This window comes from Solea senegalensis, linkage group LG13 (assembly GCF_019176455.1).
Source record: "Solea senegalensis isolate Sse05_10M linkage group LG13, IFAPA_SoseM_1, whole genome shotgun sequence".
Lineage (NCBI taxonomy): Eukaryota > Metazoa > Chordata > Actinopteri > Pleuronectiformes > Soleidae > Solea > Solea senegalensis.
In genome coordinates, this window is record NC_058033.1 from 14,664,133 (window position 1) to 14,736,221 (window position 72,089).

General features: G+C 39.1%; 3 protein-coding genes across 4 annotated transcripts; 1 reads left to right on the top strand and 2 right to left on the bottom strand.

Annotated features, from left to right (window-relative positions):
• Nucleotides 1–1,364: 1,364 nt before the first annotated feature.
• On the bottom strand, nucleotides 1,365–17,048 carry kif4 (kinesin family member 4). 2 transcript variants are annotated; one of them, XM_044042827.1, is made up of 31 exons: nucleotides 16,859–17,048; nucleotides 14,960–15,093; nucleotides 14,700–14,814; nucleotides 14,144–14,334; nucleotides 13,781–13,870; nucleotides 13,286–13,452; nucleotides 12,888–12,982; nucleotides 12,586–12,705; nucleotides 12,108–12,283; nucleotides 11,918–11,979; nucleotides 11,673–11,805; nucleotides 11,432–11,490; nucleotides 11,057–11,162; nucleotides 10,671–10,772; nucleotides 9,731–9,913; nucleotides 9,343–9,446; nucleotides 9,046–9,190; nucleotides 8,402–8,512; nucleotides 8,215–8,298; nucleotides 7,842–7,955; nucleotides 7,515–7,670; nucleotides 7,299–7,396; nucleotides 7,006–7,135; nucleotides 6,576–6,746; nucleotides 6,349–6,468; nucleotides 6,180–6,257; nucleotides 4,995–5,096; nucleotides 4,598–4,765; nucleotides 3,294–3,419; nucleotides 3,070–3,177; nucleotides 1,365–2,118 (listed from the first exon to the last, which is right to left on the bottom strand). In XM_044042827.1, exons 2-31 carry the CDS (start codon nucleotides 15,080–15,082, stop codon nucleotides 1,912–1,914), a joined length of 3,744 nt encoding a protein of 1,247 aa, XP_043898762.1. In that variant the 5' UTR covers nucleotides 15,083–15,093; nucleotides 16,859–17,048; the 3' UTR covers nucleotides 1,365–1,911. The 2 variants fall into 2 exon arrangements, with proteins under 2 accessions (XP_043898762.1, XP_043898763.1); XM_044042828.1 differs by having other exon boundaries at nucleotides 16,846–17,048.
• Nucleotides 17,049–23,696: 6,648 nt separating this feature from the next.
• ammecr1 (AMMECR nuclear protein 1) lies at nucleotides 23,697–38,422 on the top strand. The gene is made up of 6 exons (XM_044042010.1): nucleotides 23,697–25,236; nucleotides 28,311–28,421; nucleotides 30,513–30,627; nucleotides 31,100–31,190; nucleotides 31,320–31,416; nucleotides 32,755–38,422. Exons 1-6 carry the CDS (start codon nucleotides 24,755–24,757, stop codon nucleotides 32,867–32,869), a joined length of 1,011 nt encoding a protein of 336 aa, XP_043897945.1. The 5' UTR covers nucleotides 23,697–24,754; the 3' UTR covers nucleotides 32,870–38,422.
• A 12,401-nt stretch (nucleotides 38,423–50,823) lies between these two features.
• Nucleotides 50,824–68,534, bottom strand: LOC122779950 (transmembrane protein 164). Its single transcript, XM_044042659.1, has 6 exons — nucleotides 67,722–68,534; nucleotides 61,914–61,963; nucleotides 59,751–59,817; nucleotides 57,617–57,695; nucleotides 52,883–52,983; nucleotides 50,824–52,333 (listed from the first exon to the last, which is right to left on the bottom strand). The coding sequence occupies exons 1-6, from the start codon at nucleotides 68,157–68,159 to the stop codon at nucleotides 52,127–52,129; spliced, it is 942 nt and encodes a 313-aa protein (XP_043898594.1). The 5' UTR covers nucleotides 68,160–68,534; the 3' UTR covers nucleotides 50,824–52,126.
• Between the last annotated feature and the right edge of the window lie 3,555 nt (nucleotides 68,535–72,089).

Below are 72,089 nucleotides of genomic sequence, written 5' to 3' on the forward strand. Positions count from 1 at the left end.
ATCATTCAAGTTTCCAGTGTTTTGTTTTTTTTCAATTCAGGCCACCATCTTTTTACTAAGTGACATTTTTGTGTTTGTGATTTAAAATGTAGTCAAGTACAGTACTTCCAAAACAAAATACAAAGTAAAAGTAAAATTACACATTTTAAAGATTACTTTAAAAAGTACAAGTACACAAAAAACCTGATCAATTACAGTAAAATGAGTAAATGTAATTCATTACTTTTCACCTCTGACAGTAACCGACTGTTTTTGAAGTGAATTGCCCCCTGGGGACAAATAAAGTTTTTTGAATTGAATTAAGTAACAAGTGAATGAAAAATGGTCAAAGTGAAAAAAAAAGAGTAGAGAAAATCCATTTGTAAGAATTTATGCTGAGCTTCGGTACGTACGTATATACTATATATCAACCCTGCAACAAAGAGTAACTTGGTTGACATTGTATTCACTCAATATCAAACAGCAGTGATGTCTATCTTGTTATTTGTTATTAACTCGTCTGTTTCTTCTCTAGACTCTGTTTACAGCCTCACGACTAAATCTGCATTGTCACATCACCACGCGTCTGTCCATGTTTATCGAATGACAGGAGCTCAGGACAAAGACTGAAAGATGTGCACGGGGCCAAACACATGTGTTGTAAGGCCACTGTGACCTTGACCTTTGGTCACCCACAAACCTGAAAACCTAATCCAGGAGTTGTAAACATTTGTTCCAAATTTAAAAAGGATTGCCTTGAGGTAAGAAAGATAAGGTCACAATAATGGAATTGGAATTGTCCACGCCCGCACAAACTGAAAATACAAATAAATTATAGATTTTTTTTTATGTCAGAATAATATGATCATTTATTTGGTCTACTGTTTATTTACTGTTATATACATTTCAAACACAACTAAGTGAAAATCTACGACAGAGTATTAGGGCCAGACTGAGAAGAAAAAATATGTAAATTTTTCAAGAATTAAGTCGTATATTCCAAGAATAAAGTCATAATATTATGACAATAAAGTCATATTATGAGAATTAAGTCCTAATATTCCAAGAATAAAGTCGTAATATTATGACAATAAAGTCGTACTATTATGAGATCAAAGTCATAACATTCTGAGAATAAAGTTGTAAGACTCTGAGAATAAAATCGTAATATTATGGGAATGAAGTTGTAATATTACGAGAATTAAGTCATTATTAATCAAGGCGTTCAGCTGCCACCTGCGACAACATGAGAAAAGCAGTGTAAATCTTAAAATTAAATGATACAAAACCGAACATTACGAGAATAAAGTCGTACTATTACGACTTTATAAATAAATAAATAGAGAATAAATAGAGAAAGACATATTAAACACAAAGACATAAAATGACTTAGCCAGTTTGCTTTGTTTTATTTTATTCTTCTGAATGTTTGGCGAGATTTACAAGAGACACATTAAAGAAAAAGAAATACATTACATTACTTTCCATCATTTAATGATACCACTAGTGCACTTGACAAAACATTGTTTTCTTTTTAAAAAGACTTTATTCAGCTCTAACACTATAAGCACAGTTTGAAAAAACACCTTCAAGTATGTGTTGAATGGAGCTTGTATAAAAATGTGACAGTCGATTAGTGGAAAAATGATTAGCAAAGTATTTTTTAGTTCTAATTTTTTATGTAATAGATGAAAAGTAAAACTTTCATAGGAGGCCTGGTCATCTCATTCTGAACTCCAGAAAACAATCCAATGCTATTCACAGTCTTTTTGTTACCATCTACAGGGGGAAAAAAACAACAAGGTGATTTACAGTCTACTTTCAAGTCACACGACAAAACAGTTAAATCACATGTAAAGAGAAGCTGAAAACATTTAGACAGAACGCACAGAGACACAAACTAAAGTTAAAAGCTCCACCACAGTGTCCGCACTACGATTCCTCTCTGATGGGAGTGCATCCAGAGAAAAAACTGTTCTGGAAACTCGTCAAGATTCGTTTCTTCTTCTTGAGGAAGCTGACTGTTGTTCTGTCCTCGTCGTCGTCCTCCTCCTCCTCCTCCTCCTCAACCAAGAGGGGCTTCCTGACCATCTTCAGGTCTGCAGAGACATGTCCCATGTCTCCGATTTCTTTGAGCACCTAGAATAATGCACATTATATATAGAGGTTAATTTAAGTTCTTAAGCCTCTGGATGTCTGAGTGGCACTGTAGACCAAATACTGTAGGTTACTGCGTTTGTCTTAATAAGAAGAATACAGTAGACACATACGTAATATGTGATGAGACTAAGACAATTAATCAGTCAGTTTAAACCAGGGGTCTGCAACCTGCAGCTCTTGAGCCACATGTGGCTCTACAACCCCTCTGCAGAGATTAAAAAGCCTCAACTTGTGTTTATGGAAGTCATTCCCGACACTTAAATGCAATAATGTTTACATGAAGAAGTACACATTTGGACACACTTGTCCAGCTTAGGATCCACGTACCTATTTATGCCAGGCAGGTTTCCTCAAGCATGAACTACATGCCAAATCCAAATATTGCTTAATTTATTTCAAAGTGGTTTCATTTTAATTTCAACAACAATGGAAGGACATACATAATTCTGTGTTTTATACATTTTGTTTTTCATAAATGCAACAAACTATTGGTCTTTTATATATATAGTACATCTGTATAAAAACCTTTACACATGTTATTATCTACAATTTATGGGTGTAATAGTTTTTGTGGCTCCACATTATTTTTACTAAGGTGCCCTGGTTTAAAGTGACTTACATGCAGTTTACATAACTGGTAAAACAGAAACAGTCCTGCAATGTAGGAAAGTGCCCTCTAGTGTCCAGTGCATGGAACAGCATTTCTATGCAGCTGGAATGAGACGCCACTGCAACATGGACGTATCTGTAGCCATGAATTTTGTCTTTGGTTGCCTGGTTTTGTGGAATATCGAAGGTGTCTGAAATTTGCTACAAGACTGATTATTAAATCATCGACAATAAAACAGGAAACTGAGGAGTCTCAAATACACGCCAGTCATTCTCAAGGCTGCCTTCAGTATTGCTGAATCGTAGTAGAGTAGAGTTTACCTTCTTTGTGGGAGTACAAGATGGCGGCTTGAAGAAGGTGGTGTTGTCGGGGCTTTCGGGTGTCATGTTTTCAAGTGCCACAGAGTCTCTGGAGACATTTTCCATGTCCTGAGGGCGACATTGAATAATGCTATCGATTTATACCAAATGTATGGAACTGTGTCACACAAACAAAGTATGTTTTTTTTGTCTGTAGGAAACAAAAAATGAATTTAAAGATTAACCTCAGTGGGCGCCTGGTTTTCCATATTTCGACATTTCTCGTGATCGCACTGGCAGTTCTCTCCACACGTCATCTTTCCTTTGCGACACCTGCACTGCTTGTTACCGCAGCGACCTTTACACGCACACTAAACAAAGACAAACACAATCATGGTCTTAGCATCTTCAATTATTATTCCAATTATTATTCCATTATTAAAAAAAAACAAAACACAGCAAACCAGCTGAATGAGATGTTTAATAATCTGCATGTCCTGTATGTACATTCAGCACACATGTACATTACTTCCTTCCTTTAAAAGAGAGGTTTAAAAGAGTAGAGTTCAGGGTTTTTAAAATGTAAACGATAAAATACTGATTGCTGATTACTGATCAACCACTCCTACGTGACAGACACTTAAAATGACTTTGGTGAAAGGTGTGAGCAGTTTACAAATCCACAAAATCAAGCTAGAAAGAGTGAGATAATGTGGCAAACACATTCTTTAAATATTTTAGACTTAAACAGGTATAGATTTTCACTAAATCAGCCGTTTGTTGAGTGTTTTTTCCCTGTGTCAGTGAGAGAAGGCCTCCATGTCTAAGGTTGATTCTCTGTGCAAGTGGCACACACAACACAGTCAGGGCTGACTGTGCTGTGTGTGCTCAGAGTCACAGGCAAGAACGAGCTGTGGATGTTCAGTGCAGCAGATTGTGTGTGGAACAATCACTGATCTGTATTGTTTATTAAAGTAATAAAAAAAGGGTTGTTTTCTCCTCTCTTTATTTTACAATTGAACACTTTTTTTCACTGTGTGTGAAATTCCAAAAGGCAGGACATTCTCTAGTGATATCTAGCATCTTTTCAGGCTGATAGTAGTTACTTTTCATTGACAGTAGTTGGTAGACTGTCAAACAATCTCCAAACACAAGACAATGAATGACAGCGCAAGAGAGAGCTGGGAATAGGACGTCATTGTTTTCCTAAAGTATCGTATTCTCCGTCTACACGGAAACACGAGGGCTGGCGTTCAGTCAGCACAGAGACAGCGTTCCAGGCCCCCTGAAACGCTGTCTCCGTGTTGACTGAACGCCGCTCCGACAAAAAAGGTATGTGTATTTGCACCCTTTATGTCATGGTCTCTAGCAAACACACCTGTACTGCCATTTTAAGGTGAGTGACAACATTTATTAAAAGAAGAAAATACATTTTCTGGTTTGCATCTCTGTGTGTCATTAATTATGTGTCACTGTCTAATGAAGTGACATGGTGGTCAAGCAGGCTGATTAATAACAAAAAAACACCCAGCCCTGCCATGAGTCTTACCCCAGTAGCTTTGGATTTCTTTGAGGCTCTACGTCCCTTCTCAGGTTTCTCAGGACGCCACTCCTCCTCCTCCAGCTCGTTCTCATCCTCACTGGGAGACACCAGGTCTTCGATTTTAATGGCCATGTTCAGCGGCGCTTTAGCTGTGGTGAAGCGCTTCCCTTTAGGCTGTCGATTGCAGAAAGAAGCTAAGAAACTTCAAAATACAACTTTTTCTTTGTATCTACACATTATGTTAAATCAGAAATGATAATGTTCACAGGAGGATCATTCATATTTGGTGTGTGTTGCTATCTTTCAGTTGTCATCTCAGTGGCTACACGTAAATAACCTGACATTAAACGTTAAACACCTGATGTAACCTCATACAAAAGGTAAAACATTTGCAATAACCGACCTTTGGGGGAACATATTCAAAGGAGTCATCTGGGCTCTTTTCACTGTTGGATGAAGGTACCAAGAGTTTCTTCCCACTCACCATCTGGAGCAATGAGAGTTTCTGCAGAGGAAAAAAGAAGTATGGTCTTATTAAGTTTTCTCAGCACTGACTGGACTGTGCTTCAGCTCGAGAGCTTGAGACATGGGCACTCATTCTCAGTGAAAACACATTTTAGCAACATAAAAATGCTACCCTAATAAAGTCAGTCCCTGCTTACTTTTTCTTGCCATTCAACAGCCTTTTACTGAAGTTTGTGTCACAGCATTTTCTCCCTGTAAAATTTCACATCGCCGCACACAAGAACTGTCGATCCACTGCTGCCTTCGTCGGCAAGTTCAAATATGTCATTTGTGAGTTCAGTTTTTCCAATCACATTGAACAGAAGTTACACAAACTTAGCAAAGGAGGCAGCAGTGGAGTAGCAGCTCCTGTGTACCAACAAGTTAAACATTCTTCATGGACTTTTTTGTGAATTGCTGTCTAAGCAGCACTTAAGGAAACATAGACTTAATCAGGAATATCATTTATTAGTGAAGCCTTTTGTTCAGTGGTTGTGTCGTTCTCCTAATCCCATTACCTGGCTGTGTTAGACCAACTTTCAGTACCTCAAACAACTACACTTCCAAAAAATGTCAAAGAAAATAAGCATAAAACCAACCAACCAATCATATTTATGCATTTATACTTATATTTCGATTATGACAAACTACCAGATGATACATTTTGTATTTGCATGTGTTATACAGATATGCTGCTGGTGAACAATAGACCTCATTAAAATGATAAAAAACAGTTAGGCTGAAATGATTACTCAATAAATTGTAAATTGATTACTAAATTAATCATTAACTAATTGATGCATTGGTTTGAGAGTTTAAGTTTTCTGATTTTCGGCTTCTTAAATGTGAATATTATCTGGTTTCTCTGCTCCACGTAACAAAGAAATCATTAAAACAGAATCATTTTGGCTTGTGGATAAAAGAAGACTATGGAGAACATCCATCATTTCCAGGTTTGAAAAACAATGTTCCAAAATTTTATTGACATTTTATGGACCAAACGATTCCTTGAGTAATTGTGAAAATAATCAACAGACTATTTCTTGATGATTATGAAAATATTGTTGTGAAATTTCCCAGTTACCTGTTTGTACTGCTCATTCTGCTCCAACAGTTCCTGGTTCTGCTCACTCAATTCTCTCCGTTTTTCAAGCTCTTCTTCCTGAAATTATGTTCCAAATAATGGCATCATTAATTCATGCATGACTTTGTCCACAACGATGAGAGTTAACTAGATACACTGATTCACAAACCTGAACTTTGAGGCGATGGAGAAGCTCCTTCTCTTTTGAACTATCCTCCTCTTGCTGCTTTGTGTTGTCCGGCTCATTACATATGGGCTTGTTCTGTAACTGGTTAAGGAGGTAAAGCACCTGTGCAAAGAATAGAAAAGCCAATGTATCACACAGTATATCAACAACATGAATAGGCATTTTCCTTTTAGACAGGAATATATGAAAAGAAAAAAAGACGTGGACACCTTCTCTTGATGCCTCTGCTCTAGCTCCACCATCTGCTGCTGATGCTCCACGTCCATGGTTGACATCACATTTCTCTCATCAGCGAGCATCTTCCTTAAATCTTGTGAGTTTCCCTTTTCCTGCATGAGTTCACTCTCCAGCTTGGCACCGGCTGTTTTAGCAGAGACCAGCTATATGAAGAGGGGGTTTGGAAAAGCACAAAAAGAGAGCAGCAGATTAGTACATGATTTACTCACGTAAACACTCGGTGTGTCATTTCTGCTGCAAGTAGTCTCTCAATCAAAACAAAATTCATAGTTTAATGACATCGGGAAGCATTGTTGTTTGGCTCTGGAGTCTGAACTCCACAAAGTTGAATGGTAATGATGACACCACTAACAGCAGCTTGAACACACAGGTGATATAACTTCCTAAAAGAAAAATAATCACCTCAGATATCAAGACTTTAAGGGCACACTTGGCGTCCACTATGCTGTTGATGCTGTCTAAACGCTGTTTCAAACGCCCCTCGCTGTCTGCAACAAGAAGTTTCTGCTGCAGGTCGGCAATCTGGGCGTTCCTGTTAAAATACAAAGATTAAACGATCACACTGCTGAAAAGCAAAATGCAATTTATGAAATAACCTTGTTTGAAAAGAGTCCCTGAATTAATGGATTTTTACTTTACTTTGATGTACAAAAATCTAATCAATTGTTGAGAATGAGCTGGTTTTTCAGACTCACCTGAGACTCATTTCTGTCTCCAGGTTCTCCACCTGTTTGGTCAGAGGCGTTTCCAGCGCCCCATGGCTCTCCAGCTCGGAAATGATCAGTGTACGACGCTGCATTCAAAGACATACACACACACAAAGTAAAACTTTTTTTGTTTTTACTCTGATAGTGCAATTAAAGTCTTTAATTATCGGTTTGGTCAACATTCTGTGTTAATGAGTAACTCACCCTGATTTTGGAGGCAGGCCTCTCTCCAGCCTCGAGCTGCTGTTTGAGGTGGTTGATCTCCTGAGCCAAGACCTTTCTGTCGTCCAGGAGATCACCGAGGTGCCGCCGAGCCTCCTCCGTACTCACCATCACCTCCACTTCATTGAGGAGCCATGTCTAATCACATAGATACAGAGTAAACACCAACATATATGAAAAATATGACTATACTCTTGAAAATGGAACATTTCATGCACCTTCTCAAGTTGGGTAATGGTATTTTCTTCAACGGTGCAACTAAATAAACGTGATTGTAACGACAGAGACATGTTAGAACACGTTTCCTACCTTAACTCTTGAAGCAGCCGATTCTATCCCTCTGTTGTGAATATCTTTACGTTTCTCTGCCACCTCACTTCTCTTCTGCAGGGCATCTTTCAACCGTTTGTTTGCAGCTGCAGCCTACAGAAAAAAAAGGACTTGCAATTAACTACTTTAAATTATTTAAAATTACACTCAATTCAAGCTGTTTCACATATTCCAAGTGAGGTGATAAGAAGAAAGTGTGTTTGCAACTAGGAGGGTGCACCAGAGAAAATTCCATTCTGGATATCAAATACAATCTATATTTGGTATATTACCTATGTTGAACATATTAAAGGGCAATATATTAGAATATATTAGAATATATTAGAAATAACAGACAAGAGACAAAACTTACCTCTTCAGTTTTGCGACGCAAAATATTGGCCTGTTTCTGGAAATCCCTCTCAAGTTTCAGTAAGTCGTACTGGCGCTTACGATCCTGGTAAAAATAAAAGGAGAACAAAGAACCTAACTCATAAAAAGGCAAAAACACTGAGGGAATCAGACAAAATGACATGTGTGTGAGGCGGGTGTTCACAAACCTTCTCCTTCAGCTGCAGCACCTCCCTGTCCTTCTTGCTCTTCCAGTGTCTGAATTTCTCAGAGTCATCCCTCATCTGCCTCATCAGCTGTGTTCGCTGGGTCTTCATTGACTGTGAGAAACAATGTTATTGTACTTGGGATTCTTAAATATCTCTTCTGACTTTGTCACCTCCTTGCCCAATTTGAATGATTAAAAAAAGTGTTCAAATCATGTAAAATTCAGCAACATTCTCTGCCCTGAATCAATGGTGACTGTGCGTCACCATTTGTACAGAAAGTTTACGGAAATGCTACGGTATCAAATCACCTGTTCAACAAATGTGTAGAGAATTATTGGCAGCAGTTTAACGACAAACACTGAGCTGGTTTAGCTCCCTCTATCAGTGGTGCTGAAGCCCCACAGCAGGAGTCTGATCTTTCTGTTCTCCTCTACTTAATGTCCTCCTCTTTAGGAATTACGCAGAGCTTTTACACGTGTTTTGCATCAAGGTAAGACTATGACATCTCAGCTACATATGTCTAAACAATAGAAATATCAGGAAAATGTTCTTTCATCAAAATTTATACTAATCCATGTTTAACGGTTGGTTCAATGCACCCATTAACATCATCATTAGTATATGTAAATAGAATCACGTCTTACATGTATCTCCTGCGTGAGCTTGCTGACTTTCTGGACAGATGATTCTTTGAGTTTGAGCAGTTTTGACTGATCGAACAGCCTCTTCTTCATGTCTGTGAGCTGAGCCTCAAGCTCCTGCAGCCTCTTTCTCCGCTGCTCACTGAGCCTACAAGAAAGTAGTGAATGTCAGACGATGGAGGTCAGGAGTGAGCGCTCATTAAATTACCTTTGAAATATTACATAAAGATGCATCAATTCCATAAATAAGCAAAAATATTTTAGATACAGTCAAACGTTAATAAAAATCTGTGTTCATACTTAGCCTGGTTAGTGTCTTTCTTTGCAGACTGAAGTGCTAAAACAAGTTCCTGTTTCTCCTTCTGCAGAGATTCCACTGAAGACTGTAAAATATGCACGTTTTTCTGTAGGACACACAAAAATGTTCCACTTGAGAAAAATAATCCATATCATGAAACAAAAAGACTTTAAGAGCTTTAAACTTAATGTTTCCAATGCTCAAATGATCCATACATAAAATTTTAACATGTGCATAGTACAGTATTTTGTCTGCGATAACAAACATTTACCCTTACCAAATGTTCTTAATATTAATAAACTTTATAGAAACCTAAATAATACTGATAAGGATCAAAGATCTCCAGTAAAATTACTGTCAGAGTCAAAAATGAATCAAAGGTTCTCATACCTGATGTTCGGTTTGCATTGGCTCCAACTGGCTGTCGTTCTGGCACATTTTCCTAACAAAAGCCTCCTTCAAACTCAAAACTTTATTCAGCTCAATCAGTTCCTTGGAGAGCTGAGCCTGTCGCAGTGCATGATGGGTTGCAAAAGCCTCTGGGGAGTCCTTACTCACATTGGCAGGAGCATCCTGTTTAATTTGTGAGAGGAAGGAAATATCTTAAATTACATTTAGTTCAGAAGTTAAAAGGGGAAGGAGAAAATACATAACCACCATCCAGTGTGCAAAAGATGCTTTTTTTTTCTTTTGAAGTTTTACATCAGCTCCTAAACCAAACAAGCTCTACTCTCTTCAGTTTACTCTACTAAGGTTGTTATATATACAAATATATATGGTCATTAGTAGTGGTTAGCATTCTTGCCTTTGCAGCAAGATGACCCGGGTTCACAACCCTGTCAGAACACGCCTTTCTGCATGGAGTTTACATGTTCTCTCCGCGTGTGCATGGGTTTTCTGCAGGTTCTACGGTTTCCTCCCACAGTCTAAAACATGCAATATGGGGATTGGGTAAATTGGACACTCTAAATTGACCGCGAGTGTGAGAATGGATGGTTGTTTGCCTCTATATGTGGTCATGTGATGGACTGGGTGTATCCTGCCTTTCGCACTACATCAGCTGAGATTGGGACTATTGCGATATTACAATGTCTCGATTATTGTGTCACTCTAAACATAAATACTGAGGTAAATTTACCTCACAGTTATTTGTCATTTATTTGTTTTGCTGCTGATGTGAAAAGGTCTCAAGGCTAATTGGAAAACAAAACATGCCAACTATCATTAATTCATAACAAATTGAAATAAAACAAAAGCACAGTAACACTGAAAAGGATTCTGACAAATGCAATTTCATGTCAACAATGAGAGAACTTAAACGTCAACATACTGCTGAAGACTCGTCTGCTGCATTTTTACTGCCATTCCCAGAAACCTCTTCCTCTCCTGCAGCCATAGCGTCGATGGAGGCAGCGATGCCTGCACTTTCAGTCTTAGACGAGCCAACAAACAGTGAAACAGTGAGTCAACGTTATCAAAAATTGTACTGAGAACATAAACATCATCCAGTGGCAAATTTACATTGTGTAAAACCTCAGGATTCATTTTAAAAGCTTTTACTCAAATTGCAAAATGCAGCTGTTTGAAGTACTTAGATACCTGCCAATTAAACATCAGCTTGTGCAAAAAAAAGACTTAATTCACTCAAAATTGAAATCCATTGCAGATTTCTATATTACTACGCTCTATGCTTTGGTGCATAGTTGACTTTTCTACCTTGAGCTCTATGATGACTTCTTGTAGGTTCCTCATCACTTCAACATTCTCCTTCAGTTCCTGATCTTCCAGAGTCTCCAGCAATTTCTCAAGATCGACAGTGCATCTGAAATAAACACCAATTCAGAGTGAGGCTGAATATAATGTCAATACACCTTCTACATAAGATCTAGTCAGATTAGAACTCTTAACTAAAGATGGTGTTTTGTGACTAAAACATGTAAAATGTTAGATTTCCAGAGTGTCTGTATGCAACAAATAGAAATCACATATATACACTTAAAGAATGTCTTGACATTTTGTCATAGTGTACTTTTGTGTCTTAGACCTTGGTCTGACCAAAGCTCTCCATGCTTCATGACTTGCATGACTTACGCTGCATGATGCTGCAGTTGTTCCATTTTGCTTTGTAGTTTCTCATTTGCTTGTTCCGTCTATAAAAACATGGACAATACAAAACAGTGAAATGACAGATAAAAAACTTCTGAACAGCATTATTAAAAGGTATTCGTTTTAAGCTATTGCCTTTGAACAAATCTATGCATTTTTACCAGTGCGTTCAGCATTGATTTTTTTTTTTTTTAAAAAAGGAGATAAAAGTAAAGATTCTCATTACAATAATGATCTTCTCAAACATGAAAGCGGTCTGTCCAGCGGCCTCACTCAGCTCTCTGCTCAGCTTATTGTTCTCATCCTGCAGAGCGCGGTTTCTTTCCAGCAGCTTGGTAACCTTCTCCGTTGACTCTGGCCTGGAACAAAAGGGACTACGTAACTGCTGCAGCCTTTTGTTATGGGTAGCACTGCATATAACACTGTGCGCATTTATCTTGTATTACGTAACCGGGACATTTTGTACCTTACCCGGAAAGCACTGGGGCAACTCCTCCACGAGCATGCAGCAGCATCACTTGCAGTTCCTGAACCTGAGGTTTGAATCAAGACACTGAATGTCAAAGGCTGTGTATCATACACTCTCAGTATGTCAAACAGGATTCAATTCAAAATATTTTCAACCTGGAAAGCAACAGTGGCTTTTTAGTTGTGTCTTTACCTGCTGTTTCAAACGGTTCATTTCTGCAGCTCTGGGGTCAACATTGACAACAGGTTTGTTTTTAATCTTGCGAGCTCTGTCAGCATATCGGAGGGTGTTGATCGTCTCCTCCATATTTGAGTCTGCAGGACTGATGCATGCAATCATCAGAGTGTGGCTGTTGCCTCCAAGGGAGTCTGAGCGAACAAACACAAGGAAAAGAATCTGCAGTCATTACCTGGGTTGTATTAGTGCAGCTTTGTACACCTGTTATGTGTATGAAAAAGTAATGCAGCCATATTTATAATAGAGAAGGTAGTAAGGGTAAGCAAAGTAAAGGTAGTTACAATGACAAATGGAGTAAAGAAGCTTTAAAGCAGAGAAAGGCACGATGAACCCTGGATGTTTTCTGAAAAGCATCATGTTTGAAGATCCTAAATGTAAGATGAGATCTGAGACGGACCTAATGCAACTTTTGAACATATAAATCAAAGCCTACCTTGCAGCAGGCGGGTGAGCTTGGAGTCTCTGTAAGGAACAAAGACGTTTTTCTTGCTTTCATCCCCCAGTGCACTGATCACATTACCCAAAGACAAAAGGCCACGGTTGATGCTGATGCCTAAAGATGAAAATAAAATAATACAATAAATATTATGTTATGCTATTACAGTTAGAGTTAAATTACAAATAAAGGGCATGTGCAGTTTTGCACTGTAGCATTTACACAATTTGGAAAAACCATCAAGTGAGGGTTGAGGAGATTAAATTAGTAAACTAAATTAGTGGAATTAATATTGTTACCTTCTTTCAAACGATCTCCCTCTGCTTTGGTTTTCTTTTGTCTCTCTGACCCAGCTAAATCCACAAGGTGCAACTTTGAAACAACTGAGTCAGCTCTGCAACAAAACAATATAAAAAATATAGCAAAATAATAAGTTAATAATAATGTATATTAATGCAATATTTATGCTGCATCACACAACCACACTGAAACACACAATGTGAAATGTTAGCCTGTTTTGTAAAGGTCTTTAAATTAAATCTACATTTACCTGACCTCTACAACCTTCACTCAGACACAAACATCTAACTATCTTGACATTTCTCACAATTACTGATCAGGCTAATTTGTTATCTGATGCCCAAAGTCTATCAGGCCAAAATATGATAGTGATTACGTGAGAAACCAGGAAACTGACTTGTCTGTCCCTCTGCGTTGCTCCAGTGTGATGGTGAAGATAGCATGTGAGCGCGAAGAAGCGGCGTTCATTGCCGTTGAGCCCACAGTGCGAGCAGAGTTTCCCAGCTCAAGACATCCCACCATCTCATGGGCAGAGAACACCTGCCTCTCAGTCAATCCAACAATCTGTAAAATACGGCCGCAACCACAAAAGTAATAGTTCAGTTTCTTTGAAATTAACTAAAAACAATAATAATCAGATGCACAGTATGTGAAAATAAGTTAGTAAAAAGTGATTGACCAAGAGTTTCTGTTTAGAACCGTGGTTTACTATTTACTACAGGACATTGAACGCAACACACAGGCTATTGAAACCATCCACAGTGAATTCTATCTTTCTCATATATAGTAAGAGTATGCTTCAGCTTACTCTAACTGTGTCAAGTTGGCTCTGGCTTGGTGTAGTGTAGCATAATTATTTATTTATTTGTTTTTTTTAATGTCAACCACTTACCTTGATGCCATCTTTGGGGTCTTCCCGTATGCTGAGGGTAGGTTTATCTTTAGACGAACACAGCAAGTCCAATATGTCTTCATTATAGATCTAACACAATAGGAAACAAGGCAATCAGAGATGGCAGACTTCACCCCATTCAAAATTCTTGGGCCTCTGTTGCTCATATTGCAAGCAAGTGTGGAAACACAGACACACACAGTCATCAAAAACAATACTTCACTCCCACTCCCACTCCGTGGGTTGAAGTAATAATGTATTGCTCTATAGTACATTGAAGACTACATGGTATGGTATAACAAATATAATTTACAAAAAAGAATACAAATTAATACACTAAATGGGAAGTATAAATCCACCAACCTCCAGATAGGATACTGCCAGATGAAATTCACAGTCCGTCCTTTTCTCCCTTTCCTCAAAGATTTTCCTGATGACTCGTGGAATAACCCCAACTAACTGATCATTCTCCTGTGCTGATGTGTATGTTCCTCCCATGGAAAAGGTCTTTCCTGATCCAGTTTGTCCATATGCAAGAACTGTAGCATGGTAGCCTACAAAGCAGACAATTCAGTAAGTAAATGAAATGAGAAAAAAATAAACGCTAATCCACTGATTTGATTGGCTAAGAGGCATTAGATGATGATTTACAACAAAGGTAATCGTATGCATTTTATGGATGGCTGGTGCCACAAATACTACAAAAGCTGTGCCAGTTAAAATACAAAGGCTCCATCAAAATGTGGCAAATATCAATGATTCATCAGTAGAGGATCAGGTCCAGTTAGGGTGGCGTCTGGGGCCTGATCTGGATCACTGTCCACCTTTTACTAAACTTCTGCCCTACATGGTTTCATACCAGTATCAGGGTAGAACAACAAAAACAGAAGAATTCTTATTTTTTTTAAAATGCAGCTACCTTTGAAAAGGCCATACAGTAAGGGGGACACTGCGGTGCTGTAGACCTCCTCTTGTTCAGCAGCGGGATCAAACACATAATCATAGGTGAAAGCCTTCTCTGTGCCGACAATCACCTGAAAAGCAAACACTTTCAATTTGTGCGCACAGTGTTTAGTGCAGTGAAACACATATGGATATAATTGACATGGTACAAAAATATTAGTCTTAAAGACAGACAAGGTACAAACCAAATATTTTCTTAAATTGTTAAGCACATACCTGTGGCTGCCCGGGCACGAACGTGAGACAGCACTGACATCCTTCATTGATTTCTTTGGGTACCAAAGGACGACATCTCAAAGCAACCCGCACTGGGATCACCTTAGCGTCCTCATGTGACATGGTTTAAAAATCTATGAGACAGGAAACACAACAAGGATGTTCTAACAAACCAATAATTCTAGAGAGTCCAAGTTATGTTGCAATCATTTCAACAGGCAGAGGACTTTTTTTTTGCCAATTTTTAGCATTTATAGTTTTCAGATGTTAAAAATTAATAGAGCAGCTAACAACTATTTTAATTTAAAGAGTAGTGGTGTCCTGAGCAAGGAATGAGGTCACACACCCTGTGTGTGTGTGTTGAGATCCAAGCGTCCCTGTTCTTTGTTTTAGTCACCAGTCAGGGCAAACTTTTAGTACACGATCATGTGGGTCCCTCCCTAAGTTAAAACTGAGATGACAGTCCAGTATAGCGCCCTTACAGATCCAATTAAAAAATCTTATTCCTCAGCAAAAAAGGTCCAATATCTGTTTAATGTCCATCTGTCTTTTGTCTAGTGTGAAAAGATACAAGATTTATTCCTGGGTGAAGATGACCCTGCATTGGTTTGAATTTGGTCCAGCTATAAACCTGTCACCTGGTCACTACAGTGTTGCAAGACTAAGTACAACCACAAAATCAATTTTAAAAATACACATTTACTGACTGAAGTGTCTCACACAGAGGCTTGGACACTGACAGGAGTACCACTCTGTTGGCAGATTCCTTTTTTACCAGTCTTCATTAAATTGTGCCTGCTTAGCACGCCACGCAGCACTAATACCTCATGTACACCAAAAATGTTTTTGTATACACAGGGTGTGTATACAATAAAATATTAACATACTTTGCACACTTATTTAGAGGCAGATGTACACTTTCTTCACTGTACAATAAACATAAAAAAAAAATAGTTGGAGAGGGTACTAGCATGGAAGTCAAGCTTATTCAGCCTTAGTCATAGAGAATACAGAATCTTGCTGATATCCAATAATATATTTTAAAGCCAATATCAGACAGTGTCGTGCTGGTAATATTGTGCATTCCTAATTCTAATATTCTATTCCTTAGTCACTATATATCTGTGGTGTATGTCCTTATATTTTATAATAATACTCATTATTTGATGTATAGCTGTGGAGTGCATTGCTATATTTATGTTTTGTTTTTGTTTTTTTTGTACATTTGTGTTTACTCAGTATTAAGTGTGGTGACTTAAATAATTAATAAAATGATAAGAGGCCATATTTTGTACAGCTGGATTTTGCTACAGAATTTGTATTGACATTTTAACATGTGTCTGTCTCTTTGGGTTTACTAGTTGTACAGTATGTTAAAGATGCTACACGAGAATAACGTTTTCATTATAAGACCGTGGTTTATTAAACTTATAATGTTTCCACATCGCAGCAGTATCACCGTGAGTTAATAGTCAGACTATCACTGCAGTCAGTCCATTATTCACTATAAATGAAGCTCAGGATGACGCCATAACTTCATAACGATAGACCACGTCCGGAGAAACTGACACCGAGCAGTGCAACCCTGGAAGTTTACAATTCTGGGGCAGAAAATCTCTGCGTACTCGGTCGGTCTCTGTATGATACACAAGGAAACTAGCTAACAACACCTAAAGTTTAACTCGCTGAAGACGTACTGAAATTTAAACCAGAGACTGTGTTTTTTGCGGTAATTAAAGTGCATTTTTATTGACTTGACATCAGCAGCGGTCGGGTAACAAACTGTCGTTCGCCACGTTCACAGATTATACTTATAAATAAGTTACAATGACTTTAGCAGAGGGGTAGCGGTAACTAGCTTTGTTGCAGTTATTAGCAGTACGTACATTTTAACGTTACCTCTCCACGTTTCCTCCAGTGCCACGAAAGCTGCGGCTCTCGATAACGGTGAGTGTCTTACCAGCCTTAATAAAACGTTTACTTTCGACTGTTTGTTCTTGTTAACATTTGTCCTTTTCCAAATGAATATGGCCCAGGCCGACCTCTGTAAAATGAGTGTTGTCACTGCCCGCCACTTTCAAACATCCAGCTCCTCCTCCGTGGATAAGCACCGGATAGAGCACCGCCCCTCTGTCTGCCTTGCAGTATTTTTTTCAGTGGCCACTCGTGGTACTGCAACAAAAAATACTCAAGCGGCCCACAAGGCAAATGTCCCATTAACCACAATCATATTGAGACACCTGTGAAAGTGTTCACGGGACACCTCGAGACATGGACATATACATTGATTGATCTATATATCCTATGTTTTACATGTATGGAGTTTCATATTTGTAAAACTTTCCTTAAGGCCGTAAAAAGACCAAAAAGCTTATTTCTCTGAGTGAGTTCACAGCTGTGTATGAGCACACCAACTTGCGGTCATTTGGGAACGGTGCTACTTGCCAACAAAATGTACGATAAGACAGAGAGATAACAGTATGGGGAAATGTGAATAAATTACTTTTACTCTTATATTATGACAAAGCAGGTATTATTTATTTATTCGTCACTCATTAGCATTTATTTTCAAACTTATTATCGATGTAGCCACTGTGTCATTGATGCATTGAGGATTGAGAGAAACACATTAACTATAGTTGAATATAAAGATGTTGTGTGGAAGAATCTGGAGTTTAACAATACTTTTAACACATTGCTAATTTTCTCACGTTATAGTCTGCAGATTTTCTGGCCCGACTTTATTTTAAAAAAACAGTATGATCACTATAGTAATATAACATCAATATTATAACGATGTTAGTAGTAATAATAAAAATCACTTATTTGTAAAGTATCTTTCCGAAAACAGTTACAATTTACTGTACATTTTTTTAAACCAAAATACAAAGCAGAGGAAAACAACAAAAACAAAACTATTTTATTCATTGATTTACATGCAATGGATTTGTACTTTTTGTAACAATAATGGCCAATTGGACAATTAAACAATAATGTTTAAAATCCCTGAGCTCTGTGACAGCAACATTTGTGGACAATACCTTTTTTATACACAAAAATAGAATACAATTTTGTCTTGAGAAATTAATTCAAATTATACATGCAGTCTTTCAAACTTATTGAAGGACATAAAGTCCTACGATTGTATGACATAATGAAAACTCACCCCGATGTTTCAGAAATCTGAGTTGATACATTTCCCTTTTATGCTATTTATTGTATTTACTGTATTTTATTTACTTGTGCACTTTTCCCTCAAATGCCATTTGTACTTTATCAGTCAAAATGCCATATGTGTTATTGTTGTCAATGTAAATGGATGTTGTACAATTTTAAAATAAAAACAAAAACGTTCATGGACGTAAAACTGTTAAAACATAAAGTGGCATTACATATATGTTTGATGCTATCAAATAAACATCCAATTAACGGACACATGTTCCACAGTTACCAAGGTACCCACAGTGTGTTTTTTCACAGTTTTCCCAGAGACAATTTTGTATTTTGTGGCCATTGTGATTATTAGCATAAAGTATATATCCATGAAATGAAGAGCTGAGGTGGATTGACATTTTTAAAAGGCATTACAAATAAGCAAAGACAAAATATAACACTGTAAAAATGCCACAAATCAAAATATTTTATATTAATGGTCTTATATTCATAGTAAACACTGACAGTTCTTCTGTCACGACAGTTCTTCTGTCACGACAGCTGTTAGTGCGTTTTTGTTTTTTTTTAGGTATTCAAGATTATTTCATTCATCGCCTGGCACGTGATGAGCAACAAAATGCCAACTACAGTACAGGTCACTCATAGAAGGTCAAAATTACCTGAGCTCCGGATGGGTTGGTCAAACATTTCACTCTCTACTAGATGATGAACACATCATTCTAAAAGGACCTGTCCGATACTCACAGTCCATCAACAACCATCATAATATTGAATTAACTCTGCAGAGGAAGGATTGTAAAGTTGTAGGCGGGAACTGTGACTGTATGGCCAACAGAGGGAAGTGTTGCAGTCATGCAACAGGACTACTTTACAAGGTGAAAGATGCAGGGACTCAAGTCTTCACAGGGACAGCCTGCACTGACCAACTGTGTGCCTGGAACCAATCCACCAGGAAAAATGAGGTGCCAGACACAGTTGAGAACATTCGAGGGCCAGACCATGGATCTAGAAAAAGTATGAAAGTCACAGCTACAGCATTTGAGACAGATGCAGATATCATTCAACACTTCATCCCCTGAGATGGCTGGATTAGCCATGATACCTGGAACCATTTTACATCATGTGTTGACTGCACAGCCACAGGAGAGTACAAATATTAATGAACTATCCAAAGATCATTCACAGTGTGCTGAATACAAATGTGAACTCTACAATGTGGTTTTTGAAAGACATGTTAAAAATAGGGAGGTGAAATAGAAACAAAAACAAAGGGCCAGAATTGTCAGTTTTGGCTAGAACAGAGAAAAATGAGAATACCAGTAGTGAGGCATCTGAAGTGCCAAAAAAAAGCAGATGCAAGAAACTGGGTGGAAATAGAACTGAACGGCAAGTTTGTTGGAAACACAACTACTAGATACGGTCAAACATGTGAGCCTTTGGCTGGAAAATGTTTTGAGGAGTCCACAGGTCCACAGATCACATGTTTCTGGTATGTGGACAATGGGGAAAATCTGCAAACCTGAAGAAGGTATACTTTGAGCATCTGCTACCATGCAATAGCTATCAGAATAGCACATGGAGTAATGAAAGTTCATGGACTCGAGTAGTTCTATGACAGTCCAACATCTAAATTCATTTATGGAAGTGAAATGTTGAGTTCTGAGATTAGTTTCTGAAATGACAAATTAACTGTTATTACAATCGCTTGTCATTGTCATTGTCATTTTTTTATCTTTACTTTCTACCAAGTGAAAAATAATTTCACCTCACACTGGACCTTAAAATGAAATGTAAATGATTCATCGTGGTGCGTTTGGAACACAGAGAGTAGGCAAGTAAACATTCATTATGACTTTGAGTTTCAAAAATTCAAAAGTGTTTTGTCAAAGCTGACTATTCCAATGAGTCATTCAGTGAGTCTTGCATAATTCTGTGTTTATGGTATTTTTTCTGACAATGTAAAACGCATATTAAATTCAATGTACCCCAGTTTGCATGCATTCATTATCTCACTCATTTCCTGATGCTAATTTGAGAGCAGCACTAAAATGTTTTCTTTTTCACAATTTATTAACAACTATGACAGTGAGAGAGAGAGATGGTCATTAAGAGAAAGTGCATCATTTCCCCAAATTACCAGAGAAAACAGAAAACAACCAAAAGTATGATGTGAGGGGAGTGAAAATCAGAGCCTTGCTGCCCAGTAACAAATTGCCCTGGAGAGGTTTATTTTCCACTTCAATATAGAGTGACGATACAGCACACAAGAAGCAGCCATTTGTCCAGATGAGATTAGTTTTTGAGACAAAACAGGGAGTGATTCCTCTGCTCTGGCAGGGAGAGAAAATGTCATTATAATGGGAGTCAGGGAAGGACACACAGCCAGAGAGATGACAAGGTTCCTATAGCCTAATGGAATAATTCATATCATGAACTGGTGTTGCATTTGCACAGTTAAGCAACATTACTCTCCTGCACTAAAATCTTCTCCCATTAAATATACAGGACAAATGAGCACACAGATCTGTTGTTATTGGAATGAGGCCATGGCCTTTAACCAACAACCCTGGTAACTGCAACAACAGTGATGGAGCTTATCCACCCTGACACAGATGTGTGGCTCGGTCTCCACCCGTCTGTGACAGATGATGTCATGTACAGATATACAAACTATCTTTTTCACAGTGTGAAAATCTGATCTTTCCACTGACAATAATAAATGGACATCACTCATATTGTGTTAACCATTATCATATTAATCATTTACAACCCTGATAACAGTCATTTGTAAAAAAAAAAAAGGTTGCCGTATGGGGTAACATGTCTCTGTGCCTGGAAGCAGCCAGTAGGGTCACAACGAAAAAGCCACTTAACAGAAGTCTTGCTGCTCTGTCTTGTCATTTGAGACTGGAAACTAAATGTCATAAACCACTCACTGTCCCTACACAAAACCATGGAGAAATTAAACAATTTTTAGCATGCACGGACAAGGGATTGAAGTGCTGGTCTACTGCTACGTTTGCCAAGATAGTGTCAATTAGATACATCTCAACAAAATGTTTCAAACAATGAAGTCACAACAAAGCACATCAATAGTTGCTGATTGAGGCAACAGGGCATATTCTGTGCTGTGATGTAAAATCACATATCTTCTCTATGGACTTTGGTGTGAGGGGAGAGAGTGTTTTACAAAGCGAAACAAACTACTGTTTTTAATGGTAAAGCTATTTCTTTTTAAAGATATAATAGACTTAAGTTGATAAACCTCTTTTTGGATAACCTGTTGGTTAAGTGTCCATAATCCACATTTTTTATAGCAAGCATCTGTGACTCAAGCTGGTTCCCTATGAGCACTGATTATATGTCAGTACTAAGTACATCCAACTCATGCAGCTACATTTAACATGAAATATCTGTGTACTTTTTGTGCCTTTGTAGGTTTTGTGCACCACATCAGATTAGCCAATTTGGATATTACTTATATCAACAGGAGATAAGAATTCCCTGATTTATTGATATTAAGTAAAACCTCCATGTCATATGAGTACAAGCATCAATATTTTCCTTTTAGTCTGTTTTAAATAGGTTATATTCAGTAAGGGGTTGACCTCAGACGTGGCCCAAACAAACACCATTTTTGGTGTTCTTTCTGATTTATGTGCAGAATTCTTCTGAACTTCCTGTTCCTTTGAATCATCATTAAGATGGCTGACTCTCTGTCTTTTGCACAGTTATATACTTGTTATCTCAGGGGCGAGTGAGTCCTGTGGCTGTGGGAAATTCCACCACAAGGCCAAACAACAACATACCAGATTGTTCCTGCTCTCAAGAGTAGACGTGACTGAATAAATAGAACAAACAAGTCTATTTTCTCCATACATATTCAATGAGTGAGGATTTGGGTGTGTGTTAGAACTTGCCTTAAATCATATGAGACCATTCACTTTGCAAAAACACTCAGCTCAGCCTGTTCACTTCACTTAAAGCCACACTGACCTTGAAGAACAGTGATCTTTTTTATGATCTATTGGAACAGTCAGTAATTGAGCCTGCATGTGTCCCCTTTCCTCTTGTATAGTTTCGAAACATAATCTGGATGGATGGCTTTGTGGTGACATCATCGGCAAGCAAAATCCATTGGTCACATGAAAGCATTTTTTTTCCCTCCACAGAGAATACACTCGACTCAGCTGCACTGAGCCACGTGTGCACACTACCAAGCTAAACACCCAATGATGGAGTTTCGCATTAAATGTTTATGTTCAGATATAAAGTGAAGTAAGAAATGCAATAATTAAGCATGCTGAGTGAATCTATTTCTGTATTTTCACTGTAGTAGACTAAATAACCAATGTCCACATCACAGCTGATTTGCATTTCATGCTTTTACTCACAAAGAAGCCATTCTGTATCACATCACGTCAAACCCATCTGTGACTGAGGACATTTTACACATTATTCTGCTGACTGACATAAGTAAGAATATGTTTCCTATTCAAATGAATGGAAAATGCTGCATGTACAAATGTTCTATATTACTAATAGTAGAAAAAGGGGCTAATTTAGGTAACTTTCTATCACTGAAACTATGATTTTCAATTTTCAATTTTCACCAGGTGCTAACACACCTGAGCAAAGTAGTAGTAAAGTACTCAAAACATTTAAAATCGGATTGGATTTGTGAAATTTGGAAATACGTCACAGTTCAAAGTTCACTTGGCTCGTTTTTATGAACAAAAGAAAGGAAAACTGTCTATTTTGTAACCTCTGCTGCATTACTATTGCAACTATTTGCTGACCCCAGGATATCCATATATGGAGTGGCAATTTACCATGGGTGCACCTGCGGCACATATACTAGGGTGAATCAAATCTATACTAGTTAATATGTCCACTGCTTTATCTCACCATTAGACAGCCTTCTACAACTGAAAACTACAATTTGACAATAAGGCACAAACGTTTGCAGCTTCCCCTTATAGATATCTAGAATTTGATGAATTACAATGGTTTTTATCTCCAGGACCAGACTGTTGGTATGTGTAAATATCTTAACTGAATTGTAGCTAACTATAATGACATACAAATAATTAAGAGTCAGACTGGCATACTTTACACCTCACCCCCTCCCCTAATCAAAGCAATGTCGAGATGGGCTTGGGTGGAGTATAATGCGGGCATGGGATATATTAAGTTTTGCGCATGGATTATATTTACAGATTGAGGATCACATGAGTTCACTGTGCTGCTCTAAAAACACAAACCTATCTCGTTTGTACTTTTATTGTCAGGCATACAAGTAAAATTGTGTTCAAAACGGGTGGTGGTAAATAGAAAATACAGAAATCTATTCAAGGAATACAGTGATCAAAGGCAGATGGAAGCGATTAAAGAGTAGAGCTAAAAGGTATATTGCGTACAGATACAGACCACTCTGGTCATATTCCTTTTATAACTTAGGGTTATTTTTTCCATTGCACGCACGCGTCGAGAGCGCGCGTGCTTTTCCACAGCAAACGTGATACCCTCAGATGCTACGCAGAATGTGGAGCAAGTGTGCGCAACACTCTTTCTGAATCCGGTTCCGGCGTGCCGACGACACCGACGCCTGTTCCCACAGACAGATCACAGGGCTTTACCCGAACAGCACTGACTGGTAGCAGCTGAGAGAAGGTGCGGAGCGAGGGTTACTAAACCCGGAGGATTTCTCACGGCTCGCGGACAATAATGCTCTTCTATATGTCTCATAAACGGATGACAGCCTCCAAACAAACCTACAGTGAAAACTTTCAGCTCTATATTTGACGCGGGGTGTTGTTTCTTGAGATTTTAACCTGGTCCAAGAACAGAAATGATGCAGGTGCAAACTCTGGCCTATACGTTACTGAAATGACTTGCTCGGCGCTGCTGACGCGGTTCATTGTGCCATGCCAACCCCGCATTGCATTGTCAGATGCCATTTTCCTCTGCGTTATTATCCCACTGTCTGGAATTCCAACATACTGGGCCTGTTGTTGTGTAATAAGAAGTTCGTAAAGGCTGAAGCAAACAAAGCTGGTGCAATGAGAAGCTACGCTCTCCAAGACACTGTGCGCAATTTGTGCTGAAGCTTATGGGTCCTGCGTATGCAAGCTCCCGGCTTCCACTTGGAGAGGTGTGCTGCGGGGCTACAGCGCACCGGCTGTCGGCTTCACATCTGGACCGCCTGCCTGCTGTCATCTGCGGCCTGTTCGGACTGTGTACTCCCTAAACTTGTGTGTTGAAGGGGAACGGATTGAGGTAGCCTCAAATGGTACCGTGTTAAGGGAGAAGGAGAAACTATTTGCCTGGGACTTAACGTTATCGGTGATCCACTGGAACACCGAAATCCAAAGCTAGACTGGCTGACTACTCAACGGGAAAAAAAGCGGCTGTCCGGCTATGGATTTTGCGTAACAAAGTCACGCATTTTAAAGGCAACGCTAGGGTGACATTGCAGTCTTCTCACCATATCGGTTATTTCGTCGTCCGACATAAAAAAATAAAAGAGTGAAAGTGGAGTATTGTCCGTCATACGTATCAGCGCAGTGGGATTTCTACGTCTGGTCGGCGTTCCCCCCCACCCTTCCCGCGGTGACGGTTATGGGTCGGAAGCGGTGTGTCGGTGCAGATTGTTCCAAGATGGCGGCCGGGTGCTGCGGGGTGAAGAAGCAGAAACTGTCGGGATCACCCGGGTCGGGGGGTCCCGGCGGGGTGGGGGCGGGAAGCGGGGTGGCAGGAACCGGACATTGTGGCTCGGAGTTGGGGATTGGCTCCTCCGCGACAGTTGCAGCAGCGGCGAACGTGAGCAGAGCCAACGGCCTGGGGGGACCCGGGGGTAACGTTAGTGGCAGCAGTAGTGGTGGTGGTGGTGGTGGCAGTGGCACAAACGCTCTGTCCCCAGCCCCGGCCGGTTACACTTCATCCGGCCTCGCCCCGAATCTTAGCCCGGGACCTGGTTCGGGAAGTGGAGGCAGAAAAATGGTGGTCTCAGCGGAGATGTGCTGCTTCTGTTTTGACGTGCTTTATTGCCATCTGTACGGATACCAACCTCCGAGAACACCCAGGTTTACAAATGATCCCTAGTGAGTATTTTTTGTCTTTTGTTGTTTTGTTGCATGTCAAAGCCCATTGATGTATTCTCCCAACAAACGTGTGCCGCGGCACAAGTGACAGCTTTTTACACACACAATCTACTTCTGTTTTAAGGGTACATATTGTCACATCGAAACAACGAGTTACTTACAGTCAAATTTAAAAGCGAAAACTCGCGATCACAGCTTAATTTGTCCAAGTTGGAACTGGGGCCTTGTCGGAAAGTCTTGTCTGCACCGGCCTGCAGTCTCAATAGCTTCGCTAGCATTTCATTAATGGTTAAAGTTAATGGTTTCATATTATGCTATAAAGCTGGGTCACATATCACCGGTTGGTGTTACTTTATCTCTTCTGGATTTCTCGTCGTTATTTGACAAAATAAGTATTTTAGAGATGCTGTCTGCCCAACTCAAAAACCGCTAGCTATCGTTGGCTAAGCCGGATAGCGTGTAGCTAATGCCAGTTGCACTTTTGAAAAAGAGGAAAAAGAGCATTGTGTCAATTTATTTTTCCCGGTTCGTTTTTTGTTTGTGTTGCTAGAGAAGTTAATTTCAAAGTGTCAAACTGACAAGAGAAAAAGTTGATATTTTTTATTCCAAATCTGCCGTGTTAGCCTCAATGAACTCTGGGTTCCCACATAATAGGCTTAGCTTTGTTAGCTATGAGCTACATTAGCATGGCTAGACAGCATTAATGAACTTGTGTGTTATAGGGTATATGTTACAATGTTAGAATACATTTGTTGGAAACGTGCTATGACGGTTAGCTAGAATTTTAAATTACAGTGGGTTGTATGTTGTTAATGTAAGCGCACTGTCGAGTTAAAGGTAAACCGAGTTTACCATAAACCAACAAAGAAAAGATGGTCCTCGCTAAGCACTTGCTAGTCCTACATCTCTACCAAATCTAATGCCAAAAAAGACATTGCTAAATTTCAAGTCAACCAGCAAATGTGGTGGCAAATAACTGAAATTGTGACAAAATAAATCTGCATTTATTGATATATGTGCACTGCAATGTGCATACCTTCTGACCTAATTCACGATACATTTATGTGCTTAATAAATGTAAATGTTCCCCCAGTAACTGCACTCTTGCGCCCCCATTGAAATTTTTCCACCAATCGTTGTAATTTGATATACATGCTATACGGGCCTTTTGCATACATGGGGCTGTATAGTGATTGTATACAGTTACAGCCACTGCTAACGACAACACTGTCTTGACATGTTTGTGGAAAGTTTGCATAGACCTGTTGACCGTGTTAAACTTCCTCACAAATAATTACCACCATCTGTGTTGTGTTTTTAAAAGGGTCATTCCACTATCATGTGACTGCTTTAAGTGTGCGAGGCAGTCTTGCACATCACTATGTAGACTATAGAACACAACCTTGCACATTTCAGATGTATACTTGGGTTGTATTTGTATGTAAGCAACAACGTCTACACTTTCAAACTTAAGTGGTGACCCTTTTCTGTTTTAATAATAAATAAACAGAAAAGGGTCACCACTTGTTTGAAAGTGCAGATGTACATATTAATATACTGTACATGTACAATAAGTCTTTTTTTCCCTGCAAAGTAAAGGTTCACTTGTTCATGGGTCTGTATTAAATTTGTGTTAAACTGACATCTTTAAAAAGGCAATGCAGCAATTGTAAGCAATTCCTTCGCATGTTAACATCAGAGGACCAGTCAAAAGCCACACTGGTGTATTGAATGCTTAATAATAGACAGGTTTGGCACACCATAATTGTTAATTTGACTAACCAAATGATGGAGAAATGTTCATTACATTGCTGCAGTCCGTGCAAAACATACAATCATTACACTATCATATTAGTTCCTTCAGTTCAGACATTTTTGAATCCATACATGAAATAATAGATTTTTGTTTTCTCAGTGTAACCCCACATTAGCCTGGCAAGTCAGATTAGTATTGCTATAGATAACACAAACACACAAAATATTGAATAAAATAATTTGGCCTTTCCTTAGAAACAAAAAAGTAAGGAACCTTTGCTTAATTTAATGTGCTTTCCAACCTTTCACTTGGTTGGTCCTTGTGTGAAGACATCTGCCTTTTCTCAATAGCAGTTGGAAATGATCCAGGAAAAGTAAAGTAAAGCCACAAAGCCTTTAGACACATTTTATTAATTGAAAATGTCTTGAAATTGAACAAATTTGTTAATTGAATCCATACCAGTATTTATATTAGTGTTAGAGATATTTACTCAGTATACTTCTTGTCTAGTAGTTTATTCATTTTGCATTTACATGCATTTAGTTCTCATAACTAAAACAAGAAACATTTTTACCCTTCACAGTGAGGCCAGACACGTCTTTATAGTGGTAAAACACATCTGGCCCAGAGGAGGTGCAGCAGTACCATGCTCTCTGTCTCAAATCACTTAATTTACATTGTGCTGAAAGGTTATTATGGATAAATTGATCAGTAACACTGAAACATACTGCCTGCTGTAACTTTAAATTTGTCAGGCTTAAATATGTTGTCTTTAATGAGTTAATACTGTGAAAGACTCGCCTTGTTTTGTACAATTTTGTTTTTCTCTACTGCCCAAATTTGTCACTACACTGATCATTTTTCTCTGAAAAACTCTTATGCAAACCCCATCTAAACACAGGGAGTGTGTCAGCTGCATTCTGCTGTAAGATGACATCACATCTGATACTGACACACATGATCATGTGATCTTATGTGTCACTAGCACAACCACACCATGTATTTTCCACACTTAACCAGAAATGGTTTCAGTAAAACAGTTTGAAAAATCTCCTAAAACTACATCAGGATAAACAGCGTTTGTTAGAATTTGCAGTCCAGCCATGGGTCAATGATCAAAGTCTTCAATGAAAACCAGTTATTTGTGGTGGAAAAAAACACTGTTGTCCTAATGTGAATTGCTGCTCTAGCATAATCAAAGAATCAACTGTGATGCGTGTCACTAACAAACTCATTCACTACAGAAATAACCATCTGCTGTGCATCTCATGATAGTTTGTCTCCTTCCTAATGTCTGTTTGTCTGTCTTATTTTTCAGCCCGCTGTTTGTCACATGGAAAATAGGCAGAGACAAGCGGTTGCGGGGTTGTATAGGTACATTTTCTGCCATGAATCTGCACTCAGGACTCAGGGAGTACACCCTTACCAGGTAACAAACTGTGTGATGATTTTTGTATGACAAAGTTGTGACAAAAATGAAGGAATGACTACAAACTTCCCTCAGAATTATGTTTTAAATGTCTATGCTAACAACTGTTATTCAGTTTAATCTGTGTAGCTCAGAAAATATAATATATGGTGGTATTATGCTTTTTCATTGACATTTTTTACAAAAGAAAGATAAGACGAGTACCTCAAAGGATCATCCTGTGGTGAGTTTAATACTATGCTGTGTATTGTAGCAACACAATTTATTGATCAAGAATACTATCCTATACTACTGTGTAATAATTGTTGGAATCATAAGGAGTCTGTGTGTAAAACAGTGACATGGGTAAAACCAGCATCATCACCTGTAGATTAAATGCAGGGTAAAATGTCAGTGGTTCATGTTTTCATAGTACTGTCTCTTACTCTGTGACTCCATTTACAGACAAAACAGGCCATTAAAGGGATAGATCCGTTTTTTGCACCTGCACAGAAGGCGCTTTTCCACTACATACACCACCTCGGCACGGCACGGCTCAACTGTACACGGTTTGGTTGGTTTTCCATTACAATATAGTACCTCCTCAACATGGACGGTGTCATCACAGCACGGCTGCATGAAACTGCTGTGCCTTTGTTTTATACGCGACACACAAACTTGTGACTTGTAAAACAGTTATTTATGATGTACTGAATCAGTTAGTTAAAAACAATTTGTTCAGTACTTCCTGCATGACCGGAGCACAGACTCCGACTCGCAGTCGCTGAACCGAAATACAGCGGCAGGGTTGGTTATGGCACTTGCAATCGCAGTACGGTTGCTTAATACACCCGACTCTCCCTAAATTATGAGATTTTAGACATTTCCTTGCTAAATGTCGGAGATTAACACACATTTTCAGGACTGTTTAGTCTTTTTAACTGATCTACAGTTAGGCATTGTTCACTTTGATTCTTGCTCATGCCTCTTTCTGTGACGGCACTCTGACAGCAGTTTGATGACGTCACGCATAGTATCGATGACGTCACGCACAGTATCGATGACGTCACGCACAGTATAGACTCCGCTTGCTTGGAACCTCATCAGAGCAGGTACCAAAAAAGTACCAGGTACTATCGCTTAATGGAAAAGCAAAATAACTGTGCCGTGCCAAGGTGAGTTAAGTCGCACGAGTGGAAAAGCACCATAAGAGTGTCCCTGCATGGAGAACCAGCCTGAGACACTGGCTCTCACTGAAAACACGGCTCCTAGCAGAAACACAAATTTCAACCCCTTAACCGAAGGCTCACGTAATAAAATCAACAGCTTTATCTTACCGTTTATCCTACAAGTTTGTAGACCAATCATTCTCAGCGCCAAAGAAAATCTGCCATTTTTACATCATCGTACACAGGAGTTGCCTACTGCCTCATCAATAACTTCAAATTGGTTATTTTATGATTTTGGTTCGATGTTTTTTGTTAACAATTACCAAAGTAACACAAACATTAAAGTTAAAAACACGAATTTTCTCAGTGGGTGGGAGTGAATGGTTTACAAACTTCAAAAAAAGGTTTCCAATTCGAAAGAAAAGTCTTTATACTGTAGAGACAAACTAGGAAACACATTGTCATAGACCTAAGCGGACATTGATTTTATTATGTATTGGGTTTTATTTTGTTAAGTGGTTAAAATCTCTTTTTCCGTGTGTCTGCTGGCACTCCTCTGTGCCATTGTCAGTGCCGTCAGTACTTACGACCATGCTTCAAAAAAACTAAACTTAACCTAAAACTCAGGTTGTGTTGAAAAGTCTCAACTGTCCTTCCAAGATGTCTTGACCCTAAGAGGAGATGTCCACTCTGACCTCTGAAATACACGCACAGTGGTGCAACCACACTGCCCTCTCATTTTGTAAATCTCCTCTATATTACAGAAAAGGTCTCACTGATTCTTCATTTCAGTTCTTTGTAAACTTGAGTGGAAACATGCCCCTCATTTTAAAAGGACAAACACATTAATGCAACTGTTTGGCACTTTTATGCTCAATTGTGTAAAGTTCTTCCACACATGTCCATTGAACAGTTTTTTTAATGGTGCTCTTTCTGTCTGCAGTGCCCTTAAAGACAGCCGCTTCCCCCCTATGACAAGGGAAGAGCTGCCTCGCCTCTTCTGCTCAGTGTCTCTTCTCACCAACTTTGAAGACGTCGGTGATTACCTTGACTGGGAGGTTAGATGCACTCGTTACTAAAACATGCTCAATAGTCTTTTGCTGTAATAGTCTTTTATTTGTTATTCTTTATTTGGTGCCTTGCAGCTAAACTGACTCATCTATTTTCTAATTATAGAAAAATATATACATTTTCATCTTGGCAGGATTGCTTTAAAATGAGTAATTGCAAGTAGGTTTAGTGCACCAAAAGTCATTCAGCTGATTGGGTGCTACACTTATCTACTCTCTCTATTCTGTCGAATCTATCTATATCACCAAAGCTAATGGTGGAAATAAATTAAAAGTCTAACCGTGCTGAAACCCAGTGAAACATGAAATGACATGGATTGTGGTTGTATAATATAGCAGTCCCCATATTGCCTTAAAGAACCGAACATCTGTCCTCCCTCTATATTTTTGATTATGTTGTACTGGAGCGATTTATGTGGTTTAACCTATTCGTTCTTCTGGATTTGCATATTCTTTCTAGGTGGGTGTTCATGGTATTAGGATAGAGTTTTTCAATGAAAAAGGATCAAAGCGCACAGCCACTTACCTACCAGAGGTTGCGAAGGAGCAAGGTAAGATCTTTTTTGTATTCCTAAAAATCCAGATTCACCTTTTTATTTATTTTTTTTGTTAAAGAAGAAAGTGTATGTGTATTTAAGGGAATTTGGATTTTCAGAAATGTGTTAAACTGTTTTGTCAAGGTTGGGACCACATTCAAACCATAGATTCCTTACTACGAAAGGGAGGTTATAAAGCTCCCATCACAAATGACTTCAGGAAGACCATTAAGTTAACCAGGTAAGAGGTTTTGTTTTGTGGCGTACTGCTTCATATAAATCATAAATCCTTTTCTGGCTCCAGAGGTAGCTGCAGGAAATCTGATTCATTCAGTCAATAATAACGATTGTGAAAACCTAACTAATGTTACAAGGTACTTAACACTCACATCCAGCCTAAATCAAATATTTCAAGGCGTTTTGCCTTGTAAGGAAATGAAAGGAAGAAGCCAAACTGATCCCACTAAGATCAAGCACTAGGCATCAGTGGAGAGAAAGAAAAAAAGAAATCTGGCAGAATCAGAAGACTCAAAAATTGTGTTTTACGTAAGAATAGTAATGTAATAACCAGCCCCAACCATTCCATTCTTTGACACCCTTCCTTTGGGGTACCAGAGTAATATGGTACGGTACTGTCAGTCAGCTGATTGGATGATAGGAAACCACTCCCTTGTGTAAATATCCCATGGAGGTCGAGGCAAACACCCGCAGTCTATTCTCATACAAAGCGTGATATCTTATTGAGACAAACGAGCAGAAAAACTGAGCTTTTGTGTCATGTTAAGTGTCGTTGTGTGTTTCGATGTCGCACCACATTTAACGATGAAACCAAAAAGGTAAAACAAAGGGAATAAAACCTGCTTCTATTCTCTCTCGCACAGTGATGACTGAATTATTTCTCACTGTAAATATTTTTTGTCATTATTTCAATATCTGTATTTGTGTTGGATAAAAGACAATTAAAAGGATGGCACAGAAACATTCAAACACACCAGAAATGCACACAAAAAACAAACCAAAAAAAGCCCAGTAAAAACAGGCACATCTTGAATGGGTACTGTACTAGTAACAGTTGATTAGAGCTAAAACAATTAATTAATCGATTATTAATCTATCACTTGACAACCATTTTGATAAGCGATTCATCGATTTGAAGCTTTTTTTCATGATTGAAACAAGATTTCCGATTGTTTAAGCTTCTTTAATGTGAGTATTTTCCTAATTTCTTTGCTATGGATAACAAAGAAATCATTAAAAGTTAATCATTTTGGTTTGTGGACAAAACAAGACATTTGAGAACATCTTCATATCCGGGTTTGACAAACATCGCTAAATATTTTTATCCTTATTGTGGTAAGGAAATACAAACATCTCTGTTTTGTCTGCGGCAATTTAGATTTTCTATTTGCATGTCAGTGAAGTCCTTGTTTTAAAGAGGAAAAGCAGTATTTAATTAATATTTGTTGTGCAAGAGACTAATTGTATTCATTGTTAAGTGATCAATCACAGTACTTGAAGCTTTGTGTCCTTGGTTTGGTTGAAACTTTTTTCCGCCCATCACATCTTTTCTCTTTCCCAGGTACCGTAGCGAGAAGATGACTATGGGTTATGCAGAGTACATCGCCCACCGTCAGCACCATCACTACCAGAACGGCATCGGGCACCCTCTACCACCCTACAACCATTATTCCTGACAGCGAGCCGCATGACCAATCATTGGACCTCTCCGCGGACCTTTTCCCAGGAGAGCCCGCCCCCTCCTGGTCTAGCTATTTCTACTACTGTACCATTTTATGATGATAGTTTCCGTTGCCATGCTGGCTGTCTCCCAGACGTTGACATGGCAACGGGTGGCAACGAAGCATCATTTGATTACGGCAAGAAATCCACACATTTCTTTTTCGTTGCCTGTGGTTATGTTTTTGCAGCATACTTACAAGTCTATCTATAATCACCCCTCCCTTTATTTCTATTTTTGACAATTAACAAATGATAGATTTTATTCAGTAAACCTAATCAGGTGTTTGATTCTGTGGATGGAAGCAAATCTCTTAGATTAGTATTACACTTTTATTCTTTAGGCTTTGCTTCAGTTTTACTAAGAAATTCTTTCTTTTCTTTTAGTTTTTGCCTCTTAATTTATATTAATCACCGGACATGTTTGCCATGTAGCAAAGCAACTGCAGTTCTTGAAGGCTTTGCCATCTCTCTTCTTGATTCCTCTCAAAAAACAAAAAACAAAAAAAGATTGACTTGTTGAGGTTGTTTGAGTCTTGTAAACTCTTGTAGTGTTGTAGTTGGGACTATTTATTGGGGTCTGTATACTCCAAAGCATGGATGGTAGGATCGCGTTTATTGTTTGAGAAGTGTGTATGTCCGTGTGTGGATACGGACTTCGATCTGCCACAAGATAAAAATCAGTGGAACGAGATAGAAATTGGATTTTACATTAAAAAAAAAGAAAAAAAAGACTCTCTCCCCTGAGTAATTGTAGTGTTTTGTGGTGGAACCTTTAATCTTTGAACCATGTTTGATAGAGCTGACAACCATGTTCCCTTTTTTGTCGAGTGAAAGTACGTGGGGAGGAAGCCATTTTGTCTGAGGATAATCATGTTCATAAATTGGGAAATTTGGCTACAAGTGGGTCTGCTTTCCCTGCGGTAGAGCTACCAGGCATGAAAGTAGGTACGTGATTGATGCTTTTGTTACTTAGTCTGTTGGTGTCTGGGTTTAATGGCAGGGAGTCACTCAACAGGGACATGCTATAACTACTTAAAGCCATATTCTCTCTTTTATTCGACACTATCGGAGGAGTTGTTTGGCTTGAAGTCTATTGTATTCAGTGCCACTTAAAGCGCTAATGCTAGTCTTGTGGGTGAGTGCGGACGTACACCAACCAGCCTCAGACGCGGCTGCGTCACTGAGCCCTCGCCTCAGCAGCGGTTTCAGTCATTTGTTCGGAAAAGTCCATGTACTAATAGTCTGTGTTTTCGCGTCGTGGAAATCATTGTCTTGCCTTTTCAGATTGTAGCTAACCATTTACTCGTTACTCGTCCATGAAGTATGCTCTATTTAAGATTAGTTATTTTCAATGAAGATAAGCAACTTAACGCACAAAGGAAGTGAGCTAATTAACATGTGTGTGGCATTTAGAAGTGCATGTCATTGTGTAGTTTGCGATGTGACGCAGCGGGTCGTTTATTTTAGTCGTTGAAACCGGTCTCCTCTGCTACTCTGGCGTTTACTGAGGTCCGTTGATCTGTGAGCGTGTGCGTGTCCACGACACGGGAAACATTTGTGATTAGTGCTTTTGTTTTGTCAGCTGTTTGGCACCAGGTTTGAGCAAACACAGTTAATTTAGTTAGTGCAGATTCTAAAAGCCAGGGCTCTGTGTGTGTACAACCTAAGAAGCCATTTTCTCATTCAAATAGTACTTGTGATTTAGCGTACACGCGCATACACACACTTGGCTGGTTTGTACTTACTGTCCAGAATGTTTTAAGATCGTCGAGGGTTGTTCATGTTTAGTTTTGCTAGCTGGAATTTTTGAGAGGTTATCGCTACTTGACCAACATCTTTCTTTTATAACAGCCTTTACTAACTGGCAGGTTATTTTTTTTTTTTTTCCTTTTATGCAAAACGTCAAGGGCTTTTGGCACTCCATCCACAGTAACCCGAAATGACCCAGATTTCAGTTGTGTTGCCTTAAATTAATGATTTAATAAATTATGGACCAGTACATGATGATGCTCTGAGTGTTCCTCTGGCCCATGGTTTGCTCTTCCGTCAACTCCACCTTCAGACGGTGGCGTGTGAACCCCTCTGCAGCCTCCTGTTCACTCACGTCTCGCCCAGTTACTGGCCCTTTATTTCACTTTTAAGTATCCCACAAGGACACTGTGGTGTTACAACACTACATGTTTAAACCATGGCAAAGACAGTTTCACGCCTTTTTAGACAAACGAGAAGCTTGCCCGACGACACATGACACAAACACTACGCTTCACGGGAGAACAGTCAGTCAGTCATTCATTTCCTGGTCCACTTAATACAGCACAACCTGAATTTTCCTGCTGCAAAACCAAATTGACCATGCTGTTTTACATATGTCTTTGTATACACATGCAATCTATTCTGTTGCATGTATGTCTGAGTATGAGACCTATGGTTTTATCCATGATATGCTTGATCTATGGCTTAGACACTCTTATTTACCATTAAGAAATTTAAAAGACAAATATGGTGCTATCGGACCTCATATTGGGGTGGTCACAGCTCGTGACTGGTCATGCGGACTCATTAATCATATCATACTTAAAAGATGCAGCGTGTAAGATTTTCTCTTGGGTATATTGCTGTGAAAAGGGTCATGGCGGTCACCGATACAAACAGTAGCCTCAAAAATCCATTCAAGTGCATTCATGACATCCTGTGAAGGTGGGTTTGCTGTCGGACCTGGTTTTTACCCACCCTGCGTGATTCTGTCTCATGTGGACTTGGGGTTTAGTTTAGGTCTAAACGTACCCGTAAACATAAGTGTGTTCGGAATGTGTTTTCAGAGCATGTGTGAATGGACACGTGAAAGACCGCCCCTTCACCAAATGGCTTCTAACTCCATTTTCACAATGAATCATGAATCTTCCACCCCCACACTATTAACACTCATTTACAAACGATTTTTCTAATAGTTAAAGTGTTTCATGTTGCAGCAGTGTGAGTAGGCCATTAACCTTTTTGTTTTTTGTTATCAAGCTTTCTATTTTTGTTAAGCCTGTTAAATGTGAAAAAGGGTTTCCTTACTCCATATAACAAACATTTCCTGACATTTAATGGTCCAAACTACACCAGAAATCCGTTATCCTAAAAGTTATTGTTAGTTGCAGCCCTAAATCGAATTACTACTTGCGCTGCTGTAACATGAAATAAGATTAACCCATTAGAAAGAAAAGAAAATCAATGTGAAGCCACTGAGAAGTGTCAAAATCCAGTGATACTGCAGCAGGTCAAAGGACTTCGTCCACTTAGAAGGTGGTTTCTAATGTGTGTTAAAAGCAAGTTTGCATTCACACATGCTGGATAATGTGGGGGATGTCACATTTTCCCAAACCACCTCCAAATGTGGTTTCCGCGATCTGATCTGAAGAGACATTCAGAACACATTTGAGTACGTTCAATCGTGTACTTGGCTCTGTCCGCCTGTGATCAGAATACACAAGGAGGAGGGTGTTATTCCCGGGTCCGATCATGGTCTTGAACATTTACGAGCGCAAAATCGTAGCAGCAACACATCAAGAGGCTACAGAATGTACTGCTAATGGTCGTTGTGACGGTTCATCTTCGGTATATCGAGAGAAAATCCTACATGTTTTTCTATCCTCGATATATGCAGATCTGTTCAACAGGTGTTTTGTTTTTTTTTCCTACCAGTGCAAGTCAACACCCCTGCAGGTTTGAAAGGACAAGAAGTCACATGTTTACCTCCCACACCTCCCCCCCGTTTACCCCCCCCACACTGTGGCCCAACCTCATGGCCTAGTTTGTCAAGGTGTGACGCGTCGTCGTTCTGTAGATGGCGGCGGTAGTCGCGGTCGTTGCCTCTCCTGGAAGATCAGATGCTGCTCTTTGCCCCTGAGCTCATCTTTACGATCTTCCTACCAGCTGCTGAATCATCATTTGAAAGGTTTGGGGGTCGTTGAGGCATTCACAACCTCTCGTAGACCTTTGTTGAAGGTGAAGCATCTCCTGCAGTAGGACGCAGAGTTAATGTTTTACGTAGAACACGCAGAATATAGTCCTGGTTCTGTACTGATTAACTGTTAAAAGCATTGATACCTCATGGGATTGTATGGAACGAAGTTTCGTAGTTTGTTGTAGCAGATAGTGTTTTGGTTCCATACCGGGGTTTAGAGTTCAGCCTCAGCATTCCTTGTGTGGTCATTGTCGTGTTTCGTGGAATGCTCAAGCTCATGTTACCTTCGTATGTTGGACTGAACCAAAGATGCCAGCGGCCATGCCCAAATGCTGCTCTTCAGGCCTGGCTTCCTGTCCTTCCAAATAACACCCCTGCATTTGACAAAAATGTTTTGTCTCGTTATATTTTTATCGTTTTTTTTTTTCTGCGATTTCTCGACTGTCTTGACTTTTTTTTTTTAGCAACTCAATTTTTCAATGAATTTTCATTGTCAATCTCTGAAACCGCATGTGGTGTCAAAGATGATTTGAAATTGGTTGCAAGTTGTTACGTATTATGTTTGTTATTATTTTATCATTATTATTATTATTATTGCTCTGATTTACACAAATGAAAATCCCATGGTGTGCCTCCTAGCTTTATGGGTTTATAAATGTTTTTTTTTCCCTAAAGACCAGCAGTTATACTTTGTATAAAAGATGGATTTTTCCTTATTTTTTATGCCATTAAAGATGAAAAAGCCTGTTTTCTTTACTCTGGACCCAGTAGCTGCACTGGTATACAATCGCACTGATAGATGAATTTAAATAAATAAAAGAAGACTAAATGAATCAATAATAATAATAATGACAGAAGAAATAAGAACTACAATAAACTTGTGTTTGAAACTTTTATTAAAAAAAACTTTTAAAAAAAGCACATAAAAAAGAAAACGACTGTTTTTGTACATCAAATTAATTCTTTTCAAAAGAATATTTTGGATCTAGTTTCAAAATTATTTTAGTGGTTTTCTATGTTCTGAATTTTTGAGACACTGACTTCTATGACGTGTCACTGTACAAAATGACTTTCTTCTGTTGCAGTGGCCTGATGGGCTGGGAGGGTTACCTGGTGTAACTCCTCGTACCAACTTTTATTTCCGTTCAATTTTTGGATCTCTTCTTTTTTTTTTTCCTCTGCTTTAGTAACTTGAAAAAATGTTGATGGAATAATATGAACTGGGAATCTTCAAATCCATCCCCTGTAGAGCTTAGACCCTTCCTCTCTTCCTATTGAATTGCTGTTAGTGTGACAAGACTTGAAACGGGCATTTATCAAGATAGTATGAATCCAAAAAAATTTAAAAAAAAAAAAATTGCCCCACACATACAAACAAAAAGAAAACAAATAACCAAAAAAAAAAAAAAATTGCAAAAGAAAAGTGGGGAGGCTTGAAAGAATATATATAGATGGGCTATCTGAGTATGTAAGCAATGGATGTGAAGATAGTAGTTTTAAACATTGTTATTACCTTTTAAATCATTTATTCAATAAAAAATACAAAATCAACTGAAAAGAGAACATGTGTCGTTCCGTTTTTCTTTCAGCACGCACACACATCCTTTTATGAAGTAAAAAAGCTATGGAAGCATGTTCATTTTTCTTTCAGTTTTTTTTTGTCTGTTCCTGAATGATCAATTTTATTATTATTTTAACGCTCTGAACACAGCATTTCGGCTGCTTTTTCACTACCATGTTAAAACCTACAGTATATACAGAGGCTTTAAGAGTGTTTGACATATCCTTTTTTCAGCACAACCTAGACTGATCTGTATAACACACCTGAGCAAAAAGTACTTTGTAGAATGTTTACAATCAGAATACATTTGTGATATTTTGAAAAAGAAAAAAAGGCACAGTTCAAAGTCTATTTTGTGACTTCTGCACAATTATTGCTACTTTATATCACTACTAAAAATGCGATATAGAATGAATCATGACTGAGAAAACAAAAACACCCACATTTTTTAAAGCCTGAATATGTGACATAGAAAAACACACCCCCAGGATGTCCATATAAGGAGTTGTGTATTAGTCCCGCAGCAATTTACTATGGGTGAGCACTAAGGGTTATCATTAGCTTTGTTTCTCTGAATTACTCTACATTTCTGCTTTGGTGTTCAGAGTTAATGAATTTCAAAACAAAACAGTTTAATGGTTAACACATCCCACTTGTTAAGTGAATCCACTTTTACACTGTGTCAGGTGGCATTTCCTCACTTAGGTATAACGCCACAAAGAGATTAATATGCTTGAACCCCTGTGAACAAATAACTTGTGAGTGTACAGAAGTCAAAACACAAACTTGTTCTGTACAAAGTCATTTTACCGTAATCTTTTTTTGTCAAATCAGTATAGAAATCCAGCTATTGTCAGTCATGCAGTGTGTTACTTGCAAGTTTGTTTCCTATGGGTGCCCTTCCAATCAAAAAAGGATGCTGTTATGAAGTTCCCTACTGCCCCGACATGACAGTGTCCCAAAGGGTGTCCTTAGAGGAAATGATATTCAGCGCTGTATAGAAAATGTCCATCTCGGTGATAGAAAGTGATGCCGTGCTGTAAAAGATGTCCCTGTAGACCTGTGTGAGAATGTGTGAAATGACAGGATATACTCGCGACAGTATATACCAGTGTGCAGTAGGTGCTATTTTAATTTCCGACCCTGCCCTTCCATAATGTCTGTGCATGCCACTGACGGTATGCGTATACAGTGCAAACGTCTTTACCCAAATCAGAAGGTCGGTACACTCTCTCACATTAGGGAAATGTGAGTTGCTAATAAAAAGTCAGCAGGTTAAAAGGCCTTTTTTTTCTTTCCTGTAGAATAACCTCCCAGATGACAACAGATGATGTGATTCTTTAGAGGTTTTTAAATCGAAACTTAAACCCCCCTTTTTTTTAACCTCAGAATTGAATGAATGGCACGTTTGCCGAGTCACTTGACCCCTGCTGTCTGTGCTTTGTTTCCAAGCTCTATATTAGGGCTCTCTGTCTCTCTGTCTTGTCATCAAGCGGAAAGGAGGTAAAAGAAGAAGCCCCTCCCTTCTTTGATCAACAAATCGATTACATTACATGATTACTTAATATACTTCAGGCTGGACCTGCATCTGAGAATCTGATATCCTCATTATTACTAATATTAATATTATTACCAGTTGCGGTTACATTATTGTAACTGTCTGTCTCTGTCTTGGCTTCTCATTCTGTGTTTTCAGTTTCCATTCTTTGTAAAGTTGCTGTTTTATTTGTAATCTGCTGAACTTTATTCTGTTTATGTGAAACCTGCTGCACGTCTTTGCGTCCTGCGAGAGGGATCTCTCTTCTGTGGCTCTTCCTGAGGTTTCTCCCATTTTTTGTTGTTGTTTTCCCTCACTCAATATGAGGGTGTCACTTCCTGTAAAGCCTAATTAACAAAATGACCATTGCGTTTTTATATTGCTTCCCTTTCATCCCCCTTGTGAGCTGGTCGTAACAGACATGCTTGAGCATCACATACACAGGCTGTGTGAGTTCAACTCAGTGACAGTTAGACCAACTTTCAGCCCCATCATTTCAATCTAAGTTCCCATGATCACAGAAATAAAGGTGCTGGTACCCTTAGACCTTGACGCCAGTACATAAAACCTTCACAGGTGCTGGATTAGAAGCTCAAAGAAACCAATTTGGGATAAATTACCACAGCCATGTTGCATTATTTTAGGTCACCATCATAAAAGCAAGACAAACACAGTAATCATGGCTCGGATCAGCTCATTTGACCCAGCCTGCACCCTGGAACTAAACTCATTTTGATTATTTACACCTGTGTTATTTCTTCCTGTGACCTGTCACACAGATGATTGTGATCAGCGTGATTGAGTGTCAAGCTGCTGGAAGACTGCACCAATCGGGAGCCGAGCTGGAAAAACCGCCTGACACGAAACCCATATTTCAGAGCGCAGATGTAGCATCGGCGCTAGATTACATTCTGAGTATTGATCTGCTACACCAGAGAAATTCAGCAAAGGGTCAGGGGGGAGTGACTACTACAATCTAGTAAGCTCAATGTATAAAATATAAACATACAAGGGTACAAAAACAAGAAAAACAATACTATAGAAAGCAAATGTGACAAAGTGCAGTGACATATTATAAGTGCACTGGATGGACGGAACAATGCAGGTGAATTCATCCTACACTGCAGTGTAATGACATTTTAACCCTTAGAACACAGAGCATTTGGGGTGCTTTTTCCCATTACTATATTAAAACATACCTTATATCCAGAGGCTATGACAATGTGCAATATAGAGTGTCTTATATCCTTTTTTTCAGCATTTTGATGAACCATATTTATTAAGTTTTTAAAAATTATTATTTTTTCTATGAAAAAAAAACACATTTTATTTGAATGGCTTTTGTTTTGAAAGCTTGAACAGAACGGATGCTCAAACTACAAAATAAAACCAATTAACTGAAGATATATCTAAAGATATATATATTTCTTTAATATGCTAAACTAGCCATACCTACTTATACTTAGATACTACATGCATACGTTTCGACAGTCAGTGCCTCATCACCTCAATGCTGGCTCCCCTTCACTGTTGAAATGTTGGCCCCATATGAGCCATGCTGCAGCTTTACATCCTTGGGCAGGGCCCTCCGCACTGTTCCAGATTTGAGGCTCAAATCTAGGGGAGACTGTGCCTTTGCCATCAGGGCCCTTTAGAATGACCTGCCTGAGCTGGCTGAATCCATGACTTATTTTATAGCAGGACCTGTTTTTAGTTATTTTAAAAATATCTCATGGTGTATTGTCAAAACCTTCATTTAATTTCGGTGATAGAGAGTATAGCGGGTACATATATGAAAGGATGTTGTTGCACCCATGCTAAATTGCCGTGGGAATAATACACAACTCCTTATATGCACATCCTGGGGGTGTGTTTTCATATGTCACATGTTTTTTTTGTCTTCTTATGTGTTGTTGAGTCAAAGTTATGATTCATTTTATATCGTATTTTTAGTAATGATATAAAGTAGCAATAATAGTGCAGCTGAAGTCACAATTTTTCTTTTCTTTTGTTCATAAAAACGAGCCAAGTGAACTTGAACTGTGACGTTTTTCCAAATTTCACAAATTCAATAGGATTTTAAACATTTTGAGTACTTTTTGCTCTGGTGTGTATATATAGTAGGTGAAAATGAAAAAAAAAAACTTCACTCAGATTGCTTAGGTTGTGTATTTTAACATAGTAATGGAAAAAAGCTGTTCTAAGGGTTAAGATAAAAAGCAGTTACATTGGTTCGGAGTAAACAACACAACTATAATTGATGCAATTTATAGTGTTACATTACTTCTTTAAAATAGTTTATTTATTACATTCTATGTTTGTAATAGTCAAGCACAGGCTACACCGAGGTGGTTGGAGTGGGGCCCCTAAATCAAATTCTGCTGAGAGCCCCATAGGAAAAGCACACGTGTTACTGGTCACAATGTTTCATACACTTGCACAAACATATTTAGTAGTTTTATACTGTGCCAAAGAAATCCCTCTGAAATGGTGGACATTTATTTGAAAAAAGAACAAAATACTGAACTCTGCAGCAGTTTCTTTCATTAAATGTTTTGTTCTTTGAGTACACTTTACATATCCAGTGCTTTCTGGGTTATAGGGTTAGTGTGTGTTTGTCCATTTGCATGTATGACGTTGCTGTGAACTGACACCGTCCAAGCTCGGAACTCACTGGGAAGAGAGTAAAATTTGATCCCCAATGTGACGTCCTGGTGAAATAAAGGTTAACGCACGGAGCTGTGACTATTAATAAGGAGAAGGATCCCGACACGCTTCGTGAGCCAGTTTCCTCACCAAAAGTTGCTGTGCACCGAGTCAGGAGAAGTCTGGACAGGTGTTGCATGTTAAAATAATTCCCTCGCTCGTTACCTGATATTCAATGCAACCACACACTGGTGCAGTGCTGGACTGGGATCACGTTCACCCAGCACTTGATTTCCTCTGCTCAGTCAGCCTGCCTCTGGGCTGCTCCATCTGTCTGAATCAATGTTCCTGGCGACGGGTGAATTAAATGGAGGGAAATGGCAGTGGTGTCATAAAAAAAAATCTCAGTTCACTTTATTTCACCGGGGATTTATAATGGGATTGTGTGATTCTGTGCTGACCAACGTGGCGGCTATAAGAGCCGAATAAACATCGGCGTTTAACAAGCGGAACCTGTTTTAATACACGCAGAAAATGAAATGCGAAAACATTGAGCCTCATGAAAAGTTATTTTGAAAGCAATTTTCTGAGCACACACAATGCTTTCCAAGGTTAAAATAAACCGTCAGCATCAAAAGGTCAAACACATCAGTGCTAAAGCAGATTCAATTCACCAATATGCCTTCTCCTGAATTAATGAGATTTTTTTTACTAAAAATACATGTTTTATCGTTTTTCTTTTCTTTTCGTTAATAAAAACGAGCCAAGTGAACTTTGAACGGTGACGTATTTCACAAATTCAATCCGATTTTAAACATTTTGAGTACTTTTTGCTCAGGTGTGTTTATATAGTTGGTGAAAATGAAAACAATGTTTCATCAGATTGCTGAAAGAAAGGATATAAGACTCTGTAGATTGCACATAGTTATAGCCTCTGTATATACTGTACGTTTTAACATAGTAATAGAGAAAAACAGCCGAAATGCACTGTGTTCGAAGAATTAACAGATAAAATGAACAATGCATTTACTTTGTTTGGGGTTTAAGACACTCCACTTGTATATCTTTCCATCCAAGCTGGTGTTGGGGATCAACAATAGTGGCAATAATTTGAGTGATAAAAATAATTTGAAAATATTTCTGTGACCTTGTGATGCACTGAGACCTGCAGTCAATTTTCACATGAACACGTGAATTAGATTTGAAGATAAACGTGTTGAGTGAAAGAATGTGGAGTTATAAAACTACTTTTAACACATTGTTATTGTTCCTAATAATATGCTCATGTTAGAGTCTGCAGGTTTTCTGGCCTGACTTTATTTCAATATTTTATGATTATTATATTAACAATAAATTGTAATTATAACGATAAGTTAGCTTTATTTGTAAACCACCTATCCTTACAAATTTGAAACGTGAAATTTAAACCAAAACACAAATCATAGCAATGAGACCAAAATGTTTTTTTTAAATCATCTTAAATGATGTTGACATTATTTTTTTGGAAAATAATATATAAAATGTGACAGCAAAACAGTTTTGATTATTAGCATACAGTTTATCAGTGAATGGAAAATCAAGTATAAAGCGTCCAAGAAAACAACATGATTCCTGTAACAACACATATAAGCTTTCTTAAATACTTCATCAGTGTGACGTTTTTTGGTGTTTTTGGGTCCTCTGTTATTGAAAGAAATTCTTCAAGAGGATAATAGCTCACATGGTTTAGTCAAAGACTGGAGTTCCTGAGGTCAGGGATTTCAATCTTGGATGAAGCAACGTTTTAAGCACAATATTCAACACAGAGAGTGAATTGGTCTGAGAAAACCTGAGGAAGAGCGAGGACATTTAGCTCAGCTGCCTTCCAGTCCTGATGTTGACGGTCCAATTCCTTTATACTTGAAGGTTTAAGGTTCCACAGCCACAGTGAGGACTGAAAACCACCAAGAGCTTCTTCCAGCTATCAAAAGGGTTTGTGGCATGGTGGATTTGTTGGCAACTGCGCAGTTGTGCCAGACAGGCCGTGGCTGGGTCAAATCCACCAAGCAAAGAAAGCAGAAAATGTTGACATTTAAGAAGCTGTAGAATCAGAAACCTTGATCTCATTCTTTCCAAAAACAATAGTTTGTTGTTAGTTTACACCTGACATGGAAATGTGTCAGGATGCATGATAGTATCATTATGGGCAGATATTGGCTTTGAAAAGTTTTATGGGATATGTGCGAGGTCTGCCGATATAACTAATAACTGCACTCTGATATATGGGTTTATTATTATTATAACAAAGAAATAATTCAAACTGGTCCAGGTTTGATGAACACTGATCAACATTTTTCAAACATTTTCTGGCCCCAACAAATATTCGATCAATGGAGAAAATAATAACATTAACATTTCCTGGATTCTTTGTCTTTCTGTAACAATCAGAAAACAACATCATTCATATGTGAAGAGAAATTAAATGAAAGGTGTGTGTGTTTACATGTGGAGCAGTGACGTCACATTAGCATTAGTAGGTGTAATCTGAACACCTGTGATCGGATCCCTCAGGTCGGAAATGTGTGGATCATTTAGGCAGCGGTGACCACGGGTTTGTCTCCGCTGTCCTCGTCCTGCTTCTGTCTCCGTGTGGAAGAAGAAGCTCCGGCTGATAAACACAAAGTGGAACATTCCTAATATATCGACACAGAGGGGAACAGTGGAATGTACCAAGTCACGGAAAGTATACCATGGCCTTCACATCAGTGTCGCTTTGTGCAGGAGCAGCTCCACCTGAAATGAATCAATGTTCATGTTCTCATTGAAATGCTGCCACCTGCTGGACGAACGTTTCCCATTCATCAAGCTGCTGAAAGGATCCACTGAGATGACTCATTTGAAAAGTTGAGTGTAAAATGTCACAGTTGTTTACTGCATTTCACAGTTGGACATAAAAGCGATTTGGTTGAACACAACTTTTTTCTCAATATTATTTCACTCGCACACCTTAGCGTCACCAAAGATGGACAATCACAGTAAAAGCACTTTGTGAGTTGAGTTGAATTTGTTGAAAATAGATATACAATTTGGAGAATTCTTAACATGTAGCAGCACAGGATTATGTTTGTGTCAAAAATGTCCAAATATAAACTGTCAAACAAAGTCATACTATAGTTTGTTATCCAAAATCTCCTAAAAAAAAGTATAGTATGTCGTCCAGAATCAGTCCAAAAAGTCATAGTATAGTATGTCACCTCATCATGTGTCTGAGACAGAGACAGAGGCAGAGATGAACCTCTGAAAAAAAAAACCCTGAATAATTAATGTTCAGAGCAGTCCTGTGGTTGTGGACCAGAACCTGTCGACTGCTGGACTGGGACAACCTTGCCATCTTGCAGGTTCTAACAATGCCAAATTTAAACTAATAATGGATGAGAAACTTAAGAAACACCAAGAAATTCACTTTAAGTTCATCAGCACAAATAGCTCAGTCCATCAGAAGATGGCTTGTGTCTCTGAGGTTGTGAGTTCAACTCTTACTGTCAACTGAACTTCTGCACTACTTTCAAACATCAGACCAAAATAAGAAATTAAAAATACCAGCAACGTATTGTTCTGCATCTCAGTAAGAATATATTCTCCTGGGAGAACAGGACTTGTATGTCTGAGGTTGTTGGTTCAAATCTTATGATCAACTCAAGTGCTTGAGTTCAGTGTTCAAAGTAAACAGTCAAAAGCTCTAAGAGAACCTGAAGAACTGTGAACAGCAGGTAGCTCAGTGGGCAAGAACGCTGCTGTGAAATCCTGAAGTCGTAGGTTCAGTTCTTGTGAGGAGCAGGTGCTTTTAAAGCTCCACATCCAAACTCAAGATTATAAGCAGACAGCAATCCTAGACGAAGGCGGCCTTTGTGGCGTGGTGGCTTTGTTCCACACCATAAGGTTGTGTCTCAACAGGTGAGGTGGCAGGTTCAGTTCCCAACCCTGCAGTTGTTCACTGGAACAGAACCAAACCTAACCTCTTGCTGACTGACACAACCACACAGCACACCAGGTGACCAACCCCGAGTGCGTCGTACCACCCAGTGGTCAAGTGAGTTGTACCACCCAGTGGTCAGCATGTGTCACCTTGCATCAGGTTGAGCTGCACAGGGTGTGAGAGTGTCAAGCTCCCTGTAGAGTACAGCAAGCAAAACAGTTGGAATGGTGGTGGGGCCCTCGCCCCCACCCCAGGCCAATAGTCAATATTAAGGTTGGGTGGTGGTAAGGCCACCACCACCCAAGTGTCTTAATGTGGTTACCTTTTGCTGCACAGCGTAATATAAAGTATTTGACCTTTGACCCCTTCCTACCCCTCCTCACCTCTCACTCCCTTCCCTACCCCTCCTCACCTCTCACTCCCTTCCCTGCCCCTCCTCACCTCACCTCACCTCTCACTACCTGCTCTGCCCCTCCTTTCCTCACTTCACCTCTCACTCCCTGCCATGCCATGCCCCTCCTCTCCTCTCTCTACCTGCCCCTGCTCCAACCTCAGCTCTTGCAACCTGCCCTGCCCCACCCCTGCAAGGCTGCGGAATGGAACCTGCAAGGCTGTGGTATCGAACCGGTCACCTTGTAACTCACGCATTCCCATGGTTGTGAATAAAACCACTGCACCACCAAATCCTACTGCTACCAGGACTTTCGGTCTCATTTCAATCTTCACTTTGGATGTTGACCTTTAAAATATACTGGTCCTCACAAGAACTGAACCTATGGCCTACAGACTTCAAAGCAGCATTCTTGTCCACTGAGCTACCTGCAACTTCTCTTCTTCAGGTTCTCTTAGAGCTTTTGACTGTTTACTTTGAACATCGCCCTAAAATAGTTCACCGTAAGACTTGAACTCCTAACCTTTGACATACAAGTCTTATTGTTCCAGCACAAGCTATTCTTACTGAGCTGCAGAACAACACATTGCTGGTATTTTTAAATTCTTATGTTGGTCTGAAGTTCTAAAGTTGGATAAAGTTCCGTTGATTGTAAGAGTTGAACTCACAACCTCAGAGATCCAAGACTCATTCTGATAGTGTGAGCCATTTACACTGATGATGATTCCCTAACTTACTTGGTCTACTTAACTTTCTCGTCCAGTTCATAATTTTGAGAATTCTGAACTGGAATTTTGAGAACAGTCACTTGGGGGTTATCATAAGACTTGAACTGACAACCTCAGACATTCTCTCAGACAACTCAGTCTTGTTGTTGCAGCAGAAGCTATTCTTCCTGAGATGCAGAACAATACACTGCTGATATTTTTAACAACATTTAACATTCTCAGAGTCTTTCAAACATTAGAATCACTTTAATCAGGTGATCTACTTCATCAGACCATGAAGTTGTGTTGTTCGAGTCCTCAAGGTGTCAGACTCACTTGCTCATGGTTCTTCAAGTCAGTAAGGTTGAGGATCTTGTCTTTTTTTATTTTGGCCACCAGTGTGAAGCTCAAACAGACAGACAAAAGCTCATAGTTTAGTATGTCATCCAAAATCACCTGAAAAAGTCACAGTATAGTATGTCGTCCAAAATCAGTCAAAAAAATCATAGTATAGTATGTCGTCCAAAATCAGTCAAAAAAGTCATAGTATAGTATGTTTTCCAAAATCAGTCAAAAAAGTCATAGTATAGTATGTCGTCCAAAATCAGTCAAAAAAGTCATAGCATAGTATGTCAAAATCAGACAAAAAAGTCATAGTATAGTATGTTGTCCAAAATCAGTCCAAAAAGTCATAGTATAATATGTCGTCCAAAATCACCTGAAAAAGTCATAGTATAATATGACGTCCAAAAACACCTGAAAAAGTCATAGTATAGTATGTCGTCCAAAATCACCTAATAAAAAGTCATAGTATAATATAGTCCAAAATCACCTGAAAAGTCATAGTATAATATGACGTCCAAAAACACCTGAAAAAGTCATAGTATAGTATGTTGTCCAAAATCACCTAATAAAAAGTCATAGTATAGTATGTCGTCCAAAATCACCTGAAAAAGTCATAGTATAGTATGTCGTCCAAAATCAGTCAAAAAGTCATAGTATAGTATGTCAGTCCAAAATCACCTGAAAAAGTCATAGTATAATATGTCGTCCAAAATCAGTCAAAAAAGTCATAGTATAGTATGTCGTCCAAAATCACTTAAAAAGTCATAGTATAGTACGTCGTCCAAAATCAGTCCAAAAGTAATTTATTTTATTTTATTTTTTGCTTTTGTGTTTGGTTCACAATCACCCAGGCTCCAATGAGCCAGTTCTCGTGTTGTTTTAATAAAGTTTTACAAAAAACAAACCCTGACGGCTATTCTCTTGCTTCAAACAGGAAGTGATTCACTTCATGCCAAGATGGACATACTAGTAAAGGGAGACGTCTGCAAACAGGTTGGAGTGTGACTGAACACACAAAGAAATGTCCAACAAAAAGTTGTCCAAGTGGCATGTTCTGTAAATAATGTTAATGATATCAGCAACAGAAACATCTGATTTAAACTGTATACAATTTAGAAAATATTACCTTGTTCATTTATTGAAGTTATGACGACCTGTTTGAATATTCTTTGTTATCTTTGCCTCAGATTAACCGGCCTAAACTGTCCAAATGAATAATTGGACGAGACCTGCCTATGGTGCTCATGTCCTCATCTCACCGACAAACCACTGAGCTGAAAAATAATCCTTAAAACCAGCTGAAGAAAGACCTTAATCCTTAAACCAATATTTTTTCAAAGAGAGCAGTGCATTTCAGCTACTTCTCTCCTTCATTTGCTGCTGCTGTGGGCATTTTAGTTTCAAAGACGTTCTCCTCAGGACACTGAAGTGAAAACGTTCCACCCCGTCTGGATCTGCTGAGAACAGAAATCTAATAGTCATTAGATTTCTTGCTTTTTGGACCTGCTCTAGCGAGGTTCCAAACCAGCTGAGCCGAGACTATGTGTGACGTCGACAGACTGCCGGCCACTGATTGGTCAGAGTGTCAGCACTGGCTTCAGTTACCAAACAGTCCAGCCAGCCAGGTAGGCTGGTTGGAAAGGGGTCAACAAGCGTGAGGGAAGTATTTGAGGTGGGCGATCAGTTCCAAACTGCAGTGAGGATAAGCGTCAATGGCAGCATGGACACGGGAGAGCACAGGAAAAGACAAAACAACGCGCTAACACTAGCGTAAACTATATCTTTCAGTAGCGCCTGTGGCGTTACCACAGCGTTGTCTGTAACGAGTGACTGCGGGAACAGGGAATATAAAAGCTGGGCTGATGAGTGAATTGGGAGCAGGTGTGCTCCCGCCGCAGGTGAGCTGATTGCATGCTGGAGGTAGAGGGCGGGGCATGACAGCGACGTGACAATCACACCGAACAATGCCAAACTGCAGATCAGTTAAAGAAGAACTTGCGTTAATCTCTAACATTTAGCAAGGAAAATGTCTAAAATTACAACATTTAACCGAGGAGTCTGGTGTATTTAGTGACAGCACTGCGGAAAGCGGCACTAGTCACTAGTTTGTGTGTTGCGTATAAAAACGACGTCACGGCAGTCTCGTACAGCCGTGCAGTGATGACTCCGCCCATGTTTTAGAGGTACTAGGAAGTAATGGAAAAGGTGGTCCTTGATTTAAGAGGTTAAGCTTAGCATACAGACCAGCACCTGGGTCTGGTCTAACTGGTAAAACACCACACCACACCACACACGGAACCACTTTGAGACACTCTCACTAAAGTCCATGTAACAAGTCAGCAACATTACACCAGAGCTTACGGGGGTTGTTGATCCACAGAAAGCTCATGTGTTATTTTGTGACTTTGTGCGTTTGAAATCCTTTGCTCAGATTAACTGGAGCAACACAAATCTTACCAAAAGAAACCTCTGTAACGTAAACCAGCAGTTCTGGTGTCACCATGAGCCATTCATCATTTTCTCTGTGGACTTTGGTGCAGCAGAGCGAGCAGGTTACAAACTGCTGTTTCCAGTTGAAAAAGGGCGTCTAATGGCAAGAATATGTTGCCACCTAATGTTAAATTCTTGTAGACTTAAGCAGGTGTACAATTTATTCTTGTTATTATTGTATATTAATGTTTTAGCTGCTTGTTCATCAGCTTCCATTTCCTTACAAGAGCTGTTTACTGTGGAAGTGGAAACAAAATAACATTGATATTTATATAGATATTTAAAACTGCAGTTTTTAATGTAAAAAAAAAATTCCAAAAAAATATGTCACATTTACATGAGAACTGGTTCACTTTAATTGTCAACACAGCACATACACATGAACTGATGAAAAATACAAAAGTATGTCTTATCCCTTCTTTACAGTGAAGTACAGAATATGCTACAGTTAAGACAAACACGTCCCTTATATATGAAATGCTACAACCATACTAACATTATTCCAATTACAGCATTATAGTTATTTCTTTTCATGGAGAGTCAACTGATGACTCAAAGTGACCTCATGCAGATCATCTGATGTATTTTTTTTTCTTCTTTTCTGAAACCGATGTGTGACTCATTGCAGATGCAGATTGCAGTGGTGGAGTGTATTCAGGATTCAGTGCAGGACCTCGACCGATAAATTGTCTTCAAGTGTCACGATAAGCGTTAACCCAGCACCGAAACACATCTCGCCATCATCTGCTCTATGTTGGCAGACACCACATTCATCCAAAATTGTCCAACATCACCATAAAATAACATTAAAACAAAAAGTACAACCTCCTTGGCAGAGGTCATCACAATGTCCCAGTGTAGACCCGTTAATTCCCTCATAATCCCAGAATGTAATAAATCCTGTGTCTCCTGGAATGATGGGGGAAAAAAAGGCTGCAGACAGAAACATGAAGAGGCCACTTTAAGTGAATACATGAATTCCTAACAAATGTGTGTAATCAAGTGAAAGCGGCGGGACAAGATAAATACGATTTTGTTTTTCAGTCACGACTACACGGAGAGGTGATCATACGTGTCAAACAAAAAACAAACAAACAAACAAGCAATGATACATATTTACAGCAGCCCCCATCCTATAATAAAACAAATAAAATGGCGGCGTCACTAACATAACATAGATATAAGCATAACTACTTCTCAAACAAGTGAAAGTGTAACAAATGCAGATCAGTTGACATTTTAATGACTCCTGATTTCCTAGTTCCAAAAAAAGGCAGTGTGAGATATCGACCGATGCACATATACGTACAGATTTCTTCTCATAAAAAAAGAAAAGAAAAGAAAGAAAAAGGCCTGATCTGGATGTAACTCCACCATGCTAACTGCCAACTACCAGCCTAAAAAATGCCTACTACGTTTTTTCCACGCAGGTACGTAATGGATGCAAGCAGAAGACTATAACATTAAAACAGTGACACATTGATTCACTGGCCCTGAACAGCTAACGTGTTTCAGTAAAACGAGACGGTTACATTTTAAAAAGATGCATTAAAATGTTAAAACTAAAGTAAACTGCACGAGCAGGCGTTAAAGAGTGAAAGGTCAAGTCTGTGTGTGTCTTCGCCGACGTTCAGTCAACTTTCTTGCTGCGCAGACGCAGAGCGTCCAGTAAGTATCTGTACACGGAGCCGGTGTAGTGCGACAGCAGCGTGAGGAGCTTCCCGTGGACGAGGGTCAGCAGCGTCTGGTGACCCGTCGCCCAGACCCGGTACCACGGCCCGTAAAACGGGTCAGACACGGCCGGACACAGCATGTTGTTCAGATTGACTTCGGTCGCCTGCGGGGAAACAAGAGACACAGGGTCATGTTAGAAAGAACCAGCTGCACGATAATATACTGTATGTAGGTCAGTCAGACAGCAAGGAAGGAAGGAAGGAAGGAAGGAAATGAGTGAGTGAGTGAGTAAAGAAGGATGGAGGGAGCAAATGTAAGTAAAGAAGGAAGGAAGGAAGGAAAAGTAATTAAATAAGTGAGTGATTGAGTAAAGAAGGGAGGAAGGAAGGAGGGAGTGAGGGAAGGAAGGAAGGAAGGGTAAGCAAATATGCAAGTAAGGAAGGAAGGAAAAGTAAATAAGTGAGTCAGGAAGGACGGAAGGAAGGGAGTGAGTGAGTGAGGAAGGAGAGTAAGTAAGGAAGGAAGGAAGGAAGGAACGTAGAACAGTGTGTAGCATTATATTATAAATAAATGTATTCATGTTTGTTGACCACACTTGGTTTGAATTAACTGCTCATCATTCTCCTTGGAATGAAAAGAAGTGATACAGTACGAGATGCTGGTAAAACACAGTGAAATGTCAATTCATGCCCAGCAGAGGGCTCCATCTTACCAGGCCAAGGAGTTGCAAGAAGAGGAAATGATAGAGGAAGAGGAGGCCGGTGGAGAGGAGTGCCCACCACATGTCTCCGAGAGGCTCGGGCTTGTAAACACCTGCAGAGACAAACACACACGTCTCAAACATGTGCTGCTTTATGAGGTTGCGAGAACAGGTTCAGATTGTGACGATATGTTATCAGGTCAACTACAGAGGACTTTTTGAGGGTCAAGACTTATCCAACACCTACTCTAGATGACTCCAGTTTTGGTTTTGAAAATGTTTACATTTATACATTACATCTCCTATTGCCTAATAACTACAGAGGAGAGAATCTGCTTCCTGTTTACATCAGCACATGCATGTTAGGGGTGGGAATAGAACTGCAACTAATGATTATTTTCATAATCTAATTGGTCAATTATTCAATTAATCGTTTAATCCATAAAATATCAGAAAAAATGTTGCTTGGTGTTCGTCAAACCTGGAAATGACAATGTTCTCAAATGTCTTGTTTCGTCCACAAACCAACATGATTCACGTTTAATGATTTCTTTGTTATCCAGAACAAAGAAATGAAGAAAATATTCACATTTAAGAAGCTTAAACAATCGGAAATCTTGTTTTAATCATGAAAAAAGCTTCAAACGGATTAATCTAGTAATCGATTAATAATCGTTTCAGCTCTTGGTGGGAATCTCTAAAACTAACCCTAATCCTGGCTCTATCTTGTTATTTTTGACAGAATAATACAGTATGTTTTACACAAATGACGGTATTGGACTAATATCGGGATCAGTTGATACTCCAGTTTGTGATATCGGTGTCGGACACAAAATCTTTTTTTTCCAGGATTGGCACCCTCTTGACCAGTCTAGACCCCCAAATCATTTATGTCTACGAGTGTCCTCACAACTACAGAGAGCCGTGTGTTTGTCTGTTGAATAAAACAAAATCAAATGTGTCTTCCATGGAGTGCCAATACTGTCACTCTCCATGGCAATGGGTAAATAAAGAGTAGAGCCTCCATTTCAATCCAGTGGAGTCAGACAGATGAATGTGTAGCAGCAGCAAAAGGGTCGGAGCTGAAGAAATGACTCATTACATTTCATTCAGCACAGTCCAGACATCCTGCCGCTTGTTAGATTAAACCTTTAGATATATTTTCCCAGCTGTCACCAAACAGGACAGGGCGATATGAAAACACAGATCAAACACTCGTCACTATCTGACACGACTCTGATTAAAATGGTTTCTGGACACCATTTTTTCTTTTTATTATTTATTTTTATTTTATAGTGATTGACGTACAATAAATGCTTTCGTGCAAGCCAGGAAAATGGCTGACAGGATATTGAGACAGCCAGCATCACTTGGTGGGTATTTAGTGCGTTGCGTATCAAACCAAGTCACAGCAGTTTCATGCAGTTGTGCAGTGATGACTCCGCCCTCGTTGAGGAGGTACTACTATAATAATGGAAAACACACTAAACCGTGTACAGTTGAGCTAAGACTATGTAGTGGAGGTGTGGGTCTGCCCCAAGGGAGCAGGTTTGTTTTGGGATTGGTGGGGACACAAAAGTGCTCCAAGGCAGCACTCCTGAAAGTTGACGGTTTTTTACATTAGCAATCATAATTTCACGTCACACATATGTATGTTATAGGTTAAAGCAACTAATGAAAGAGTGCCGAATCTCATGACTAACATATCCATCATTATTTAACCTCACCTGTCAATTTCCAGCCTCTCTTTCAGCTTCTCCTCTACCTCCTCCAGCCTCTCTTCCTTCATCTGCTCCAGCCTCTCCTTCTCTACCTCCTCCAGCCTCTCTTCCTTCATCTGTCCCAGCCTCTCTTTCTCTACCTCCCCCTGCCTCTCTTCCTCCATCTCTTCCAGCCTCTCTGCTGTCTGTCACCTTACAAACATATGTTGATGCATATGTCATGAACAGATACATTAGGGATACAATGATCATAGAGCTTGATGGTTCAGTTATTGCCTGAGCAAAAAGGCTTTTACTGAATATTAATATTACTTCATATTAATTAATTAATTTTATAATTATAAAATCACATGATCATCTAGAATGTGAAGTTGTATTGTATTTCCACAAAGTTTCTTCATTTGTGTTTTTAAACCGTTGCTTACTTCTACACAAACACATGAAAATAAGAATTAAAAATCATTTAATATAATATATCTTTGGCATTAAATATTTGTATCTTTATATAATATCTTTTATTCAATATCTGTATTGTTGAGCCTCTACCTATACACCCTTGAAGTAACTTACACTTTGACTCCTAAAGAAGTCTCTTATAAGGTCTCTTATAATGACAATTTCTCTCCAGAAATTGAAAATAAAATAAAGTGATACCTCAGTTATTACAATACTGGCTCAGTTACATTATCAAAGTATTATTTTAATGCAAGGCCAATAACATGATAACGTAATAAGTTTTTACACTATTGGCTCAACAACTTTATTACATTATTGGCAATTTATTACATTATTGGTTTTATTACATTTAAATTATAACGCTATTGGCCGTTATTACATTATCGGTTGATACAGACCCCAATCTTTTTTTCATACACATTGTATATTTTTTTTGTTTAAACTTACTTAGGCAAAACACAATATTACGGAACCAAATGCTATTTCCAAACTGTCCACTTCCCTGTTGCTAATGAGCTACAATAATACAGGGGAATGTTCTGAAGACCAGTAACAGGTGTGAAAGTGGCGTCAAACTGGTTTTTCCTGTTTCCTATACTTACGCTACAGTAATTCAAAGAGGGAAATATCAAACGTGGACCCACTGGTCAGTGAAATCAGGAACACAAATATCTCCTTTCATCCACCTCCAGTGTCATGTTACTGATGAACAATGGGGCTTTTCTCTGCATGTATGTGCTACACCCTGGATGTTCTCTTTGTACTTGACTCGACGTCTGCCATTGAAAATCTGAAAATCTGGATTTGTGACCATTTTGTATGAACCTAAACAATATACTCATTACACTTTCTACTAAATCTATTTCAATCTATGTCCTAGTTAACATAAATTTACATTTTACAACACAGTTGCCTTCTGGGGGTGGCCCGGTGCACCCATCCAACATCTGTCCTCTCCTGCTGTTTGCCTTAAGGTGACTCTAATGGCACATGAGCAGCTGTTTGCAGGGGAAATGTTGTACATGCATCGACTGCCATGTGGATGTAAATTTAAGTTAATTTAAAAAAAATAAAAATTAAAAAAATCTCCCCAGCAGCCTTGATTCCACAAAGAAAGGTTGTGGTGATCATATGCAGGATAGTGACTGCAGAGCATGGTGTGTTACAGGTATTTGGAGGTAAAAGTTCACATATAAATACAGAACACAAGTTCAGAAGTGTGGTTGCATGAGGTAATGACTTTATGCACCATCCAGGAAGCAGTTTGAAACACTAGCTGTGTCCCAACCATAGAGGCTGCACACGTAAAGGTGGTGGAAGTCAGATTTGTGTCGTGTTGTGCGCTTTTAAAATAATTGAAAGGTGCATTACTGCCAGCCTTACTGCTCTGCTGGTGGTGTGCAAAGTATTCTGGGATATGGTTGGCGGCCGCGAAGGATACACAAACTTATCCTTCAAAAACGGGCAAATGTCGGCTGCACGTGAAGGAGCCGACGATTCATGTGACAACTGCGACAGGCCATGACACGCAGCTGTCACGCACTTTGACAATAGCCCAAAGACAAATCCACACTTGGAGGTTGCAGCCTTGAATATCGAGGCACAGACACTGTCACTATCTCACTGGTAACATGGAGGCTTGCCTAATAAAACCTATTCTTACTTAATTCTATATCTCAAGAATATGCTTGCAACTTTGACTTGCTGCTAAAACACTTTTTACAGCCACAAAATGAAGCTTGTTAACTGCTCATACTATCACACCAAACTCCATAGAGAAAATAATAGTTTTTAGCTCACTGGAACACAGGAGATGTTGACCTACTGCTGCCACATTTAGCAAGATTGTGTCACTTAGGCAAATCCAAACAAAACTCATTTTTAAACACAGTAAGAAAAGGACATACTGTTCTTACTAGTGGAAGCAGCACATGATTGACAACTCTTATGTTCCGTATTGTAAAAAGCGCTGATTTTCTGATATGGACTTTGTTGTCATTACCTCATAAAACCACACTTCAGAAAATCTGAACTATCTCATATAAGAATTTGCTTAATGTGACCAGGAGCAGAAACTCATAGATGGTACAAACCAAGAGGAAAATATTCTGAACTAGCAGTAATAATATCATCAAATAACTCACAACCACTCTGATATACAGCCTACTGCAGACACACTCGACAGTAATAAAGTCGTAACTGTCAGTTACCTGTAGTTACCTGTAGTTATTAGATGTACAACACATCAGGTGTTTTCCAAAGGTCAACGTAAAACACAGTAGAGCAACGTGACTGCTTACATGTCCTCTTCAGTCATCCCATGCAGATATTTTTACAACACAGTGCACACAACATAAGTATGTTTAGAAATAAACACGTGTAGATGGGCAGGAACTGCTTACACGGCAGAACAGACACGGCAAGAGTTGTTCCTACAGAAACTCGTGTGCCACAATCAGCAAAAGGGAATCCATCAACAGAGAGAAGACACGTCGGGGACTATAACCTCGCCGAGTAAGCATTATGTCAAGGTCATGTCAACACAGGTGTAAATGAGATCAACACCTACCTCCTTTCCTGAAAAGGTAAAGAGGCACCAGGTACAGCATGGAGTGCTGGATGTAGTAGATCTCCTTCTCAAAAGGCAGCTGTGGAGAAAAATGAACTATTTCAGCTTGTGCAGGACCAAGACGGTATTTAATTTTCTTAAGACTAAATAAAATAAATACATAAAGGGATTATAGAAGAGACTGTGATGTCATGCAACTGAGTTCATCTGCCCCTCAATGTTAGAAATAACTAAATAAACAATATTTGGAGACTTAGTCAGAGGAGCAGGTAACAACATACAAGTCTATAATGGGTATATATTGAGACGGTCAGCTGGAGCCGCATGATACAGTCAACCCAGATAATATTAAAATCATTTTTGGGATACAATTCAACATCTTTGCATCTTAACTGGAATTTTTTTTTAACATTATTTGGACTGTTTACAAAAAACAAAATGTATTTTCTCATCTTGCTAGTGAATTTCTGTAGCACTGCCATAATATCATATAAAATGAATGAACAAGATTTGACAGAATAAATAAAACCTATCTAGTTGCTCAATGTGTCTGCCTTGTCATTATGGTAGTACTGTAGCTAGTCCATTTATAACGCATCTATTTGCTATTTTGTGTACATTTCTTTCAATAGCAGGTCAGTGTCTTCATTTTATTATGAATGTATTTATGTACCATTTTCATACACACAAATTCTTTACTTTGAGAGAGATGCCATTGGCGTCGATGCCACAACAAGATGAAAAAAGTCACCTTTTTCAAATACACAAAGTGCTCTATATGGAGGAGAGATGGGCTTAATGGTACACCCATTGTATACCGATAAGAAGTAGGTCAAACTGGTCTTTGTCCATTTAGAAATGAGCTTCGAACCTCTCGTCTTTCAGACAAAGCTCCTGAAAGCGTCACTGAAACTCTCTGTATTCTTTCTATGTTTGAAGGATCAGATTCCCCCAGAAAGCCGTTGTGGGGGAAATAGGGTGCGAGCTATCCTTTATCTTTTTATTTTATTCTTGTTAAGATGTAAAGTAATTATTTCAGCAACTTCCCATTCATTTCAGTTTTCTTTCTATATTCAGTACGCTTCTAAAACTGGCCCCAAGAGAGAGGAAGTCAGATTTGTCTTGACCATGGTCCTACTACCAGTGAAAGGAAATCATGAGAGGGTGTGACAGCATGTTACAAATGAGTGCGAACATAAGCTGAATGTTAAGTGAGCCAAAGGAACATGCACAAAATAGAAAAGACGATACAATTCAAAATAAGAGAACAAATGGACTAGTTTAGCAACAGTACTAGAATAATATTATTCATATCTATGGTATAAATTTGTGTTACTACAAACCCCATTGTCAGAAAAGTTGAGACAAGGCAAAGGAAGCAGAACTATGCAGGAATTTAACCCTCATTTAAACAGCTTCTGACTCATTGTGATGGTTAAATGTCTTGTTGCTTGGAGATTGGGGGCTGTTCCACTAACCCTAACTCGTCTGTTAGTGGAAAACCAGCCTTACAAGAAAGTCTCGGGTCGGGCAAAATACACTTAGGCTTGTCAGTGAAAACACTGAAAATCTTCCATTTGTTCTTTTATCATTTAAATAAAGGTTCAACTGAATGAACTGTCCCAACTTTCCTGCAAATGGGGTTTGTAAAAGGAGATTTATGACTAAAAGTCATGTTTCTGCAGTGAAATCTTTTTTAAAGCACGAGCTGACATGTGTGCAGCGAGAACTTCAATCATCCTATTAGAACAGATTTCTTTTTTTAGTTCAATCTGTCCAAACTTCACTAAAATAAAGCAAAATTCGATCATCAATCAAACTCACAGTTTATGCCACTTGGGTCTAACACTGCGTCTTAGAGATGTCAGAATCTGTTCTACAGACTCATGCTCCAGTAGAGCTAGATTTATTTAAACATCTCATTCTTCTGACAAGAAGGAGATGAAATGTCACCACTGAGTCTCTTAAATTGCACCAAAGCTAAGGGAGAGCACTTTCAGTCATGTTGAGCTGTCAGAAAAAAATGAAATATGTGGATAATGATGAAAATGTTGCGCTTTTTCATTTCAGGAACAGAACAGTGAGATCAAGGTTTTGCCGAACATATTTCCAGTAGTTACTTCCTCTTACTTACCAGTCGAGTGTTGACTACAGGGAATACCAAAGCCAGTAACGCGCCATTCAACATGTGGACCTGCAGCCTGAGAACACGCAGGAGAAATATGAGATATGAGGATGATGATAATATAACAGCATAACCATTTAAGGGACAGTTTAGATTGTTTGAGGTACCGACAGTGCTTGGTGAGCCAGGAAGCAGCTTGAGATGTGGACGCTTACTCTCATGGCTGCCAGCAGGGACAAATAACATTTTCACCTGCTTAAATCTATCATTTCTTAAGAATACATTTATCACGTTTCACCTCACTGCTAGACAGACTTTCCTGGCTAGATACTGAAGTTTGTTTTACTGTTAAACATTCACCCTCCTGCACTAAAGTCTGTAGATACGAAAGTGTTTTTTTTTAGCTCACTGTGACACAGGAGACGCTGGACTAGAGCTGCCCCGTTTGGTAAGCTTGTGTCACTAAGGCAAATATGGATGAAATACTTCAAAATAAATCCATTATATGCAAATGAATATATGCATATAATGTAGTGAAAGGCTTGACACTGCTATGACTCACAAATCAGACGAAGGAATCTTGATTCTGATGAATCACCAAATCCATCATAATTAATATGATTTAGATCGATTTTAGTCTTTGGCTCAAACACACTCAGCAGCTGCTTCCATCTTCCATTCATCACTCAAACACAGCCACGGGTATAAATGTTGTCCCTAACCAAGACCTATTTCAGGAGCCACCATCTATAAAACCCAGAAGTTAATGTGTCAACGTGAGGACCTACATCAACTCCTCTGACTGCTCTTTTTTGTCAAATGAGCCAAAAACAACTGTTGTGACAGCTGAGGTCACTGGCAAAACAGCAGTGGTGTAGAAGTGTCACTTCAGATAAGCCCGGCCGTCGCTCTGAAAGCCTTTCAACTGTTTTTCCAGGAAAAAACAGTCTGCTTCGTTCAAATTCACCACATTTATTGATCATTTGCACTCTTTGGCCAGTATTTTTTCTCTGTTCACTGTCAATGTTTAAAAAATGAAGTTCTCAAATTTGCAAGTCCACCCTCTGTCACAATCGATACTTGGATGGAGAAGGTGTGAAAGAAACAGGCATTTTCCATTACTGATATATCACTATAAAATAAATATTTGGAATAGTAAATTCAAATGTGTTATTTGTGACTCAGGTGGTGGCAGCAGCAGCAGCAGACAAGCAGCTCCTGTGTCACCACAAGATAAAAATGTCAATATTCTTCATGGACTTTGGTACAGGACAGTAAATATTTTCAGGTGTCCCCAACTAGGGACAAAAAATGAGCAATAGCTATAAAATCTCTGTACAGCACATCAGTTGCATTCTTTGTATTGCAATTATGTTAACTGTATTGTCCCTATTTAAATATAATTCTAAATTAATAGCGACATAAATTGGTAAACATGTCCACCATATGGCACTTTTCCACAATATAGTTCTAGCACAACTTGGCTCGGTTTTGTTTTTAATTTTCCATTAGGGTTAGTACCTGGTCTCCAAAACAAGGACAGAAATAAATACACAATTTCTCAATGGAAATATTAATGACAAGTGCAGTACATTCATAGGGAGGATAAATATGACTTCTCTGCACTGGCTCACTTAATTGTTTTCCCAAAACGATGAGTCTTTCATATAATGGAGGCTCTATTTTATTTTTAGCCGGGTACTTTATGGCCATTTCAGATAAAACTCAGCTACAGACTCCCATGGGCTCAGGCAAAGTGAAAGTGACCCTGTTTGTTTGCATTTGTTTTTGCGTAAAACCCACATCGAGTTCCCTCTGGCAAAGACACAGAACCATTTCTCCTGAATAATTAACTTCCAAGACCAGAGTAGTCGTTGAGGAGAGAAGCCCATAAAGCCCAGTTAATTCATTACGATAAAACTGTACAAAAAAACATTTTGTTCTCCAGAATTGTTCTCGTAATTGCAATCAGGGAGGCACATTAATTTGGGTCTGTCTGGCCAGTCATTTTATATCTTGTATTCTGGATTCGCAATCATGATGGGTACAAGAAAGTACAACAGGCCTAAACACAGAATGGATGACTTGAGGCCCTTTCATAATTAGTATGACATAAACATTTCAGTTTCACAAAGTATAACAAAGACCTGGGTCAGAGGTAAATATACTCACCGGAATACAACCATTGCGGTTTTACCTGGTGGGCAGGCCAGAAGGAAGATCTGTGGAAGAAAGTACACAGAGTAATGAGAAACTACATTATCAGAGTAGCTGAACAGATTGAATGCTTCAGGTGCTCCCAGTGTTTACTCCTGTAAGTAAACGAAAATGAAAAAGGTTAATAATATAATAAGAGAAGCCTTGCATCCCTGTGGCAACTGTGAACTACTCTGTGCTTCAAAACAAGAAAAAGGCACAGATGAGACTGACTCAAGATAAAAACTAATTGTAGACAGTAGTCCAACATTAGGCTATCTAACAGTTCAAACTGCACAGTAACACATTAAAGGCTGAGAGTGTAGAATTTAGGAGTTATTATTTACATATGGCAGAAAATAAAAATAAAGTAATTACACTTGAATGATTGTTAAAAAAAAAAAAAGTCACCTGATTACATAAGTTGTTGCTTTTCAATTCAAATGACCCTTATAGATTTATATCAGCTCTATTGAGGCAGCCATTTTGGACCACTATGTTTTCAATGGAAAAGGTAGACCAGCAACAAAGACCGGCAAGTGGTGCCAAGTCATAAAAAAAAAAAAATAGAAAGTTAGAGTGAAATGACACTGTATTATATGTACTATGTCAGACAACTTAAACTTTGTATTGACACCACTAGTGTTTCTATTAGCATTGAGATGGATTAATTACCAGAAGCAAACATTTGAAAAGTTTTGTGCAAATAAATGCATCTCCTGTGTGACTCATTTCATAAGCTACCAAATGTTATTACTGCATCAGGATGTGCTGTGTTTTGTGGGTTGGTATTTCCTGTCATCTGCAGCCACTGCAGCCATGCTCTCATTGTTTAAACAGTAGATGAATTTGAAGTCAGTCAAGAACATTAAAAACAAAACTGTTCCACCTTGCATGACTAATACATAATCACTTGCGCTTGCAGGCAGGGGTGGTTACCTTACACAACTTCAAAAAAGTTTCCCCTCTTCAAACATTATATGTTAGAAAAAAAGTGGCTGAGAACATGTAAAAGAAAAAAAATATGAATGAGAATTATGGAAATGTATGCCCTAAGAAATGAAAACAGCTTCTTTCCAGTCTTCTGTTTGGGATTTTCTGGCATGTCTAAAATATGTCTCTATGACATACCAGAGCCATAGTTAGCATAACTCCTCCTCAAATGGCGTAAATATTTAAAAAGCCTCAGCAACCTTTTATCAGGAGTAATTTGCACCTGCTCCTACACTATTGCCACTACAGACTCACATACACAGTTTAGTTGGGACCAAAGCAGGTGAACGTGACCTCTCTATATGTTTGCTGAACAGGAAGTGTGATACCGTAACATTTCCGTTTATATTCAGGTGGTTAGTAACACAATTCACTCTGGGGTGAAATGGTCAGAGGAGATCATTTTTAACAAATTACAGGCACTTAAATGGGAGTCTAACACAGATTCCTCCATTGACTTTACACTCTGCACCATCCTGTTTCACCATAAAAATTGAAAACGCTGAACAGATCTAATGGTTACTTGACTAAAAAATGTCCTTGTTTATTCCAGGTGTGTAATTGTTTGGTCACAGGACCTCTGTAAGAACACAGGTATTTTTCCTCAAGGCTTATATTGTGTATTGTGTCATCGTAATAAGCACCTCTGTGTGGAAAAACAATAGAAATATGAACACTGTGCAGTGTTTTGGATGTGGGATAAAATGCAGTTCCTTTGTTTGTCATAAATCAAGTTGTCTTTTCTCAGTTATGAGTTAAAACAGCCTTGACACTGTTGCTGCAGCATTAAATACACAGTTAACTCTAATGGTAGTTTCTATATAACATTTACGACCATGATTAAATTCATTCGGCGGTGCAGCAGGCTGAAACATAATGCCAACTTCTTTCACGTTAACAGATACAGTTCTGCAAAGTGAAACATGAGAAACAAAGCAGTGTTGCATGGAAAACATGTATCGCATCACAGACTTGACCTTCCTTCACATTTTGTTCTTGTATCTTAAAAATATTGAACAATTCTTTTCCTCATTCCTGCCAAGCAATTTCGCAGTGAATGCACAACTGTAACCAAATAATGAACTCACAGGATGTGAGGAAAAACCATAGAAAAACACCCAGCAGAACAATCTGTTGTGCAGCTGCTGATAAATATGGCTGCAATGATAATGCTGATAGTGTAGTCAGTTATACAGAAACTTTGTAAGAGTATGGTACTTTGATTTAAAGGCAAACTCTCACCACGTTGCAAAGACAAAGCACAAAGTCCTAAAAGTTTATTGCTGTGGATTTATACTGCTAATCTCTGACCAAATCTGATCATAACTGATCTAAATAATCACAATGTTCAGTCTAGAGTGAGATCCACAGGAGAAGAAAGTTCACTCAATAAGGTGGTTGTGTGTCTGATAAGAGCTCATTTATCACCATGCATTTAAAAAGAGGAGAATTCTGTAGCAGGTGATCAGTCATTTAGACACTATGTATGAATGGATGAAGTTCATTTATGCGTTTATGGAGCCCCAGTCAAGTCCATCAGACTCCAAGGAGACAGTAACAGGAAAGTAAATTGATCAAATTGATCAGTTGGACATTAATCAAATATCATTGTACTAATGTAACTACTCTGCTTCCATGCGGAGGAGGAAGACAGAACAGACATCCGTGTTGTCATATATGAGACATCAGCTCATCAGTCATCAGACCGTGAAATCTTTAACGGTAGCTGAAGCGCTTTCTTGCTTTGGCCTGAGTGATGTTGCTCACCTGTTGTTTCTGATGTTTGCAAGGACTCTGCTGATAGCACCACCACTCTATGCATGACAAACACGCCAAATTATGTTATTCATACTTATGTAATATTCATATTTTTCTTTATTGCAAACATAGTTCCCCAAAAGTATGTTATACACATACACAACTGTCCCACCAATTTGAATGTGAAAGTATGCCTGCTTTAAAGCAGCCGTAGATGATTATTACATGAGACACAAAAAGGTGACAATAAAGGATTGTAAAAACTAGGGATGGATATGAGTATCTGATTATTCCCTTGGTTAAAAAAGGTCGATCAGTTACCGTAGGTGGTGGTACGGTGTTTTCGTTGATGAAAAACCTAAAACTATGAAGAAAAATGTTCATCAGCGACCCTTTTTCGCCGATGAAAATAAGACTGGCCACTAAATGTGCACAGACGAGACCTGCTTTACACTACATGGTTATTGTATGACTCAATATCATACATGTCTGATATACATCACCTTTAGCATATGATAAAAACATGTAGCCATACTCCTGACAGGGGCTCTGTGTGCAGAGAGCTGCTGCAGACATGGGTGTGTCTGTAAGCAGGGGTGTAGCAGCGAGTCTCAGCAAGCTGCTCAGAAAACAGCAGTTCATGTGTGTATATACACTAAACCTCCCCCGTTTGTTTTGTGCTTAAGGTCGTAACTGTAACGTGTAACAAAATTACGTTGTGTCTTTTCATTCACTACTTTGGGTTTGCCATCAGCGCCTGCTCGCTTCATTCAGCCTACAGGTCTCTCAACCACTGTAATTAACTTTGACTTTGGGATGAATGAGGCAGGTCGGACGCCAGACAGAATTTGCTGCTCTCCGTACTTTTATGATTCATGGAAGTCAAAAATATGTATTATAATTGTAATGCAGCTGCTTCAACAATACGTATTTATGTTGTGGCTGATTGTGTGCACATTATTTTATTACTCTTCTTCCCTGACAATAGGCAAAAAAGAGACAAACAAAAACGTACCACACCCTCAAAGTGCAGATCCAGCCATTTTGATGCAGTCAGGTCAGAGAGTGAGTCAAAACTAACAAAAACAAATGCTCACAGAAACAATCACACTTCAACTATCAGTTATTAACATACATTGCAACTCATAACCTTGGTTGGTAGTGAGCCTCAGTATGTGCCCCAGTGAGCGCACAAACAACTTTCAACCAAGCACATGCTTCCTGTTTCACCTACTTTAACTTTATCATACAGTCAAGCTCCTGCAAGTCCCTGGCCTTCTTCCCTGTAATAAGTAACTCCTGGAAGCCTTCCCTGCAGGGCCACCCTGCTGACAGAAACAACACCTCCTTGTTAGCAATTTTCAGAAATGAGAGATTGAGAATGTCCTACCTACGGATTTCCAGTTCCTCATGTCCTATATCTCGGTCACCTTGGTCACCATACATACATTAGGGACATGTTGCCACTATAAGTCAATTCTTCATTACAGCCAGTCATTCAGCAAAGTATAATGGTTATCACAGGACCTCCGTGAGAGGTAAAATACCATCAACAATACACATTTCTCGTATTTCATGCGTATGATCCAACACATTAAAACGCAGCTGGCACTGACCCGTTACCATGACCCATAGTCTTCAATCATACACCATGAAGGTCAGACACACAAGTGCAGGACAGAACTGCACAGTCCTATTGCTGCAGTGGTTGTTACTCAGCCTTTACACGCGGAAGACAATACAGCAAAGATATCACCCACTTTATTTCCTATGCTCTATCACTCAATTACTGGCTTTCTGTGCAGCTTTATACCCAGTTCACACTTGCTTGCTCCTGTGTAGCTTTACAGCCTTTCACAACACTGACCACCATCTCAAGCCATAACCAATAGTTTTATGAAAGGCAGGTTTTGATTGGACCCCTGTATATGAGAGTGATGGAGTAAAAAAATCATCATGACTAAAACTAAGCAAGTGTCTGAACTAAGATTGCGAGAAATAGCAGTCTTAATAAGCTGAATTTCCATTGGTAGGATAAATGAGGCAATATTCATGAAGCTCCACCCAGCACTCTCCCCCACTTTGCTTCAAAGTACTGTCAGGTTGTGTTTTTATAAAGAATGTTTCAAGAAATAACATAATAAACGGCTTCAGAAACAATTAGACGTGAGCAGCAAACTTTTTAAGATTCTTATCCAATAACAAATTTGTACCATGTGATACAAAAACACGTTTTGTTTCTTACCAAAAGTAAGTGTTTTTTTAAAGTCATATCAAAAGTCTAAAGCATATCTCACCTCCACCGAGGATGTGTTTCTTGCCAACATTTGTCTATGTAACTGTGAGCAGCATAACTGAACGGGTTAGGAAAAGATTTGAAAGAGATATTCTGGGGGAGAGTTGAAGATGCAATGCTTTGATATTGATGGTAATTCAGATATAGGATTAAAAAACCAAACCAAAAACCCCAGTTGTTTACCTTGTGAGCCAGGAAGAACTTTACATTAAGCCCACAACTTTCCTCCTTGCACTTTGACAACACTACTGTGTAGTTTGGTCTCTGTCTTGAAACTGTGGGAAACTTTGGCACAGGTTTGCACTCTTTTTTTTACAATTGTTTCAATAATGGTGAACCGTAATTTGGCTCAGGATAATTGTATATTTTCATATCATCCCGCGCCAATTGTGTTCTACAAGTTAAGTTCTGTGAAGTTCATGTGATATTCGTGTTAATGTGCGAGGAAGCAGGGAGTCATGAGGCAACAGTGACTGTAAAATACCAACGACAGCGTTTCACCACAGGATGAGAGGGTGGGGTCCGGCCATCACATAGGTGTCAACACAGTAAAATCTAAGATTAAATACTAATTATCCAGTGTATTGTTGTTTAGCTGTGACTCAATCTGTATGGAAAGGTTATGTGAATAAAGGAGTGTGACTATGTTGTTCTCACGGTTACTACCCATCCAGGGTGTGCACACAAATGCACGTAATCAAAGGAAAGACAGCGCTGCAGTGTTCTGTGTTCCTCACCTGAACCATGGTCACGACGTGGCATGGATTCAGCAGATATATCAACGTCTTGGTCGCAAATTTGAATCCAACCTCCACTCCAAAAGTCATGCACAGGGCCACCAGCAACAAGTTCTTCCCAAGACTGTCTTCCTTGGTCCTGGTGCAGTCTTTCCCTACACATCTGAGCTCCTTTGACAAGTTTATTTTTCTCAGTGCCACACCGATCTCCAGCAGGGAGACGAGGAGGATGACCAGGCTTTCACTGAGGCGCTGCTTCGGAGCGATGAAGGCAGCGCACTCGGGCCCCCCATTGCCCTCAAACTTCGGGTCCACGCCGCCGTAGACCCAGTCTAACAGGCTGTATATGTTATATCGGGACATATTCCTCTTCTCGTGTTGGAAAAGATACGAACAAGATGGAATAAAAGACGCCACACTGACTTCCTGACGAAACATGAACTGCGAGATTTCACTTTCGTGGCTCGTGCCGTGGTTCAGAGGTAGACATGTATCCACAGCCTCGGGGTGTTGCCTATGGCTGCTAGCTAACAACTACCTCATCTTCATCAGCAAGGAACTTCAGCAAGTAGCAGGAGGCGGTTGTGGTTAAGACCAGAACGTCCGTGATTGCAAAGCCCCCACGCCCATCAACTATTAGCAGCTGAGCAAGCTAATGTGAAACGGGCATCTCCATCATGTGAAATGACTCACGTTAGCTACGTGTTCCCCCTCATGTCAGGCTACTATCATCGCAGTTTACAGCAGGTTGGCAACGGCAAAGACACCGGCTAGCTTAGCTTAGCCTAGCTTGGCAAACCTACTAACCGAATTGTCTCACTATAACTTTTGCCCCGAATCTAGCCTCACAGGATCGTCACACATCTAGATACAGGTGCTCCTACGTTGGGGTTCGGACACACTAAAGTAGTAGCAACGGCTTGTTCTGACTCTTTGTGTGTGAAACTGACAACGGATGGAAGTATTTGTATGCTGTTAATTTAGCACGTTCGAGAATGGTAAACTGATTGATAAGATACAGATTATTTTTTTAGAGTTTGGTGCACGCCTCTGTGAATTTAGTAAGACATGTGATATTTATGGAAGAAAAGCACGATTTTCATGAAATGTTTAGATACCAATTTGGTGTTTGTTTCACTCATAGTGTGGTAATTTTAAAGTCACTACCTGACAGTCAAGCTTACGGGCATATTTTACATTTAAAACCACAGAAGTATCTGGCGACCACACAACCTGTGACGAAGGATGGTGGCGTTCAGGAAAACTCCGTAAACCTCCATTGTGTTCGTGTTGCATTTGTGTAATGATTGCCAGTGATTGTAGGTAGGAATGGTATAAGTTGTATTCTACACATCCACTAATTCATAGAGCTCCTGAGTATTTGTGTTCCTTCTATTCCAAGAGGGCAACATTTATGATAAATGATAAAACCAATCAACAACCCATGTACCTATCTTCACATAATATAAATAAAATTAATTAAAAAAAACTACTGTGTTATTGAAATGTACATGTACATATCTTACTGACAGTAGTGTGTGATTTGTTATGTTGTGTTATAGTGCACTTTTCAAAATCCACTTTACAATTTCAGTAAAACAAACAAATTATAGCCTGGTCCGGTTTGACAGGTCACTGCATACACTTTATTACCAGTATAGCCATTAAACTGGTTTTGTTATTTAAAATTAGCCATACAAATAATAACATTTACAATAGGCTAAACATGAGAGAACCTTTGATTTTAGTGACACGATGACTATCAAGTTTGCCATTTCTTCATGAAAAACAAGAGCGTGGACAACAGGGGAGACTACCTGTGCCATCTATATATTTTTGTAGTTATTTATTTGTGAATAAAAGAACTCCTGACTGGGAGGTACCGTTACAACAATGGCTCCTGATTAACATGCGACTCTTTCATTTATTTATTCTTTTCAACTTGCCATACAAGTGCAAAAGAGAAGCAGAAGAAACGTCTGACTTAAGGAGTGGTATACTGTAATTTTTTTGATACTTATTTATTAGCGAATGAAAGAAGCGTTCTCTCTGAGGCCCCTTTATTTGTGCCATAACAATAGCTTTTCACACATGCCACTCCTACATTTGTTTATTCCTTTCAACTCGGCTTATAAATGTGAAAAAAGAGAAGAAAGGTTAGATTGAAGCTGCAGTTCCAACACAGGAGCAGAGACCCAGGAACCAGGGTCTTTATCAGGAACTACGTTCTGCAAATTTTGACATCGATATCCCCAAACTTCCCTCAAACTGAAATCGATACAAACTGGAATTAATTTAGGCTGCTGGAGGGAATTAATGAAATGACCTTAACCATAATTCAGAATTAAATTCAGGTCATGGTCAAACATGCCCATATTATTGACACTTTTAATCAGTGTTTTTGTAAGGACGTGTCAATTTGGGACTGTCTTTTACGTCTCCTTATCTCAGACATATCCCCTGCAGACTCATAACAATGACACCTACCTCCTAAAAATGATGCTGGAAATCAGCTAAATGTCCACTAGCTACAGAAAATCTATCTCACTGCTGCCTACTATACATTTTCTTAAACAGATGATGAATCTCTAGTGGAAACTGAAGTAGTGTCCAGACTGCATCCAGAAATCTTGGAGCTGTGAGGAGAGACACAAGCATGCAGCTGTTCAGAGTGTGCTTGATTGCTATTGGTGGAGCTGAAATTGTGATTGTGATCAAATATGAATTTGAACTTCTAATAAACATCAAGTTTTTTTGCAGTAGAATCCACTTCAGAACCTCATTGCCACTTCTTTTTTCAGCCATTGTGTTGTGTGATGCTGTCTCACTTTACTTGCACTGTGCTTCTTCTGCCTCGCCTGCTCAGTCGCGGTGTAAAATGCTTCACTTAAGGCTTATTCAGCAGTGTGTGAACTCATTTGACAATGGTTAGGACATTTGTTTCCTGTATATTTAAAGGTTACAAACTACAGCTTTTTTTCCCTTCATGCTCAATTGGTACTGTTTCCACAACAGCAAGATAGAGACACATTCACTCTCAACACTAATTACTTTGGGATGCACTGCAGCAGTATGGCCAAAACAGTTAAATCACACAAGGGGAGATGGAATGTATGAAATAAGAGTGCAGGGAATAGACTGGCATGGCCTCATTTGAAATGATAACTGAAAAAGCTTTCAGATCCATCTCATGACAAAACCACACATTGATCCATTAGTGTGTGTAGCGGGAACCATTTGAAAGCTGGTCTTTATAAATGAAATGATGTAATTGTGGGTAAAACTGCTCTTCTTTGCATACTATGGGAAATAGGTGGATTCAGATTTAGTTGTGTGTGTAATCAGAGTCTGAATGTGAGAATTTATTTATTATTATTATTTTTTTTTAATAATTGAGCTTTGTATCTCTCAAAATGTGTGTAAAGCAATAATTACCCTTTAAAGATGTTGATGTACGGTACCAGTCAAAAGTTTGGACACTCCTCACTCATTCTTTATTTTCTACACGTAAGCGTAAGTCAGGTGGAATTGCTGCAAAGGAGCCACTTACTGAGGAGGAACAAGAAGAAGAGAAGAGAATTGCTTGGGCCACTAAACACAGGGAATGGACATCAGACCGGTAGAAATCTGTCCCTTGGACTGATGACATTATCTGTTCCACTCACCATGTGTTTGTGAGACGCAGAAAAGGTGAGTGGACGTGTGTGGTTCCCACCATGAAGCGTGGAGGGGGAGATGTGATGGTATGGGGTGTGGCTTGCTGGTGACACTGTTGGTGATTTATGTATTTATCCAAGATACACTTATTAACCAGCATTCTGCAGCATTCTGGTTTGCACTTAGTGGGACCATCATATGTTTTTCAACAGGACAATGACCCCAAACACACCTCCAGGCTGTGACCAAGAGAGAGAGAGAGAGTGATGGAGTGCTGCGTCAGATGACCTGGCCTCCACAATCACCCCACCTAAACCCACGTATACATATATATATATATATATATATATATATATACAATACATACATACACACACACACATATATATATATATATGTGTGTGTGTATGTATGTATTCAACGTCCTTAAAAGGTATTAAGACCCTTAAATCCCATAAGTGGAAAAATACCCAAACTCTGGTTACAGGCTGATGTTGACTGTATTCTGGATGTGGACATCTGCAGACAAAAGGTTAACAGGTCACCATGGTAGAGATGCAACACCTCAGGAGGAAACAAAATATATGAAAGCTGTTACTTTTGAGCAGCGAATGTGTAATCATGACCCTCAGGGTCTGGTAGAAAGAAGCCAATTAGGAGAGGTTTGAGTGGACAGCTGAATGTGGAGGGAAAACAGCAGCAGAGATTCAC

Bases quoted from the DNA above. Each gene is read 5' to 3' on its own strand.
- kif4 (XM_044042827.1), bottom strand. From the start codon at position 15,082: ATGTCACATGAGGACGCTAAGGTGATCCCAGTGCGGGTTGCTTTGAGA. The intron at 7,956-8,214 runs GTAAGTTTTGTC...TTTTTTCTGTAG, and splicing joins TGCGTCGCAAAACTGAAGAG to GCTGCAGCTGCAAACAAACG. The intron at 4,766-4,994 runs GTCGGTTATTGC...TGCAATCGACAG, and splicing joins TTGAATATGTTCCCCCAAAG to CCTAAAGGGAAGCGCTTCAC.
- ammecr1 (XM_044042010.1), top strand. From the start codon at position 24,755: ATGGGTCGGAAGCGGTGTGTCGGTGCAGATTGTTCCAAGATGGCGGCC. The intron at 25,237-28,310 runs GTGAGTATTTTT...CTTATTTTTCAG, and splicing joins AGGTTTACAAATGATCCCTA to CCCGCTGTTTGTCACATGGA. The intron at 31,417-32,754 runs GTAAGAGGTTTT...TCTCTTTCCCAG, and splicing joins AAGACCATTAAGTTAACCAG to GTACCGTAGCGAGAAGATGA.
- LOC122779950 (XM_044042659.1), bottom strand. From the start codon at position 68,159: ATGTTTCGTCAGGAAGTCAGTGTGGCGTCTTTTATTCCATCTTGTTCG. The intron at 57,696-59,750 runs GTAAGTAAGAGG...TTTTCTCCACAG, and splicing joins CTGTAGTCAACACTCGACTG to CTGCCTTTTGAGAAGGAGAT. The intron at 52,334-52,882 runs GTAAGATGGAGC...GTTTCCCCGCAG, and splicing joins TCTTGCAACTCCTTGGCCTG to GCGACCGAAGTCAATCTGAA.